Source organism: Cyprinus carpio, chromosome A15, assembly GCF_018340385.1.
Source record: "Cyprinus carpio isolate SPL01 chromosome A15, ASM1834038v1, whole genome shotgun sequence".
Taxonomy (NCBI): Eukaryota; Metazoa; Chordata; class Actinopteri; order Cypriniformes; family Cyprinidae; genus Cyprinus; species Cyprinus carpio.
This window is the reverse complement of record NC_056586.1, coordinates 8,243,499-8,315,587: the sequence shown is the minus strand read 5'-3', so window position 1 is coordinate 8,315,587 and position 72,089 is coordinate 8,243,499. Positions and strand designations below refer to the sequence as shown.

Here is a 72,089-nt window from a genome sequence, read left to right as displayed (position 1 = left end):
ACACAAAATGCATCATTTGTTTTTCCAGAAAGAGGTGGTGGATATCTTTTGGAGGATACTCCATTTTTATATTTTCAAGAGACGGTGTGGGGGATTTTTATTGTGTGTGGGTGTGAAAAGGCTCCACACATCTTTTTCAGTTCTATCTATTGTTATTCTGTTGCAAGTTGACAGTGTGCTCATACTGTTCTGATTCTTCTGTACAGGTTTTTTACAGAAGTTTCTTCAAAAAAGAGACAGAAGTTCTACAGTCAGGAACAGCCAGTGTTTCTGCCACCACACATGCAATCTGATAGAAAAATATGCAGGAAATTAGCAGCCTGATGAAGTATTTCATCAGATGTGCCAACCAATGTAATGTCTGTGCCACTAATAGTAGAGTCATTGTTCATGACAGTACAGGAGAACAAAAGATTTTCTCTTTATTCATAGTGGATATCTATGTGGATGTTTATTAATGGGCATTAGATAAATGTGCATGAAATCCATTAAAGAAAATCACACTTCTGTTCTGCAGGAGGTCCAAAGTTAAAGTGTGCAGAACTGATTTCTATTCTGCTAAAGAACATCGTGTCTGTCTGTAAATACTGGTGTGAGATGAGCAAGCAGCAGTGACACAGTGAGTGCATGTCCGTTACATGTTGATTTGTATGTTTTTTCCTTTTGCATTCTTTCATTCTTAATTTTTCGTGGAGTATTTAAAATGCTAATTTTATCACCCTCATGTCCAAATCTTAATTTTTTCTTCTTCTGTGGATCACAGAAGGTGATATTTTATTGATGATATTCTCTTTCTATATAGTGAATGTCAATGGGTTTAACACTGTTCAGAACAGAACATTCTTCAAAAATATCTTGTTTTTTTTTTGTTCTGTAGAAGAAAGAAATGCATACAGGTTTAAAATGACATTAGTGTGAGTAAGCGATGACATAATATTTATACTTAATACTGACTTGTATGTGCCAGATTTGTGATTCTTGTATTGCACTTAGTCTTATTATTCCTAATGCTTGTTCTACAAATGGATAATTACAGTCTGTATAGAAAAGAATTAACCCCCTTTAAAATAATAATTTTGTTGCTTTTCAGCCTGAAATGAAGACGGACACAGATTTTGTTTTATCCAGCTGTATTTACTCAGTACAACTTTTTACATCCAAGTGAAAGATTTAACACCTAAAAAAAAAACAGAATCACTGAGTTGGAGGCCTAGTCCACACATACACGGGTATTTTTATGAACATAATTATTCATAATTTATAAAAAAAATCAAATTGCTGCCACACATATATTTTTTTCCACTCAGTTTTGTTGTAATAACCAGATGTTATGTCATTTTAACGACATCTTTTCTCATTTTAAAGACATATTTTCTCATAATAACCATATGTTTTCTAGTTAAAAGGACATCTTTTCTCGTAATAACGAGATGTTTTATCATTAAAACGACATCTTTTCTCATAAAAACGAGATGTCATTAATATCAGATGTTTTCTTATTAAAATGACATTTTCTCGTAAAAACAAAATTTTTCTCATAATACGACATATTAGGCTATGTCATAAAAACAATATGTTTTCCCGTTATTATAGATATATATATAGATCTAGCTTCAGAATTATTCATTATTATTATTATTATTATATTATTATTATTATTAGCCTATTAGAAATCTCTTTATTTCTTTTTGTTTGTATTTCGATTTGTTGTTTAAAAGAAATTTTATGACCAGAATCGATTATTCAAAAATAACCGTTTTGATCTGATCATAGCCTGAGTCATATGGGTCTGATTGCAGTTATTGGATAGCACTATACTGTAGACAGATTGGAGATTAATCCTAATAAACATGCCGCTACAAATAAAACCATTACATTAAAATAAATTTAAAACGGTGTATTTCAATAATTTCAGCAGCCTGCAGATCCTCGTTTATGTCAGACTGTGGCGACAGCGGCGTGTTTCAGCAGCCTGCAGATCAGATTGTGGCGACAGCAGCACTTCAGCAGCCTGCAGATATCATCATTTTTATGACATAATATGCAGTATTACGAGAAAAATATGTAGTTTTAACAAGAAAAGATGTCGCTTTAACGAGAAAATATCTCGTTTTAACGAGAAAAGATTTTGTTTTAACGAGATAATTATATCGTTTTTATGACACAATATCTCGTTTTTACGAGAAAAGATGTTGTTTTAATGAGAAAATATCTGGTTATTATGAGAAAGGATGTTGTTTTAACAAGATAATTATGTCGTATTAATGACATAACATCTCGTTTTTATGAGAAAAGATGTCGTTTTGATGAGAAAACATCTTATTATGAAAAAAGATGTCGTTTTAACGAGAAAAGATGTCGTTAAAACGACATAACATCTCATTATTACTACATAATTAAGGGGAAAAAATAATATGTGTGTGGGAGCAATGCATGACCGTGTGTCCACATGAAAACCCAAAAACATGCTATGAAGCGTTGTCAAGAACATTCCAAACCAACAGGTGGTGATATAACCCTACCCTGATAGCACACGTACATCTCGGAGACGTCTATTTGACGTCTGCATTTACATCTGCAAGACGTATTTTTTAGAGAGTTTGCTCATCTGCAATATGTCTATATGACGTTTCCGTTTAGATGCCAAATAGATGTCTATTAGATGTATTTAAAAAGTGTTTATGATTTAGAATGTATGTAAAACTGATATCTGAAAGACGTCTGTCAGACGTTTTGTAGACAGCAGGTGCTTCCCAGATCAAGAGATCTTTAACAGACATCTTGCAGACGTACATGTGCTATCTGGGTAACTATTATTATTATTTTTAAGTCATATGATGCTACATGCACTTTTACGAGCTGTTTGAACTGAAATGTGTATTGGCAGTGTGTGTACACAACAACCCTAAAATGATAAAAATCCACCCAGTGTTGTTGTTGTTTTTTTTTTTTTTTTATTCCCCAACAGCACAGCAGTAATGACTTTATGAACTACTTAACTTCCAAGGGTGATACTATTAGAGATAAAATTGTAACCATGCATCCGTCAGCTACAGTATCACATCAGATAGTCTGCTATAGATCCTCTGAGGAAGAATTCCACTCATTCTCTACTATAGGAGAGGAAGAATTGTATAAACTTGTTAAATCATCTAAACCAACAATATGTTAGACCCTATTCCATCTAAGCTCCTAAAAGAGGTGCTTCCAGAAGTCATAGATCCTTTTCTGACTATTATTAATTCATCATCGTCATTAGGATATGTCCTCAAAACCTTCAAATTGGCTGTTATTAAGCCTCTCATTAAAAAAAACACAACTTGACCCCAAAGAAACTGGTTAATTACAGACATAAATTGAATCTCAATTTACTGTCCAAGATACTAGGAAAGGTAGTATCCTTACAATTATATTCCTTCTTAGAGAAAAATGGTATCTGTGAGGATTTTTAGTCTGATTTAGACCGTATCATAGTACTAAAGCTGCTCTCATTAGAGTTACAAATGACCTGGGGACTCATTTATAAAACTTCCTCCACAAAATCACCATATATAGAGCTTACAACTCCTAGTTTTACTAAGCATAACCTCATCTGCATATAATTTCCACGCATATTCCCATCCACGTGACAGCATGTTTAACTCAATGAAATGAAATGTATGCCGTTTTGCTGATAATGTACACATATGTTTTAGGGTATTTATATAGGCTAGTTTGGCCTACTTATATTTTGTAGTAGAAAATGGAGTTGTCTGACTTGTACAGTATTGTCATTGGACCTATTCAAACCGGCCAATGGATCATTCATTCACCGAATCCAGCAGTGTCTCCCAAAATATCGAAGTGCGCATCATTTCCTTGTTCTCACTAAAAAAAAAATTCTCATAACGTGAGATCTGCAGTTTAGTTTAAGTAGGAATTATTGTGTGCCTAGCACTTCACCTTAAAACATAGCATGCCACAGGAAAAGTAATCAAAAATATAGCGCATCCACTACAAATATGTCTATTCAAATAATCTTTAATTTCTGCATAATGACTTTATGTAATCACCATTAATGAGTGTAATTTTTTAATCTAACTGTTTATATCAAAATGAAAACTTAAACTAAATTACTTCATTGTTTTGCTCACTGTAGTAAAAGCGTGCGTACGCATGAGTCAGAGTTTGCATGCAGGTGCGCAAATTTTCCCGTCAAGTTTGTTTTTATAAATCCCATCTTTTGTGTAGGAAGTGGCGTACGCCACTTTAAGGGCATGTTTTGTGCATACGCTTATATAACGGTTATAAATGAGGTCCCAGCTCTTATCATCTAATCATGTTTGTATCTCTCTTTTAGTGCTACTGGTTCTTAGTGCTGCATTCGACACTATTGACCACAACATTCTTTTGAATAGACTAGAAAACTTTGTTGGCATTAGTGGAAGTGCATTAGCATGGTTCAAATCATACTTATCTGACCTTCATCAATTCATAGCATTGAATGAATAGGTATCATATCAATCACAAGTGCAGTATGGAGTACCTCAAGGCTCAGTACTTGGGCCGTTACTTTTCACGCATTCAATGTTTCCCCTTGGAGATATCATCAGGAAACATGGTGTTAGCTTTCACTGTTATGCTGATGACACTCAACTCTATATAACTTTGCGGCCTGGCAAAACATACCAATTTGAAAAACTAACGGAATGCATAGATATAAAAAAACTGGATGAAGAGTAATTTCTCACTGCCAAATCCTGAAAAAACAGAGGTGCTAATTATCAGACCTAAAACCTCTGCATTTGATAACCTAGACTCGATGACTCTATGGCTGCTCTGTCAATTCTTTGTCATCAGTTAGGAACCTAGGTGTGCTATTTGATAGCATTCTTTCATTTGAAAGCCACGTTTCTAGCATTTGTAAAACTGCATTTTTCCATCTCAAAAATATATCTAAATTACGACCTATGCTCTCAATGTCATATGCAGAAACGTTAATTCATGCTTTCATGACCTCAAGGTTAGATTATTGTAATGCTTTCTTGGGTGGTTGTTCTGCAAGCTTAATAAACAAACTCCAGCTGGTCCAAAATGCAGCAGCTAGAGTTCTTACTAGAACCAGGAAATATGACCATATTTGCCCGGTTCTGTCAACACTGCACTTGTCAGGAATCAGACCTCTGTGGCTCTCTCCGATGGCCACCGGAGGGCACCCTCACCTGAATATTAACTTTCACTCCAGACTCCATTTCCCATAAGCCCGTACTGGACTGATTACCTGCACAGGTGTTGCTCATCACTGGCCTATTTAACCAGCGTTCACACTCACACTTACTGCAAAGTCTTGTTTTGCCCTGGCTGACATTTCTGAGTGTTTTTCCTGCCATTCTGAGTTTATTCCGTGTATGACCCTTGACAGTTTGACTTCTCTGATTCTCTGCCGCCTACCCTTGTGAGCTTGCCTTCTGAAACTCTGATTGTTTGCTGATTGCCCTGATTCCTGCCCGGTATAGTTTCTGCCTCCATCTTGCCTCTGACATTCCTGCCACTGTTGAGTGACCATTGCCTGTTGTTGACCTTGCTTTATTCAATCAAGTGCTGCAAATGGATCCACATGCTTCTGACCGATTATTACAGCAGACTCCGCCACCCCCGGATCCAGCGGCGGTCTATCAACTATTCTCCGAGGTCTCAGCCCAAGCTAACATATTAGCATCTCACCAACAGCAACTGCAATGCCTCACGTCTCTCACAGAGGAAATGGTGAGAACGTTGCAATCCATGCAACTGGTCGCGCCGCCACCTAGCCCACCAACGCCTGGGCCTCCACCAACTAATGCATCAGCAAGCCCTCACACTGCTAACCCTCGACTCTTCTTACCAGAGAGGTTTGACGGCACTCCAGATAAGTGTAAAGGCTTCCTCTTACAATGTTCCCTGTTTATGGCTCATCAACCATTATTATATCCCACAGACAACAGTCGCATTTCTTTCATCTGTTTTCTGCTGACTGGAGGGGCGTTGGACTGGACTATGGCCGCATGGGAGGGCAGAAGCCTGTCATTTCCTTCCTCAATGATCAATGATGATCTCCTTCGCAAAGAGGCTGGTGAACAATTGCTCGCACATTGTCAAGGCAGAGATACAGCAGCGGATTACTCTCTCACCTTCCGCATGCTTGCAGCCCAAACCGGTTGGGATGCCGTTCCCCTGAAGCTGCTTTACCGTAAGGGCTTATCCGCACAAATACGGTCAGAAGCATGTGGTTCCATCTGCCCTGGAGCAACTGTGCTCTGCCAAGTATTTCACCAAGCTCGATCTCCGCTGTGCCTACAATCTTCGGGAGGGAGATAAATAAAAGACAGTCTTCTCAACCACACCCAAATACCTACGCATTACGAATACCTGGTTATGCCGTTCGGGCTTTCCAACAGTCCGTCTGTCTTCCAAGCCTACATCAACGACGTGTTCCATGATATGCTCAATCGCTGAGTCATTGTCTACATTGATGACATACTCATCTGCTCTGATTCCCTAGAAACGCACGTTCAACACGTTCGAGCAGTCCTGCAATGTCTAACGGATCATCAGCTGTATGCAAAGAAGGAGAAATGTGAGTTCCTTCCTGGGCCACATCATCAGCGCTGAGGGGGTCGCCATGGACGATAGCAAGGTTCAGTCTGTATTAAACTGGCCGCAACCAAAGACCATAAAAGGAATTGCAACGTTTTCTGGACTTTGCCAATTTCTACAGACACTTTATACAGAACTTCAGCACCATAGCGGCTCCGCTTACTTCACTGCTCAGGGGAGGGAGAGTAGAGGTTGATGCATCCAACATTGGGATCGGAGCAATCTTTTCACAATGTCAGGGCAATCCTCCCAAGCTATTTCAATGTGCGTTTTATTAAAGCAAACTTAATTCATCATAAAGAAATTGTGTTGTGGATGATGGTTGATAGCTGGCATGAAATCGGCCTTTGAGGAATGGAGGCATTGGCTAGAGGGCACTAAAGTTCCTTTCCTTCCAATCACCGCAACCTGGAGTATATTTGCTCGGCCAAACGACTTAACCCAAGACAAACCTGATGGTCACTATTCTTTTCACGCTTCGACTTTAAAGTCACCTACCGACCAGGGTCCAAGAACTGTAAAGCGGATGCAATTATCCTGATTACACAACTCATCACTCCTCTGAGAAGCACAGACGAAACCGTTATCCCACCAACTCTGATTGTAGTGTAACACCTGTGTCGATTGACAGGCACTGACAATATACTAATATCAATAGGCCAATAGGTTCGGCTCGGAAGGCATAAATTAAACAGCTCAACTTTGTGTGGAAATAATTCTGTATTGAAAATAAATTGGTTGTTTGCAGAGAATGAAGTGAAAGGAAAAAATAATAATTTCACAGTATTCACAGTTTCAATTGAATGACAATTCTTAATGACAAAAGAAACTCAATCAAATTGCAATACGTGAATTATGCATGGACTAATCTGGGTGCACCCAATAACTACAGAGTTTAGTTAGACTGCACTCGTATAACAAGTTCACAATTATAACTTTTGACAAGATCAGTTAACTCAAAACAGGAAAAGAAAACGTTTTGAAAATCAAAATGTTACAAGAGCAATTCAGGAAATTTTGATTCAATGGGATTCTGTTCAATAACTCTGTAAAGTACATTCAATTTGGTAAATAAAATTCAAAAAGGTTTGGTTCAATAAATTCAATTCAAAAGATTTCAGTGCAAAGATTCAATTTGGTTCGATTCAGTAATCTTAGTTCAAAAAGTTTCAGTTCCAGTGACTCGGTTCAAAATGGTTCAGTTTGATAGATTCAAAAGGAAAAAAAAAATCGCTTCTCCGGTTCTGCAAAAACACAGTGTGGTCTCGCATCTTCCTCAAATTGAAATGATTGGAGCATTTGTTGGCCTGCTAAACATTTAACAGTAACACTTTCACCGTAATTCAACAACTCAGTCGACATTACGCCACCTGATTAAACAATAAATATCATCATTATACAATATGAACGCTTGCAACTCATACACATTACTGATTAGCCAACAAACCTCTTCTAACTTGTAATAAACCAGAGCTCATCAGTATCACATTATCTCTCACTCAAATACATCATTGCACATATCTAATTGCATATATGACTGTTTACACAGTGCAAAATGTGTACTCACCAAAATTCAAAGAAATAATAGCATAGATGTATTTTTATCTTCTTTGACTCCTCTTTTTAGCTCTTGCTCAAAGTTATGCTGCTGCTAATATCATTAGTCTCATAGTGAAAAGAAAATGGCTTCTCGCATACTGCAACTAATGTGGTGGGGCGGGACTTCAACATAAACCTCACTTAATTGGACAGTCATTAAAATGTCAATCATCACACTAACTTACTTTTCACTTTGATTTTATAATTTCTTTCACTTTTATTAATATTATTTCTGGTTAGTTTATTTTAACACTCTTTAATTTATTCCTTATTTTATAATAATTTTAAATTATACAGGGTTACATCAGCACCAGTTCAATGGTACATTATTACCGAGATCACTGAAGCTCAGGTCAATGATCCACCACTTCCGAACTGCTCCAACGACAGAACTTATGTGCCAGCTGATCTTCAACAATGGGTGTTGCATCTGATACATGATTCCCCCAGCTTAGGGCACCCTGGGGTCACAGCTTCAGTCCAGCTGGTGTCCGAGCGCTTCTGGTGGTCATCCCTACTGCTGGATACCATCAAATTTGTTCAACAATGCCCGGTCTGTAACATGTCCAAATCCTCTCACCAACATCCTGCAGGTTTATTACAACCCCTTTCAGTACCTCAACGTCCATGGTCTCATATAGCAATTTACTTTGTTATCTCCCCAACTCCAGAAATCACACCACAATACTTACAGTCATCGAAAGATTCTCCAAGGCCTGTCGACTCATACCCTTACCCAAACAGGTCTTCCATTTCTATGGCCTTCCCAAAGATATAGTTTCCCGACCGAGGCCCACAATTCAATTGAGTCTGGAAAGATTTCTGCCAGCAACTCAACATCAGTATCACCTCCGGCTACATCCACAGTCCAACGGTCAAGTTGACAGGCTCAACCAAGAAATTACCTGGTTCTTACGCTCATACTGCCACCCAGAATCAGAATGACTGGAATCAGTTCTGTTATGGCCGGAGTATGCACAAAACTTGCTCCGCAAGCCATCAACAGGCCTCACCCCTTTTCAGTGTGTCCTCAGCTTCCAGCCCCCTCTATTTCCTTGGTTGGGAGAACCCTCCGAACTACCTGCTATCGACGACTGGTTAAGGAGAAGCAAGAACACATGGATATACTCCTGGACAATGGGGTCTGGCTATCCACCAGGATCTGTGACTTCGACATACCCAGCAAAAATTAAGTCCCAGGTACGTGGGTCCATTTAAAAATCCTCAGGCAGATTACCCCAGTTTCATATTAGTTGGCTTTACTTGCAAATTACCGTATCTCACCCACTTTCCATGTCTCCTTGCTCAAGCCCACTGGTGGGACCCGGAGGAGAGAGGACCAGGACCGAGGTCGCAGGTCGACGAGAGGTATCCTCACCTAATCGTGGAGGTGAGGAGGTTTACTAGGTCAGAGAGATTCTGGATTCCCGACGCAGAGGACATGTGGTGCAGTATCTGGTCTGCTGGGAAGGGATATGGCCACAAAGGAAAAGGTTCTGGGTGAAAGCCCATGCTAACCTGGATCCCACACTGCCCCTTGAGTTTCATCAAGCTCATTCCAAATCGGACCCAGCAACTCATCCATCGGTCTGCCCCTCGCGTCCGGAGCCAAGACCTCTGTGGCTCTCTCCAATGGCCAACAGAGGGTACCCTCACCTGAGTATCAACATTCACCCCGGACTCCATTTCCCATAACCCTGTACTGGGACTGATTACCTGCCACAGGTGTTGCTTATCACTTGCTTATTTAACCAGCGTTTCACACTCCCCAACTAACCCACCTAGAATTTTAAAATCAACTGAGGGCCAGCAGATCCTTTTTCTATTTAGCACCAAACTCTGGAATAAGCCTATACTAACATTGTTCCGGAGGCAGACACACTCTGTCAGTTTAAATCTAGATTAAAGACCCATCTCTTTTAACATGGCTTACACAAACACAACTAACACATTTCTAATATTCAAACCCATTAAAGGATTTTTAGGCTGAATTATATTAGGACAAAACGGAACTGGGAAACACTCTTCCAATAACCACAACATGTACTTGCTACATCGTTAGAAGAATGGAATCTATGCTAATATTAGTTTGTTTATCTCTTATTTCTGAAAGGTCACCATAACCACCAGATCCAGACTGTATCCAGATCAGATGGTCACTGCAGTCACCCGGATCCAGTACGTTATCCAGCCCAGATGGGTGTGGCATCAGCACCTAGAGATGACCTCGACCGCCCTGAATGTCAGTGGAGCCCAGGACAAACTTAGATGCGCCCAGAGACAGATCCCCAAGTGAATATTTGTCTCCTAGATGGCCACCAGGAAAAGGAATCATGAACCAGATGAGTCCTCTGACACATTGTGACTTTGCTGCAGCCTGAAAACTGAAGTCTGACTGGTTTCATCTGGCCAGAGGAGAACTGGCCCCCCCGACTGAGCCTGGTTTCTCCCAAGGTTTTTTTTCTCCATCCTTGTCACCGTGGAGTTTTGGTTCTTGCCGTTGTCGCCTCTGGCTTGCTTAGTTGGGGACACTTAATATTCAGCGATATTCGCGAACTTGGTTGCACAAGTTTATTTAACTGAACTGAGCTGGATGAGTGTGACATCACTTAATTCAAGGATGAACTGCTTTTAGACTGAAAAATTGAGTGTTTACTAATGTCATTTTTGCATTATGACACACTATTTTCCTGATTGATAATATAAAGTGCTTTGGCACAATCTGTATTGTTAAAATAACCATATCTATATGATATATATATATATATATATATATATATATATATATATATATATATATCGTATGCCTCTAGTTTGAGCTTCCGTCACGTTATTTCTCTATCGTCTATTTTTTTATTGTTGAAATCTATTTTTATAACACCATCATTTTCATTTCTATAAACGTGTGAATATATCCTACTATCGTATTCTACAACAAAAAAAATACAGAGACGCCTGTTATCACTAGTTTTATTTTGATTTCCCGAGTCCGCTAGTAGCTTATAGCCCATTAGCATCACCAGCGGTGGGTTCTCTAAACCAGCGTGCATCGCTAATACTCTATTCACACATCATTACACATTGCTTTACTTCACTGTTACTTGCTTTAATTGGCGGATGTTTGTCTAACCTTTGATGTGCAGGTGACGGGACACGTTCGAGCTGCATTCGGTTGCAAACTCGAGTGGAGGGCAGTGGAAGAAGCAGATTCGGGTACTGGAGCAGAGGCAGGCCCAGCTGATGAGAGCGGAGGAGAGCCGCGTTGGAAACCTCCCGGGCTGACGCATCACAAGTCCAGGGGTAAGCGCTGCTAGACAGTCCCACACACCTTCCACCTGTGTGTTTCTCTGCACAGGCCCGGGCACCCAGGACGCGATCTGCCCAGAATGTCCTTTAACTACGGCGCCGGGGACACCACAGAGAACCTGGGTGCATCCGCAGCGGGAGGACTGCAGGAGCGCACGGCCCTTGCCGCGCCGGGCGGACAACTTCTCCCCCTCCGAGTCTATCGAGATCTCCAACGGAAAACGCTTCTCTCTCCTCCGCGAGATGGAACGCGATGCTGTAATCGTCGGAGACTCCCATCGTACGACACGTCCGTGCTACGTTAGCGAAGGTAAAGTGCACATCACTGTTTCCTGGTGCTCGTGTTCTCGATGTTTCGCGCAGATACCCGTGATCCTGAAGGCCGACGAGAGCACCCAGGGAGCGGTCGTGCTTCACGCCGGGTGTTTAACGACACCACGCAGCGGCAGACGGAGACGCTGAAGAGGGACTTCAGGAGCCTGATCGAGACGGTTCGCAGCACAACGCCCGACCGACGACGATCATCGTGTCAGGACCACTGCCACGTATCGACGAGGACACGAAAGGTTCAGTAGACTTTTTGCTCTAAATGAATGGGTATTGTCATGGTGTTAAAGAACAGAAACTGCTCTTTGTAATAATTGGAATCTTTTCTGGGAGCGACCTAGGACTAACCTCAGACTCATTTTCACCGCAGCTGATGGCCATGCACCCAGTGCAGAGTCGGAGCGAGTGTGTAGGCAGAATCCTGTCGTGACAACGATCTCAAAGGACTCTACGCTCCATCTTGACTAGGTAAGCCCAATTCTCAAATAACCTGCTATGATGGCTTTTGTTCTACCCGCTTAAATGTTAGACGAGTACTTGCGCTGTCCAATCTATTAAGACTGTGTCTGTTCCCGAATGGAAATTAATAGTGAGGATGTCAAAAATATAAATTTAATGTGGCATCTAGAAAAAAATTTATCGTGAATTTTAAACCAGAGAAAAAACGTAACAATCACAAGAAACAACAAAACAATTTTTAAAGTTTGGGCTCAGAAACATTAGCTCCACTCACACCCAAAGCAGTGATTGTAACGAAATGATCACAGATAAAATAAAAAAACAAAAAATAAATAAAACATAAAATAAAAAAATAAAAAAATATAAAATAATAAAATAAAAAAATCAAATATTAAAATAAAACTAAATAAAAAATAAAAAAAAATAATAAACCTAAAAAATAAATAAAAATTATAAAATAACAAATAAATAAATAACAAATTTATAAAAATAAAAATAAAATACTAAAAAATAAAAAAAAATAAAAATAATAAAAATATAAAAAAAAACATAAATATATAATTATGTACAAAAATTATAAAATAAAAAAATAAAAAAATAAAATACTAAAAAAAAAAAAATAAAATAATAAAATAAAAAAATAATTAAAAACAATAACAAATAAAAAAATAAAATATAAAAAGAAAAAATAAATATTAATATAAAATAAAAATAAAAATAAAAAAAATAAAAATAAAAAAAAATAAAATTATAAAAAACATAAAAAAATAATAAAAAAAAAAAAAACTAAAAAAAAAATAAAAAAATTACAATATATAAAAAAAAAATAAGTAAAAAAAATAAAATAAAAAAATAATAATAAAAGTAAAATAAAAACCAAATATGTTTTGATGTATCTGCTTGACTGAAAACCTGGCTAAAACCAAATGATATATTGGTCGACATGAGTTACTCATCAAACTATGTTATAAACATGAGCCCCGTAGACTGGTGTGGGGAGGTGTTGCAACAATTATATAGTGATATTCGCAGTGTTACCAGAAAACAGGATACAGGTAAAATCATTTGGAAAAAGTATGCTTAATGTTGCACTGGTCAGATATGCAAAAAGAAATCTATTGTTATCGTCTTTCTATGGCTCTACTGTGTATAGACCACAGGGCCATATACAGAATTCCTAACAAGACATTTGGAGTTTCCTCTCAGAACCTGTTGGTTACGCTGATAAAGCGCTAATTTTCGGGAGTTTTAACATTAATATTGATAATACAAATGATGCATTTCGGGACTTACGTAATTTATCAAAAACTGTTTTGGAGTAAAGCAAAACTGTCACCGGGCACCACTCATCGTTTTAATTCCATACGCTAGATTTACCACTGTGTGCAGAATTATTAGGCAAAATGAGTATTTTACACACATCATCCTATCTTTATGCATGTTGTCTGTACTCCAAGCTGTATAGGCTCGGAAAGCCTACTACCACTTACGCATATTAGGTGATGTGCATCTCAGTAATGCAGAAAGGGTTGTGGTTTAATGCCATCAACCACCTATATCAGGTGTGCATAATTAATTAGGCAACTTCCTTTCCTTTGGCCAAAATGGGTCAAAAGAAGGGACTTGACAGGCTCCGAAAACGTCAAAAAATAGTGAGATATCTTGCAAGAGGGCTGCAGCCACTCTTAAATTGCCAAGCTGGATGAAGCGTGATCATCGAAACAATCAAGCGTTTTCATTCAAAATAGTAGCCAACAGGCGTCGCCAGAAGCGTTGTGGAAAAAACCAAGGCGCAAAAAATAACTGCCTCGTTGAACTGAGAAAAAGACTAGAAAAGTCAAGCGTTACAGCTGCCAAGATGCCAACTTGCCACCAAGTTTTGCCCTATTTCAGAGCTGCAACATCACTGGATGTGCCCAAAAAGAACAAGGTGTGCAATACTCAGAGACATGGCACAAGGTAAGGAACAGGCTGAAAAAAACAACCCACCCACTGAACAAGGACACACAAGCTGAAACGTTTCAAGACTGGGCCAAAGAAATATCTCAAGGACTGATTTTCTCTAAGGTTTTATGGACTGATGAAATGGAGAGTGAGTCTTGATGGGCCAGATGGATGGGGCCCTGGCTGGATCGGCTAAAGGGCCAGAGAGCTCCAGTCCGACCTCAGGACGCCAGCAAGGTTTCTTTTTTTTTGGACGGTGGAGTACTAGTTTGGGCTCTGCTATCATCAAAGATGAGCTTGTGGGGCCTTTTCGGGTTGAGGATGGAGTCAAGCTAACTCCCAGTCCTACTGCACAGTTTCTGGAAGGACACATTCTTCAAGCAGTGGTACAGGAAGAACGTCTGCATCCTTCAAGGAAAAACATGCTTTGCATGCAGGACAATGCTCCATCACAACGGTCCAAGTACTCCACAGCGTGGCTGGCAAGAAAGGGTGCTAAAAGTAAGAAAAACTAAGTGACTTGGCCTCATTGTTCACCTGATCTGAAAAAAACCCCATAGAGAACCTGTGGGTCCATCATGAAATGTGAGATTTACAAGGAGGGAAAAACAGTACCACCTCTCTGAAAACAGTGTCTGGGAGGCTGTCTGGGTTGATGTGCTGCACGCAATGTTGATGGTGAACAGATCAAACACTGACAGAATCCATGGATGGCAAGGCTTTTGCAGTGTCCTTGCAAACGACCAGGTGGCATATATTGGTCACTGATTTGTTTTTGTTTTGTTTTTGAATGTCAGAAAATGTATATTTGTGAAATGTTGAGATGTTATATTGGTTTTCACTGCTGAAAATAAATAATGAAATGGGTATATATTTGGTTTTTGTTAAGTTGACCTAATAATTATGCACAGGTAATAGTCATCTGACACCACAGATATCCTCCTAAAATAGCTACAACTAAAAAAACAAAAACTAAAAAACTACTTCCAAAGAATATTCAGCTTTGATATTAAATGAGTTTTTGGAATCATTGAGAACCATGTGTTGTTGTTCAATAATAAAATCTTGCTCAAAAATGACAACTTGCCTTAAAAATCTGCCACTCACGGTAATTATATCGCAGGGAATTGATCTGACTGGCCATAGATATCGTATCCCTCAAAAGTGATGATGTTAATGACCATTTCCTTATATTGTGCCATTTCTGCGTATGATGGATAATAACTATATGGCTTCGCGTTATCGTCCGGGCAGAACTATGTTCAGCCCACCAAAGACAGATTAGCAAATAACCTGCCCTTGATTTATCTCAACTGCTCTGTGTACCCATAAACACGCATGAACTAGACAAATGACTGGCAACATGGGCACTATTCTCTCTAATACATTAGAAGCTGTTGCCTACCAATCAAATTGAAAAAGGTTAGAGGAAAACAACTGTACTGTGCCCATGGTACAACCAGTATACCACTCTCTCAAGAAAGAAAAACGCGTAGTCTTGAGCGCAAATGGAGAAAAAACTAACTTGGAAGTTTTTAGAATTGCGTGGAAAAACAAAAACAGTATGTCCAGCTATAGACAGGCTCTAAAAAACTGCCAGGGCCGAGCATAGCCACAAACTCATAGAAAAAACCAAAACAACCAAGGTTTTTATTTAGCACGGTGGCTAGATTAACAAATAACAGCTTGCCACCCGATCTAAATATTCCCTCACAGTTAAATAGTAATGACTTTATGAATTTCATTCACAACTGATAAAATAGATAACATTAGAACAATAGCAAATAACAACTGTAGATTCTACAGCGTTTCTAAGATACTTTTGTATCTATCGCACCCAAAAGATAAAACTGCAGTGCTTTACAACTATAGGGACAGGAGAGAGAGGGTTCTAAAATAAACTTATCACTGCATCTAAACCAACAAACATTTATTAGATCCTGTACCCACTAAATTACTGAAAAGACGTTGTTAACCTGTAGGCCAAAGAACCGCTTCTCAATATATATAACTCGTCGTTATCTTTAGGTTTACATCCCAAACACCAGTTCAAGCTGGCGGTTATTTAAGCCTCTATTAAGAAAAACCACAACTAGCATCCTAGTGAAACGGGCAAACTACCAGACCCATTTCAAAATCATTCCATTTATGTCTAAAAATTTAGAGAAAAAGTTGTGTCTGCCTCAATGTGTGCTCCTAACCTGCAAAAAAAATTATCTCTATGACGAATTTAAATCGGGTTTCAGGCCCCATCATAGCACAGAAACTGACACTTGTTAAAATTACAAATGTACTGACTTTCTTCCTGCGTCAGATCAAGGCTTGATCTCATTGTAGTTTACTTGATCTTAGTGCTGCGTTCGAACACCCATAGATCCACGACATACTCATAGATAGAGTTTACAACAACTATACAGGTATCCAAAGGGCAGCTTCTAAAGATGGTTTTAGAGATCTACCCTGTCTGATCGCTACCACTTTGTTTATCTAAATGGGGGGAAGTCATCTCAGTTATCCCCAGTAAATAACTATGGAGTGCCACAAGGATCTGTCCTAGGTCCTCTGCTATTTCAATATACATGTTGCCCCTTGGTAATATACATGTAGAAAAATACGGGATTAGTTCTCCACTTGTTACTGATTGTGATACTCAAACATATATCTCAACAAGAACCCAGGTGAAACTTCAAAATTATCTAAGCTCAACAGGAGTGTGTTAAAAATGTAAAAGAGTGGATGACCACTAATTTTCTCCTATTAAAATCAGATAAGACAGAGGTAGTACTTATTGCGACCAGAAAAACCTTACACAGAATGCGTAGATTACAATTTGCAATTAGACGGATGGATCTGTACTTCCTCTACTGTCAAAATTGGGGGTGTTATATTAGACAGTACTTGTCTTGTGAAAAACTTCATAGTTCCCATGTTAGAAAAAACAAGCATTCTTCCATCTTAGACACATTGCCAAGCTACGAAACATGGTTAACTGTTCCTGATGCAGAAAAGTAGTTCAGGCATTCATGACCTCTAGACTGGGATATTGTAATGCACTGCTAGGTGGTTGTCCTGCATCCTCAATAAAAAGTACAGGTAGTCCAAAATGCAGAGGCTAGAAGTCCCTTACCGGTCAAAAAAATGATCATATTACCCCAATACTACAGTCTCTGCACGGGCTACCTATAAGTTCCGTATCAGTTACAAAATATTATTACTTACTTATAAGGGCCCTTAATGGATTACAGTTAGCTCCTGCGTACCTAATAGTCTGCTACCACGCTACAACTCATCACGCTCACTAAGGTCACCAAAACGTGGATTTTGTGTACCAGGATAGAAAACCCACAAAAGGAGGTAGATTTTTCGCATTTGGCCCCAAACTTGGAAAGCCTTCCTGAAAATGTTGGGTTCAGCCATTTCCCTTTTGTTTAAATCTAGAAAAAAAAACACACCCTTTGGCCCAAAGCATTAAATAATGCATTCAAAAATTTTGGGACTGCAGTTATATCATCAAAGTGCATTATTTTTTTTTTTAGTTTGGGGGGTAAACAATTAATTTTATTGGCTGGAACAGCAGCTACGCTAATTATGCCTTTTTGTTTTGCTTTCTAGGATTTACACAACCCCATTTCTGGACCAAACATGAGAAGAGATGATGCCAACCCCCCCGGGACCCCAAGATGCTAACCAGAGACAAAAAATACGAACTCCACATTTTTCATAAGTTTGATTTCACAAGGTTAATAGTGTTTAAACGTTTTTTGTTTTTTTTTTATTGATTTTTCGAAAATTTTTGCCCTAGCACATGAACTGACAGTCACCACTGTAAGTATACTAAATATGTAGAAAATTAATTTTTTGTAAAGTTTCTTTTTAATGATTTGTATCGAAAAAGCGTAACAAATAAACTTGAATTGAATGAATTTAATTTATATATATATATATAATATATATATATATATATATATAATATATATTAATAAGTCTTTTGAACCCAATAAATTAATAAATTTAGTTAATTCACTTGATTAATTAGCCAGATATTTTCTTTTTTTGTTGCAAAATTTGTGTACGTGTTTTTTTAAAAGAGCTTGCCAGAGAAGTTTTTGGGGTCAGTGGTGTTTAAGTAATAGGGGGATCAGCGCCCCAAAAACAGACCGATTGTTTTGGGTCTTTTTTTATTTTAATCAGAATGTTTCAATTTTTTTATTTGGGTGGTTTAGAGAGGTGGAAAAATTACGAAAATATTCGGGTCAAGTAAAAGTACCATTTCATGAATGAAATTTTTCTCAAGTGCAAGTAAAAAATACCAGCTAAAAATCTACTCAAGTAAAATTAAAAAATAGTTGTTTTAAAAAACTACTCAGAGTAAAATACTTAGTTTCATTTTTAAAAGTGGGGGGGAGGCAAAAAAAAAAAGGGGGGGAAAACATTTGGGGGGCCACAGCCCGCACAGTTTAGATATAACCCAATTAAACAGATTGATCAGTAATTAATCATTTAGCCTTTTTTGAAAAAATACATGGTAGGTGTGTTTGGGCAGGGTTGGAACAAATTGCGGGCCCCCCGGCCCCCCAAGAAATGGTTGACATCCCGGGGTAGGCCCCTTTAAATTTTAAACCAGTTTTAAGGAATCATTTATTTTTAAACATTTTTGGGGCTGTTACCAGGCAAATTCAATCGAGTTCAACAAAATCATCTTTCAATTTGCAGAGAGTGCATCTGAGTGGCATGTATAGTATTTAACACCTGTTTAATGCAGGACATGAATGCATTTAACCTGCAGTACAAATGTTTTGATATATAAAGGCATAAAATGTTGATAATCATTTGAACGTATAAAAAAATAATAAAATAAATACATTAAATGTGAAATAAAAATCGGCAGTAGGTGTCAGCAAGTCACTGTTTAGTAAGTGAGTCATTGTGATTGTGAACTGAATCATTGAGTTGATTGCATTCAGGAACGAAAACACTGTCATTCCACAGAGACCGCAAAACTGTGCTAGGGTTATTGTATTTGTTGTCGAAAACAAAAACAGACAAGATGGTGTCTAAAACGGGCAAGTCTCTTAATTAACTTCTTGTTTATTGAACTGGTTGATTAAAAAGAGAACTAAAAAAAAAAAAAACCTACTATAGCCTAATCATGATGATTTTTTGGACAAGAGCAAAAACCCACTATGTCATGTGATACTGGATTAACCTATAACTTATGATAATACTATATACATTTTCTGCCTACTCCTATATCTTCAATTTCGTGATTACATTTTAAATGCATTTTAACAGACTGGAAATCAGGCAGTGAAAGAACGCACTTTAAATGCTCGCGCGCACTGTCCTAATCTACTAGACTTCAACGGCACTCTGTAGGAGTGTTTTGTTTGGTTTTTGGCAAAATACTAATATAAAGTCAAATCGGCAACATCGTAAAAACAACAATTACGATATTATCGCAGATCGCACACCCTGAACACCACTGTCTTTTTGGTTATTTGTCGCAAAACCTTTTGCTAAAATTTCAAAGGCTTCATTTTAACCACTAATGCAACGATTGCCATTATGTTAGCTTACCTCTAAATGCTTGCCAAGGGTTGATGTCGCGAGTTTTATGTAAACTGCTAGTTTTAATATACCTAGGCAAAACACAGTTTAGGCGACACTGCCATAGAGCATCAATATTGCCAGCGGTTCAGTTCATTTCCTTCGAGTTCAACTTCAGCAGAATATGACGGGGTTTCTTTTCAGCGGTGGTGTCTGCCACCAATAAGCATGTTTTGTTGGTTTCTACATCTTTCTGGTGATTTTACGCGCAGTTTGCTCTCCTGCCCATCTACTGCCTACGTGGTCCCTCCCAGACAGTAGTTTCCCGGAAGGGATTGATTGATTTTTTTACTCAGTAATTTAAAGGGGTTTGAAAATGTAGTGAAGTTACAATACTTCCAAACAAATATACTTAGTAAAAGTAAAAATTCCCAAATGGTAAAATTATTACTTGAAAAAGTAGAAAGTACACAAAAAAGCTACTCACTTACAGTAACGTGAGAGTAAATGTAATTTGTTACTTTCCACCTCTGGTGTTAGTTATTTGAAATGGATCCATATAGTAGTTTATATGCAGTGCCTTTTGGCACTGCCCTGTGGGTCTTGTTTATGGCAGATTGACTTGTGCTTATTGTTTAAAGTTGACTGTATAATGAGACTGTACGTATTTTTCAGTTACTTTTAAGTTCAGAATATCTGCCGTAACATTTTTGCGAAGTATGTTTGGAAAAAATTGAAATTGACATTGATGTTTAAATCTAGCTTGGAAAGTTTTGTTTTACAATAATCACATGAAATTGAAAAGTAATAACATTAGAATACAAAGGTTTTTTGAATAGAAAAGGCTGGGGGGCTTGTAGTATTGATTCGGAGAGGGGGTCCTTGGAGTAAAAAATGTTGAGAACCACTGATCTAGCTTCAAGTAACTGAATACTGACATGACTCCAAAATGGGACTAGGTGTTTTGTGACATTATAATTATAAGTATTTGGGTTCTGTTAAAGGAACGGAATGATATATTAGTATTATTATTATTATATTATTTAGGTGTTGTGTGAAAACAATGGAAGTTAGCAGGGTTTCTCAGGAAGCCCTGTTGACCATTGTGGAGGTAAACACAAATCACATCTCATATCTTAGGTCTCATGTTAAATTTGCCTGCATTGTGGTTGTTTGTTTGTTTTGTCGTGTGTGTGTGTGTGTGCGTGGGGGGGGGGTGTTGCTGTATGGCTCTCTGTTTGATTGGATCATGAACTCTCTGAAGGCTTTCTACCTGCAGCAGCATTGATGAGAAATGCAGAGCTCAATGGCCCACCAACAGGTGGAGATGAGATCTACGCCCACCGACAAGGCCAAGGCCAGGTAACCTGTTTATTACCTAACGGTCCGTGTGAATAAACTCACTTGGCTCCAACTCCCTTCTTTCTGGAGCCCAGTTTTACAAAAAGACTTTTCTTGAGTCTTGGAAACCCCTGTGTTTCTGTTCTGTTTAACAAAAAAAGCACGTTCCTGTTCATTTTCTCTTAAACAATGTGACCATAACATGGTTGAGTGGAAGGGCACTGGAATGTAAGACTGAGATCATGAAACAACATATCAGATTTTCACTAGTTTAGTCTTAGAGTTTTGTACTTGACTAACTGGGGGGCTGGGGCCAGGTCAGGAAGCAGAACAGACTGGCTAAACCGACCGTCTGCTAGCCGCCTCCAGTCACAGAAGTCAGTAATTCTCAGGCACATAGAGACTCTTTCACCAGGATATCACACATAGAGACTGTGTCTGTTCCCCCGGGCTAGAAAATACAAAAACTGTCCAACCAATTTAAGAGCAACAATTAATTGAGGTTCAACAAATAAAAAACAGATTGCAATACGGATAAACAAATGATAAAGCCTTGGCTATTGAATATCAGGTCCCTTTCTACGAAAAGCACTTTTTGTAAATAATATGATTCACTGATCATAAATCTAGATGCACTCTTGTTTGACAGAAAACTGGCTAACTAAACTGATGATTACATTAGTTTAAATGAGTCTACCCCCCGTCTCCACCCCAAGATTACTGTTATAAACAATGAGCCACTATCCAAAGAGTTAAAGGGGGAGGTGTTGCTCAAGTGTTATAATAATGTTTCAGGATTTCTCAGAGGGCAGGCTTCAAGTATAACTCGTTTGAAGTTTAATGGGCTTAATATAAACATATCCAGAGGAAACAAGTGTTAATGATAAATCCCCTGTGATGTTTGTACTGGATACTGGATACAGGCCACCAGGGACACCATACAGACACTTTATTAAAGAGTTTGCTGATTTTACATCCGAGTTAGTGCTGGCGGCAGCTGCAGATAAAGTTTTAATTGTTGGTGATTTTTAATATCCATGTTGATAATGAAAAAGATGTATTGGGATCAGCATTTATAGACATTCTGAACTCTAGTGGGGTTAGACAACACGTCTCAGGACCTACTCATTGTAGAAATCATACTCTAGATTTAATACTGTCACATGGAATTGATGTTGATGGTGTTGAAATTATGCAGCCAAGGCGATGATATCTCAGATCATTATTTAGTTTTGTGCAAACTTCATATAGCTAAAACTGTAAATTCCACTTCTTGTTACAAGTTTGGTAGAACCATCACTTCTACCACAAAAGGACTGCTTTGTAAGTAATCTTCCTGATGTATCCCAATTCCTTAGCATATCCAAAACCTCAGCATATCCATGATGATGTAACAGAAACTATGGACTCTCTCTTTTCTAGCATTTTAAATACAGTTGCTCCTTTACGCTTAAGGAAGGTTAAGGAAAACAGTCTGACACCGTGGTGTAATGAGCACACTCGCACCCTAAAGAGAGCAGCCCGGAAAATGGAGCGCAGCCTGAGGAAAACAAAACTAGAAGTATTTCGTATTGCTTGGAGGGAAAGTAACCTATCTTACAGAAAAGCATTAAAAACTGCTAAATCTGATTACTTTTCATCTCTTTTAGAAGAAAACAAACATAACCCCAGGTATTTATTCAATACAGTGGCTAAATTAACGAAAAATAAAGCATCAACAAGTGTTGACATTTCTCAACATCACAGCAGTAATGACTTTATGAACTACTTTACTTCTAAAGTTGATACTATTAGAGATAAAATTGTAATCATGCAGCCATCAGCTACAGTACCACATCAGACAGTGCACTATAGATCCCCTGAGGAACAGTTCCACTCATTCTCTACTATAGGAGAGGAAGAACTGTATAAACTTGTTAAATCATCTAAACCAACAACATGGTATGTCAGACCCTATTCCATCTAAGCTCCTAAAAGAGGTGCTTCCAGAAGTCATAGATCCTCTTCTGACTATTATTAATTCCTCATTGTTATTAGGATATGTCCCAAAAACCTTCAAACTGTCTGTTATTAAGCCTCTCATCAAAAAACCACAACTTGACCCCAAAGAACTAGTTAATTATAGACCGATCTCGAATCTCCCTTTTCTTTCCAAGATACTAGAAAAGGGTCACGTGTCTGGGCTTATATTCCTTCTTAGAGAAAAATGGCATCTGTGAGGATTTCCAGTCAGGATTTAGACCGTATCATAGTACTGAGACTGCTCTCCTTAGAGTTACAAATGACCTGCTCTTATCATCTGATCGTGGTTGTATCTCTCTCTTAGTGCTATTGGATCTTAGTGCTGCGTTCGACACTATTGACCACACTATTCTTTTGCATAGACTAGAACACTTTGTTGGCATTAATGGAAGTGCATTAGCATGGTTTAAATCATACTTATATGACCGCCATGAATTCGTAGCAGTGAATGAAGAGGTATCATATCGATCACAAGTGCAGTATGGAGTACCGCAAGGCTCAGTACTAGGGCCGTTACTCTTCACGGTTTACATGTTATCCTTGGGAGATATCATCAGGAAACACGGTGTTAGCTTTCACTGTTATGCTGATGATACTCAGCTCTATATTTCTTCACGGCCCAGCGAAACATACCAATTTGAAAAACTAACGGAATGCATAGTCGATATAAAAAACTGGATGACAAGTAATTTCTTACTGCTAAATTCTGAAAAAAAACAGAGGTGTTAATTATAGGGCCTAAAAGCTCTGCATGTAATGACCTAGAACGTTTTCTAAGCCTTGATGGCTGCTCTGTCAATTCTTCGTCATCAGTTAGGAACCTAGGTGTGCTATTTGATAGCAACCTTTCCTTAGAAAGCCACGTTTCTAGCATTTGTAAAACTGCATTTTTCCATCTCAAAAATATATCTAAATTCTAGATGCTCTCAATGTCAAATGCAGAAATGTTAATCCATGCGTTTATGACCTCAAGGTTAGACTATTGTAATGCTCTATTGGGTGGTTGTTCTGCACACTTAGTAACAAACTCCAGTTAGTCCAAAATGCAGCAGCTAGAGTTCTTACTGGAACCAGGAAGTATGATCATATTAGCCCTGTCCTGTCAACACTGCACTGGCTCCCTATCAAACATTGTATAGATTTTAAAATCTAGCTTATTACTTATAAAGCCCTGAATGGTTTAGCACCTCAGTATTGAACGAGCTCTTGTTACATTATAGTCCTCCACGTCCGCTCCGTTCTCAAAACTCTGGCAATTTGATAATACCTAGAATATCAAAGTCAACTGCGAGCGGCAGATCCTTCTCCTATTTAGCGCCCAAACTCTGGAATAATCTACCTAACATTGGTCGGGAAGCAAACACACTCTTGCAGTTTAAATCTAGATTAAAGACCCATCTCTTTAACCTGGCTTACACATAACATACTAATACACTTCTAATATCCAAATCCGTTAAAGGATTTTTAGGCTGCACTAATTAGGTAAACCGGAACCGGGAACACTTCCCATAAACACCCGATGTACTTGCTACATCGTTAGAAGAATGGCATCTACGCTCATATTAGTCTGTTTCTCTCTTATTCCGAGGTCACCGTGGAGCCACCAGATCCAGTCTGTATCCAAGTCAGAGGGTCACTGCAGTCACCTGGATCCAGTACGTATCCAGACCAGATGGTGGATCAGCACCTAGAAAGGACCTCTACAGCCCTGAAAGACAGCGGAGACCAGGACTAGAGCCCCAGATACAGATCCCCTGTAAAGACCTTGTCTCAGACGACCACCAGGCCAAGACCACAGGAAACAGATGATTCTTCTACACAATTTGACTTTGCTGCAGCCTGGAATTGAACTGCTGGTTTCGTCTGGTCAGAGGAGAACTGGCCCCCCCAACTGAGCCTGGTTTCTCCCAAGGTTTTTTTCTCCATTCTGTCACTGATGGAGTTTTAGTTCCTTGCCGCTGTCGCCTCTGGCTTGCTTAGTTGGGGGACACTTCATTTACAGCGATATCGTTGACTTGATTGCAAATTATTGCACAGATACTATTTAAACTGAACTGAGCTGCATGATGACATCACTGAATTCAATGATGAACTGCCTTTAACTGTCATTTTGCATTATTGACACAATTTTTCTAATTATTGTTGTTCAGTTGCTTTGACGCAATCTTTTTTGTTTAAAGCGCTATATAAATAAAGATGACTTGACTTGACTTGACATTACGTTTAAACTTGTTTTTAACATGGTTTAAGCATCATATCACTTTTTTTGTTTTGTTTTTTGAAGGTTAACATCAGTTTTAACCCTTAAAAACATGAAGCCACGTTCTGATTTGTGGTGACAAATGTATATAATATGAAACAACTGCTGTAGTAGAATGTTGTTCATCAACAGAAAACCAATCATCAACTAACCCTCATTACATATTCATGAGCTTTGTGCACAGAAACATTCCTTATGCTGTTTAGTTCAAGCAACTTTGGGAAGTAAAAATGGCAGACAGTAATAGCAAAAATTTTAGTTACGAAATTAGTTATTAAAACATGTTGCATGCTGTATTAAACCAAGTAAAGCCTGACAAATGAAATATTAGTCAGATTAGTTAAAAAGAACAAAAAAAGAAAAACAGTTTATTTAGTTTATTTAAAAAGAACAAAAAAAGAAAAACAGTTTATTTAACCTTAAAAAATGTATTTTCTAAGATAATATTTAAATGATTAGTTTTATGATCAGAGCTCCATAGTTTATTTCTGAGAGCAAAACATATAATGCAATCCAAAGATGCATAATGATTATTAAAACCTTTATATATAATGAATTATAAAGTATTTTTAAATCATTAATTATGTTTTATTTTAATTTATTTTTAAATATGTATGTTCTTGTGAATAATTGCCCAGCTATAATATATTATAATACGTACCAATCTTTGTTACACTTTAAAAAAAGTATAATGCACTAAAAATGCATAATACATAAAACCTTTAAGTGTAACTAGGGATGAAACGGATGGTAGTTGATCTGTGATCCGTACGGACCAGGCCCTACAGTTTGGCATGCATGCGTTGCATGGAATAGTTGCAAAGTTTAATAGAGTGAAAATTTATAATTTGCACATGTTTCAGAGTCTTGACAATTTAAACATTCTAGCAGTTTTAAACCATTCAATGGCAAGAAGAGGTGAAAGAACTCAGTCGCGAACACAGAATTATCTTTAGTGTCTCTTTGCACCTGAATGGACATGAATTAGTAATTTTCATGAACATAAATTTTATTTTGTGAACATAAACATGAAATTATCTCATAATAGCCATCTCGTTAAGTATTCTCGTAAACATAATTGGTTGTATCTTAAGTGAACGTGAACAGTTGAGAAAGAAATCAGATTTGTATCATTATACTGCATCTGTGTATTCAGTCCTAAACTGACTGCTCCTGTCTGTGACAATGTTAATCAAACAACAAAACACAATTTTAACAAAGCTTAATCTATATTGAATTTATAAAATGAACACTATGCAGTGTGATTTTACACTTATTACATTTATGTCCCTGAAAACTAATTTTAATCTAATCTTATTCTATTTGTAACTTTGTTCTATTTTGTTTATCTTTGCTTGCGATTTGTTTATTTGTTCTTATTTTATTACTGACTGTTTACTTGTCTTTAGTCATGTTTGAACTGTTAGTTATGCTACTAGTTTTTGCATGGTATCAAATAACTTATTAATAATAATCATACTAATATGAATAATAAATAATAAAGAAGCATTTTTGTTGATCCTATAATAATAATAATAATAATAGTAGTAATAATAATAATAATAATAATAATAATAATAATAATAATAATAAAAATCATCCTCTAAAGCCCCATGTATCATATTTGATGCTTATATTTTTCATAGATTTTTTTTTTTTTAAAGGATGCATGTAAATCAAGTAAACCTAAGTTACTACAATACAGTAAATGTTCATCATGTTGTTAATTTAACATGATACACAGGGTTCAGTTAATGTCACCAATCTCGTAAATGTGCTAAAATTTGATTTTTCTCTGAGACTATGATAGAATGATTTGGTTGTAACTGTGCTTAGAGTCAGAGCCAGTGTGAAATATATACAGTGCCCCCAAAGTATTGGAACAGTAAAGACAAAATTACTAAAAATTGCGTCAAGACATCCGCAAATATGAATATGTGACAAAACTTCATAATGTCACATTTTATTATTAGCTTTATCAACACATAGATGTTTTACCAAATAAAAAGGACTGCACTTTTAGAGTTTCATTTCCTAATCTGATGTGAGCATAAGTATTGGGACAGTTGAACTAAATGTAAAGGTAAAGGTTTAAAAGCTAGTATTTAGTTGTGAATCCTTTGCATGCAATCACAGCAGTGAGTCTGCCACCCATAGACATCACCAGACTCTTGGTTTTATCCACTGAAATAATTTTCCCAGCCTTTAATACAGCCATTTTCAAATGTTGCTTGGTTTGGGGGAGTTTCTGCGTTTAGTCTTCTCTTTAGCTGGTGAAATTCATGTTCAATAGATTTAAATATGGAGACTAACTTGGGCAATTCCCATTTCTTTGCTCTAATAAACTCCTTGACTGAGCTAGCAGGGTGTTTTGGGTCACTGTCCTGTTGCAATATGATTTACTTTCTGATGAGTCTTGTGGCATTTTCTTAAACGTTGGTAACCAAGATGTTTTTGTACACTTCTGCATTCATTCTGCTATCACCATCGTTCGTTAAGTCATCAACAAAGTTGAGAGAGCCTGTTGCAGAGGCAGCCATGCATGCTTATGCCATGACACCACCTCCACCATGCTTCACAGATGAGGTTGTATGCTTACAATTATTTGCAGTTCCTTTCTTTTTCTCCATACTTTTGCTTTCCCATCACTTAAATAATAGATCATCTTTGTCTCATCTGTCCATAAAACTGTTCCAAGACTCTACTGGCTCACCTTTGTGCTTTTTTTGCAAACTCTTATCTTGCCTTTCTATGTATCAGAAGTTTACATCTTGCTGTGCAGCTTATGCTGTGGAAGTCTCCTTTGGACAGTATATTGTCAGACCATCACTCCAGCTTTCTGGAGGTTGTTGGTGATTTTACAGACACTAATTTAGGGTTCTTTTTCACAGCTTTTATGATTTGTCTGTGATCAACCGCTGTTGTTTTTCTCAGTGGACCAGGTCATTGTTGGTTACTGTAGTCGTCGGTGGTTACTTTCTTTTTTTAGGACATTCCAAACTGTTGATTTCTCCATGCCCATGGTTTTTGACATAACTCTAATTGAGTTCCTCTTTTCTTTTAGCATCTAAATTGCTTGCTTGTCTCTCAAAGTCAGCTCCCTCGTCTTCATACTTGTTTGTGTGTTGTCATTAAATGCAAGACTCAGAATGCAGAAGCAATGGCTATAACTGATACAGCACATTTCCTGCTTTTAACATCTGAACAATTACTGCAACAGGACACAGCTGTGAGTCAACTGTCCAAAACTTATGCTCACATCAGATAGGGGATGAAATTCTAAAAGTGCTGATCTTCTTAGTTGGTAAAACATCTGTGGGTTGAATCACCCAATAATAAAAATGTGACATTCTGTAGTTTTGTCTCATATTCATCTTTTAATCATATTTATAGATGTCTTGACTCCATAGCAGACAAAGCAATTCTGTCTATACTGTTCCATCACTTATGGAGGGTACAAAAAAAAAAGGTACAGGTTTCAGTACAGGCGTAGTTATAGTATTTTGCCTTTGTATGTATAGAGTATGTTTATTTTGCAGTATAGAGTCAGTAAGAGTTTCAGTAAGAGAAAAGTATGCAGTACACATACACTAATTTGAATAAAGGTTTTAAATGAAAATAGTGATTTATTAAGCTTATGTACACATATTTACCTTTTTCCAGTGCAGTGCCATGTGTCTAACATTGTCAAGCTTTCTTCAGATTTCAGCAAAGATTGTTTCAAAGTATAGTTATGTCCTATCTAATGTGTTGATGTGTTGTGTGTTTCTGCAGTGACAGTCAGAGCTTTAATAAAGTGACAGAGCGTGTGTTACTCAGTCTGCAGGAGATGCTGAAGGGTGCTGAGGAGGGGACGGTGCTTAGCGTGGACGGGCAGGTAAACCTCCTCATTCAGCATCCAAAGGACCCCAAAAACCTCAGTTGCCTCTTCCCCGACTGGCAGGCCTGGGTCTGATACACATGCTTGAGTGGATGCAGCACTTACCACTTGATACAAGGATCACACATCAAAGGATTACAACAGTAGCAGTTTAACAGATAGAGTAGGTAGAGTGGAAAGACTGTATTCTCATGTGCTGGGTAACATGAAATGTTTATCAACTCTGAATGTTGAACTTTACATTTTTGTCTGTATATAACCAAATAAAAATAAAAATTATTTAGTACTTAACTGATTACTATTATTTTATTAATACTTATAGTGAACAGCTAAATGGTCTGTTAAACTTTTTTATTTTTTTTGGTAATGTTTTGCTAAAAATATATGATAATGCTTCTGCAAAAAACAAAACAAAACAAACAAAATGTTTTTTTTGAAAAACACAAGCTTTCATTTGTACAGTATATGTTAAATGGGAATGTTTACTTGAGAGATAACTAAAGAATTGAAAAGAATGAGAGGAAAAAACATGCATTGATAATCAAGGTTTGGTTCATGTTGTAATGTGTACTTATGTACAGTAAAGATATTACTCATTAAACAGCGTTTTCATGGCATATTGGATGCACAATAAATCAAGATTAAACTGTTTAGTTCTCATTTTGTCTTTGTTTAAAACAATCTTTTGATAGTAAATAGGCTTCTAATAATGTCTAACATTAGGAGAAATTACATTTGGTCACAAATTATAAGGTGGTTAAAAATCATTTTATTTGATGCACAACTATTGGGATTTTTTAATGTTTAAAAATATATTAATTTTCAAGGTAATTCATGCCTTAATTTCTAACAAACACACTACAGTATTTTACAGTAAAATTGTATCTAAAATATAGTAATGTCACTTTTTTTTCTGACAAAAGCACTATTTATTTCAAGTTAAAGAGACCACACAAATGAACAATATGCTGCTATTTGAAGTGTTTATTAAATAAATAAATAAATGCCGATGTTAGTGCAGGAATATGATGTCAGTTGCCTTGGGTGAAATCAAAACTGCAGTCTTGAACACTGAATTAGGTATAAATTTACACCAGATCAATCTTCAAATCATCCACAATGAAGTAGCCTTTTATAATGTCAAAATATATATCCAAAGGCAAAACCTAATAAAAGCCATTTTTAATACTGTTTTACCCAAAAATTAATATTCTACCATACGTTCTTCTCAAGTTTGTACTATGGAACAAGAAAGGAAATATTTAGCAGAATGTCTAAGCTACTTTTTTTCTATGTGAATGCAACTAGGGACTGTTAAGCTCCAAAAAGAACAAGAATACACAAAAGTAGTCAAATCGACCAAAAGAAAATTCTGCCCTTCACCATAGCCCTTAAAATCCTACACAGTGTTAGCTGTTAAAGTTATTTTAATGAATTTATGGCAAGAAATAATGTTTCATGCTGATAGTCTAAAACTTTGAAACCTAGGATGTTTGAAAAGTTTTCTGGTTGGAAAAGGTGCTGTATGCCTGAATATATAAGCAAATTTTTACCCCTGATAACAGCATACTGTCTCTACTGTATACATCTGCCTACTACAGTATCCCATGAGACTGCTAGCCACATGCTGTACAATCTCTGCTTCATTAATCAATGTGTCGGCGCAGTTAATGAAGTTATCAAGAGTGAGCGAGTCAGTGAAAGGACTGAAGCTGCAGGATGATTAGAGCTGCTTTAGGTTCATTAGTGGCTTCATGAAGCAAACCTGCTTAAAACAGCAGCAGAGAGGCTGTTACATAACTCAAAAAAAAAAAAAAAAGACTTGAGACTGTGTGTGTGTGCGCACTCCCTTTTGAAATATCCCAGCTGATTTCGGAGGAGAGTACAGCATGTAGCATATATGAACAAGAGTTCATAGCATATTTATACTACTCTTTTAATGCAAGTACATTATTCAATATAGTTTTAGCAGTAAGATAACATTATATTTGCAACATCGCATGGCCATTTCTGAACATTTTGGTTTATTTATCTGGTAAATTTCTCCACTGTTTGGTTGGCATCCCCTCAGTAACCACCCAATACACCATAGAAAGCAATTAGCAATGAACTAAAAACCACTTGTAATGCTCATTTTCTTTAGAAAATACAATCCAGTTAGTTATTTAATAATAATTTTAACAACTTGACATTAGTAATTATTTTGTCAATGCTTTATCCCAAGCAATATATTATATACAATACTACGGGTATAGTCCACATAGAGTACCCACTTAAGGCAGTAAATACTACTGTAAAAGCAGATTTCATTCCAAACACTCGACAGTGGTCAGACACACCGTCACATACCCAACAGTCTGATCATACATTATTAATACATTAATGAGTTTGGCCATCCACTGTGGTGCTACTCATAACTATACAGTAATTCCTTTGTCATGTACATAAAACTTGCTAAGTTAGATAAGAAGAAGAAATTTGAAGGTCCCAAATGAAGTAGCTACTTCTCAATTCAAATCATGGGTATTTTGAATTGATACAGAAGCATTATTTATAATGTTCACATGCTGTATTTATCCAGTCATGGTGGTTGATACCACAAATATGCAAATAAGGACATTAACCCAGGGTTTAGGAATGTAGTCACATGTCACATTGTAAATACCCATGATTAACTGTTAACCCTGAGTATGAGCAGTGTGAAACATGAAGCAAGATAACACAGGATTCCATTTATCTGGGTTTAGAATGACCCATCTCGTGTGCAAAGCCTTAGAATCTACTAGAAATAACAATTTAATCAAGATTCCTGAACAAATCAAGTTTATAAAAATTTATTCACCAGGTAGGACTACACATGTGAATTAAAGAATTAAGAGATAAAAAAAATCAACCCAAACTCAATTACACAGATAAAACAAAAAAATTAAAAACAACTCGAAGAGTAAAAGATGTATACCTGTGATTACAAAGACAAACTGCAAATGTGCAGGAGTTTTGGCTAGAGGAATTTGAAAATCAAGAAAAATCTTCAATCTGATGAAATAAATAACTAATTGAAATTTTAACTCAACACAAATCCCATGACCCGAGGGGTCAAACCTTATCTAAGGCAAAATGTAATTTTTTAACAAAAGGTTGATATTACACAAGAAGGGCACAGCCTTCAAAGCAGAGAAGAGTTTCCCTAATTTTTAAAATCTTCATTATTATGATCTGATCTCATAAGAAAGACATCATTGTACCAATCACACAGACACATTTAAAATGATACCAAACATAAAGGAGTGAAAGATTAGGTCTCTTTCACTAATAATTGCATAGCTTGTTCGTATTTATATGCTCATTCGAACTTCTCAGGAAAACTTTCCACTTAATTCACAACACATGCATATGCACACAAATTTGTTCTTAACCTCTTTCTAATGTTAGTAAATTTAGAGTATTCAAAATGAGCAGCTGTGAGCAGGAAGTTAGTCGTTTGCATAAAACACACCCAAAGCATCTCCATAAAAGGGCCTTGCGCACTCCCTTTCCTTTACAGCCTTTCCTTACTCATCAAACATAGGCCGCTCTCTCCAGACACTCTCTCACCAGATCCTTGAGCAATGCTGAGTGCACAGTCCTCAAAACCAGTTCAAACTCAATGAACACCTTTCATACAAACCCAGTTTACAGACCTCTGATTAGCCAGCTGTACATACATGTCAGAATTGTTATTCAGAGAACCTTCATATTTTTTGGTGAATCGTTTGTTCCTGAAGAAATTTGTATGCAATTTTCACGCACAAATTTGCTTGTACTTACACTTAGTGAATGAGGCCCAATGAATTCACTCAGTATGCTATAAATGTGTCATACAGACCGTCTGAGTGAACTTTAAGTGGAAGGAACAAGGAACTCTCCTGCAGCCTTTGCCCAGTGAAATGTGAAATCAGGTTTATTATTTAATTGTGCGTTGTTTGTTTTTATCAGAAGTTCCTGAATACAGGTCACATCAGAAAACTGCGTCATGAAAAATAATAATAATAAATCGTAACTGTAGTTCATACAGTCAAGTCTTCTGAAGCCATACAATATCATCCGTCCCCAGTGCTTTCATTGTACTGTATAAGCAAGAGCAGCATAATGCTCTGTGAATCATTTTTATTTTACAGGTTTGGAACTGCATAGGAAATATGACACACTTCATTTTTGTGTGAATTATTCCTTTCAATGCACTGCTAATAGGGACAACTAAAACGAAGCCTTAGCCTCTAGATAAGAACAGTAAATAAACTTACTTCATTGAACCATAAACCTCATTTAGGCCCATGAGAGCCCATTGCTGATTTCCAGTAGTTTTATTAACACTATTACATTGAAGACTAAGAATAAAAAAAGCAGCATACATCATCAGCATACCATCAACAGCATACTCCATTTCAATATCATATTGATACTCATATTTTGGCAGTTTTATTTATGATTTTTTTTTTTTTTAATCACATGTATAATCATGATTCCTTCATTCTTCAGTAGTTTTACCCTCTTCTACTTCAGTCTACAAGTGTCCACAAATGTCCAAATTCCAACATCTTCCACCCAGACAAACAGGAATAAATGTGATCTGGCAGAAATCGCACCAGAGCTCAGTGCGGTGTGTTCACCCCCGTTACCTGCTCTGAGTTCCCTTCAGCCCTGTTTTGCTGAGTTGGTGCCTCCTCATCTTCCATTGGCGCCTGACGTCACTTGATGCGATGCCGCACCAGTGAGGACTCATCTGTAATCTCGCCATCTCTGTATCGTCGGCAAGGCAGTATGAGCAAGATGAGGAGTACGATAAGAACCAAGGCACATATGCCCATCAATCCGAACGCGATCACCCACATCACCGGCTCCCTAACAGACACGCCACTGGTACAGTCTGATGTAGCGCCCTCAGCTAGGAAGGGCCCGGCGATCTCTGCAAATGGCACATCACCGTTTTCTGTTGGAAGGACAGAAGAGGTATTTACAAAAGTTAACATAAAGATGGGTGCCCTTAGATCCTATAGACTCAAATTACATGAGGGCCATTGGCCAGGTGGTTTTCTCTGTTGTACTTATGTATGTTTCTCTAGTAGCTCTACTTTCTCAGAGTATTTTTATTTCAGTAAACTTCTCCATTACATTCTAAAGTATGGTATCAAAATCTAGTAGTGTCAGCGTCCTCCATCCTCCTGTTGTTAACGTTGTTGAAAGCCGCACACAAATGACATCGCTGTTGACCAGTTTACGTCACGTCCTAGTACACACTCTGGGTGCGAATGCAACCCTTTAAATGGTAATGGGAAACAGTTCGTGCAAAATTGTCCTAGTAATTTAGTACTGTACATTTAGTTCTGGAACTAAAGCGGTGCGAAGGGCCCTACTGTCTGTACGGGACAGGCTATTTTAGGTAAAATAACGCTTCCCCATTGCTCTACAGTAGCAGTTCAAATGACTAAAGCCATTTGTTATTTTATTACATTGTCTAATGTCTTGTTAGTTAGTGTATATGTTAAAGTTTTGATGTTTAATGTTTTGATAGTATATTTAATGTACTTACTGAGACCTTACTGAGGTCTTTGATTTGTGTACTTTGTACAGTAAGTATATTTAAGTAGACTAATAATGTGTGTTGTGGTAGCTCTATCTTTAACTGCACATTGCAATATCCTGATGTAGACACTACAGGGGTACAGGGGTAACTGTTTCTAACAGAAACAATTTCTAGATTTGAATTTGAAATATTAATCTGCACACATCTGAACCCACCTACCTGCACAAGTGCTAACAGCAAAGCCCACCCTCTTCTGTGCACGGTCAAAGATGACGTAGAAGCCCTCCATTACTGTGGCTCCAATAACTAAGCCGTTTGCTGAATGGGAGATTCCGAAACGGAAACAGTCCAATGTGCCATCAATACTGGTGACTGGCTGGACGTATAGCTGCGGAGACAAAATTTGATGTCAACAGAGGAGCAAGAATGTACAATCCTGGTTTCTGGTCATTTTAAGAAATTATGTAACATCACAACAAAAACCACAAAGTATATAATTAATTTAGAGCCAAAGGGTCCCATGTTCAGTACAGTACAATAGAGGGCAATATAGTGAAAATGTCTTAACTGTTCAAAAGAGAGCTACAATTGTTATGGGGGCAGTCGTGTCCTAATGGTTAGAAAGGTGGACTTGTAACTCAAAGGTTGCAGGTTTGAGCCTCAGTACCGGCAGGGATTGTAGGTGGTGGTGGGGAGTGAATGTACAGCGCTCTCTTCCACCCTCAATACCACGACTGCAAGACACTGAACCCCCAACTGGTCCTGGGTGCCCCAGCAATATGGCTGCCTACTGCCCTGGGTGTGTATGTGCACTTGGATGGGTTAAATGCAGAGAACACGAGTATGGGTCACTATACTTGGCCACACATCACTTCACTTCACTTCACTTCAATTTCTTAAATCCTAACAGAGACAATGAAGATGCACCTTAAAATCAAGCCTGCAGGTTTAATTTATTTTTATTTCAATTCCTAGTTTTATTTCAGAAAATTAGAAATGTTGCCTTAAAAAAAAAAAAATCAATTAACAAAAATCTTTCATTAGTTTTAGGTTTAAGTTAACAACAGACTACTACCTAACTAAACTATGGCAGTTCAATGTTTCACTACAGTCGAAAGTAAACTTACATGTAGTTTTTTTTATTTATTTATTTTTTGTATGCATACAATCGAACAAATGGCATAATACTCCATTTGATAGCGTGCACAAACACAGGCAGCCTATACATGCACTCTAGAAAGTCCTCTTTGTCCAGTGTCTATGCTTTTCTTCTCCAGAAGTTAAGACTGATAAAATGATCTTTGTACTCTTTTAAAATAAAGTTGTGTCTGCCTCATAACCTTCTTACACAAGCAGTCGTCAATCTGGGTGTCTGTTGTTAAAGTCTCCAGTATTGTGTTGTTGTTCCAACTCTTTAGTATGGCTTTCTACTGTGAAACAACGGCCCGGGCCAATGTTGCCACCTTGTAGAACAACTGAATAGTGCAAAATCAATTCAATGCGCATGTGCGACCTGTGCGTGCAAAGTGCGGTTACTGCCAGTTGTTGCCACCTTGTGGAACATTCAATGCGCATGTGCGACCTGTGCGTGCAAAGTGCGGTTACATACAGTACACACATACTATTCTGGTGATGGAATTTGAGTCAAGAGCACTATATGGGAGACCTTTGCATACAAAATGAAGTGTACTTTGGGCTTTAGGGAAAGTCCTGACCTGTGGGAGAATGGTGATGCGGAAGGACTGGCTGGTGTTCATTGCTCTGAGGTAGATTGAGATTTTTGGAAAAAGCCTCCATGGTGATTCGCCTCTCATCCAACATGCAAGCTTGGTGCCATCAAAAAATCCAGCCGAGAAATCCTTGATCTAGCATAGCAGGAGAGAACAGAGTTGCACGCAATTGATTGTAACTGAGGAGTCATTTTGAAGTCCCTTAAACATGCACAAGATTGTGTATGTGAGGCAAGTCATTTGCTAAAATGGAAGGTCATACCAGTGATGTTTGCATAATGGCCTCCACCACAGCACTAAACACAATTCCAGGAAGTCGCAGTAAAGTCGTCCCACTATCCACAATGGCTTTATCTGAGTTGTACTGAATGAAACGACCAAAGGGAAAGAAAGATCAGTCAAGGCTTCCATCAGACAAAAAGCAATACCTGCTCTGCTTCTCTCAGGATTTCATAAAAAATTGCTACATTCTTAGCAGTGATATTCTCTGCCATATATCTTATTGAATGCTTGAGTTGCTCCGCCTGTAGCCTTTAAAGGTACAATTTCAGCTTACCCTTAGAGCAATTCCAGTCACGACTCTTTAATGTCCTCACAAAATCAGATAACCATTGTGTTTTTTTAACTCCATCACTATCTAAAAGGATGGACTAAACTTTCACTTGAATTGGCTTTATTCAAAATAAATGCAAAAGCGCATGCTTTCACAGCTGAACTGTGTCATATACCTCTTTGCAGTCTAGGTTTAAATTTTGGGCTCCAACTTCAAGCTTCAAGACTTCCACTTGATAGTACCATTCTTCTAGGACTGGTGTGTACCAAACTGAACCCCGATACAAGGTTGGCTCAACTCCTCCCATGATCTAAAACACAACACAAAGACATCAAAGCATATAATCTGACGCATATCATCTTTCCTTTGTATATACTAAAAATCTTACAAAATATTAAGTTTTCTGAAATGTTATGCTTAAATATGCAACTGAGGTATTATCTAATAAAAAAAACAAATTGCTCACATTTGCATACATTTTGAGTAAAGAGAACTAAATTGGATAAAGCCCAGCTCAAAACTTTGTTTCACATTAAAGTTTTTTTTTTTTTTTTTTTTTTTTTTTTTTTTTACATAGAGTATTTTTTCGATATTTGGATAACAGCCAGAAAATAACTAAATAAATAAACTTTTTTTTTTTTATTTCTCTTTCCACTAGGTATGGAAACATGAGCCCAAAATCTAAAAACTGACCAGATATCAGGTTTTTTTTGTGTGTGTGTGTGTCCTGCTTTAATAAAGCTTTCACTCTTAGGTAAAGTCCCTGAACAGGATTTCTCCTTATTTATGTATGTATGTATGCATGTATGTATGTATTTATTTTTTATATTTACTTAAATGCTGATGTTTAATACTGTTTTATACAAATTTAAGGTGTTTTCTATATTTATTATTTGTATTTAGTGTTCATTTATCTAAGTTTCTTGCTGCCTTCCTAAAAGACAGTAAAAGTTGTCTCTGTATAAAAAAATAAAAAAAAAAAAAAAAAAAATTGAATTATCTATTATTAATTATATTATTAAAGAAATAATTTACAGAGGGAAAACTGTTTTAACTGGTGTAATCTGAATTAGCAGGTTCTCTTTTGTAACTAACAACACTATGGCTGATATGCTTATATTTAAGAATATCAGATAAAGCAAAAAAAAAAAAAAAAAAAAAAAAACACAACAAAAACAAAAACACTCTCAAAATTCATCCAAAACAAAGATAATAAAACAATAAAATGGACTCAGATCTGGCACTTTGACTTCTGCAAATAGCATCCAATTAGGAGGCTAGTCAAATATTTCTAAAAGACTTTGGACGTTGTTCAGCAGTGGACACAGGACACACCCCTCCCCACCGTGCTTCCCATCTGCTTCTCTCTGCGGGACACATGGCCACCTCTTCTTCCAGCGCTCCTGTATTGCTAACAGAATGTGCCAGCAGCAGGGAGCTCTCTTCAGCTTAATTAGCTTCTCACTAACGAGACACGCTGTCCTATAGGAGGCAGCAGAGGTGTGAGACGCAGAGATGCACTGAGCTATTATGTTTCGTAGTGCTGAGAAACCCAATCGCATCTGTCCTTGAGAGGTGTTAACTGATCTGATTTATGAAAGCAGAGAGCCTGAATGCTACCTACGCCACCAACTCATACGATTAAACTCCAGTTTACCCGTTTATGACATGAGATCCCAGTCTCAAATGTTTCACCGGGGGCTAATTTTGATCAGGGTCACAGATTTTGTAGACTATGGGACCAAAGTCTGGCCACTTTGATTCAAATTATGGACAATAACCGCTTATATGAACTTTGTCTAACCAGAGCTTTCTTTTTAAATACATTTTAAGAACTGAAACAGATCCTACAATTACGAGCAATAAATATATAGAAAAAAATATTGCTTACTTATGTCTGAGGTCCTGTATATAATAAATTAATAATTTTCATTTTAACATGATCAAATTGTTGTACACACTATAGCAGTTAGTTGGATTAATTTTTAACTTATTTGGATTGTATATTTTTGTAGTTTGGTGCAAAACTACTTCTGGTTTGGTACACACCAGACTGCCGCCCGCCGGGTCAGCTGTAGTGCTGGCAGAGACTCCTGCTCCACACATCTGGAGAGAAAACACATCTGGAATGCTGGTCTGTCTCACAACAGAGTTGAAAAAGGGCTCCACTGATGGGCCAGGCTGAAAGAAGAAAAATACAAAATTCATCCTAAGGAAACTAAAACAAATTTTTAAATACTTATTCTCAAAAAATATAATACCAACGCCTAAACAGTACAAATCAATATTTTTTTTATTGAGTATTTAGAATTCATTGAGAAATAAAATAAAAAAAATAAAATAAACAGGAAATAAAATAAGACAAGGAACAGATGGTAAGGAAAAATATGCTCCCATAAATGTTAAAAAAGTCCCTAAAAGAATAAATATAAAAATAAAAGTTTCATACTATAATACAGTAATATATTAGAAATAAACCATGACACCCAATGATTACCATAATCATTTACAATGGTACATGGTCCTTCAAAGAATATCAACGCACCTTTACATGTCCAAAACATTTTTACTATCCTGGTACTTTTTGGTGCTTTCTTTGTCAAGCAATTTAACAAAACAAAATATTTACAATTATTATCCATTACTTTCTGAAACATGGCTCTTAAAAATGGCAAATGTACATTGACATTTGGAGATAATAGCAAATATACCACTGATGTTTAAAGATCTGAGCCACACCTTTGTGACACCATAATTTAACACATGACAACCATAGCTGAGCTAAATCAAACAGTAGCACCCATCTCTATAAAAACACACCTTTTCTCAATAAAACATCTATGTAACACATCTTCATGTGACTTACCCGAGCCAGTAAAGGATATGCAAGTCCAAGAATTCCCTGCCAGTTGATTCCAGGCAGAAAGAAGCCTTCTGAGGAGATGATTGCAGCTATGTTGATGGTGATGGTACCACTGGGCCCTTGAGGAATGGTGATCCGATCAGTTCCCAGTTCCCCCTCCCATTCTCCCTGTGTGTATTTTACTGCAACTCCACTCCCAGAGCTCTGATATGTACTGGAACTGAGCAAATCATCATGACATTGATTCATCACTGATGCACTGCTGAACTTACAAACATCACTCACTGACACATTAAAAGACTAGAATATAATAAATGTAGAAGTTTTGTCTGGATGCTCTGTTATAAAAGAATGTGATGTAGTGGTAAGGTTACAGTGCTCTGTTGTAGTAGAATGTGATGAAGGGCTGTGATCTTACAATGCTCTGTTATAGTGGTGGGATTTAAGGATTTTATCTTTCAATTCCTTGTTACAGCATGTATGATGTAACTAAACTATACTGTAGTATGTGGTAGGGATGTGATCTTACCCGTCCTCTGATAAAGTAGTGTATGATGCAGGGATGTGCTCTAACAGTGCTCTGTTAAAGTAGTGTGTGATGTAAGGATTTGATTACACAGTGCTCCGTTAAAGTAGTGTGTGATGTAGGGATGTGATCTTACAGTGCTCTGTTAAAGTAGTGTATGATGTAGGGATGTGCTTCTGCAGCTACAGCAAAGTTGCTGCTTCCAGTATCAACCAGGATGTTCAACTGCAATGACAGAAGACAATGATGACATTATCGTATGTATTAACATGTACCACTAATTTATGGGTAATATTTTATGCATTAGTTGGAAATAGTTTCAGAGGGATACTGCATTAAATACAGCTTATGATCATCTGTGACAATGTTGATTAACACAGAAAGAAAAAAAAACATTCCTCAGCTACAAAACACACACACAAACACACACATTTACAGTAATGTACTTTTAATGGCAGTCTAGGGGGCAAAGCAGAAATGTCCAGCTCCTTTTTCTTCTTCTTTTTTTTTAAATTAAAACCTGTTGAGCAGTAAAATTGTCTAAATTATTTGGACTGCAGATACATTGTTGGTTACGCATTAGCAATGTAATTCCTGTGGATGGAGTTATCGCCATGTAAGGATTGTTACGTCACACCCCTCAGCATATAAGTGTTACAGAGGTTATCAACAGAAATAACCGACCTGCCAACCTTGGAAATTTTTGTTTTGTTTTTTGAGTATGTTAAATATTTTCCAAAGGTTAGCAGGTCTGCACAGTATGCAACAATACAGTTAGCCCACGGATCTATATATAACTTGGTTCCCTTTCAAGCATTCACTCTACATTGCGGAGCATTCGCAATGGGAATTCCTCCCCTTCTCTGAAATCCTGAAACCTTATAGGACAACGCCAGTTTAATAAACTGGCCCACTGTCGCTAATCTATGTAAATCACATGCAAATACTGACAAGCCTGTGGGCAGTATAAAATGCGGCAAATACTGCAATTGCCTCAGAATCTTCTCCTTCATGCTGCTTCCATCGTTGAAGATGCAACAGAATAAATGATCATCTCTTCAGCATTTGATGGCTACTTTCTGTAGGATCTGCATGGGCCGAACACCCATGAGCACTGCGTTGTCTACCTAGGCCACGCTGAGGCTGCCTTTATTGACTCGGACTATGTCCACTGCTTGGACCTGCCATTGTGTCTTACGAGCTTGGAAGGATATTGCTCGTGGCCTGATGGGGATGAGGCCCACTGCCATCTGTGTGTCACTGGTGGGCTTTCCTTTTCCTCAGGACAAAGGTCACAACTTGACCCCGTGCCGTTGTCCTCGGCCAATGCCCCTTTCCACCAGTCCTTTTTTCCGACGAGTGTTTTCACCCACCTCCTGCCCTTGTGGACTTCATCTTCTTTTGCGCTAATGAGGAAGAGGGCTCCAGTCTCTCTTCTCCCATGTGGATGGGGCGGAAGCCCACGCATTTATGCCCTTCTTCTACATGTTATGGCATTGCTGCAGGTATTCCAAGCCAAGCTCCTGCAATCCATGGACAGAGGCAATGTCACCACTGAAGCACTGAAAGACTTGTGTACGGCAATGGACTTCACGCTGATGGCAACTAAGCGCAGGCCATTGGTTGATCCATAGGCTTTATGGTGGTCCTTCATAGGCACCTATGGTTAACCCTAGCTGACCTGAAGGACTCTGGCTGTAAGACGCTCCTGCCTCTTTGGTGACATTGTGGAATCAGTGGTCGAGTGTTTCTCTGAGGCTCAAAAGCGTGTGAAGGCAACAAGTCATCTTATGCTCTGACACATGTTCCAGTAGCATTCAAGATCATTGGCCACTATGTCAGTTCCTAGATGCATGGACAGCTATTCCAAGCATTGAAACAGTGCTGGACATAATAAAGTGCGGGTATTCTCTACAGTTCAGACGCAGACCACCCAGTTTCAATGGCATGGTTCTGTCTCTGACACTGCCTCGAAATGCCCCTGTTTTGAGACAGGAAGTTCACAGCCTGCTTGCTATTTTGTGGTACCCAAGAGAGATTCTGTCGGACTCTGTCCGATTCTGGACTTGAGACCCATCTAAGTGCATGTTCTAGATGACGACACTGAAGCAGATCCTGGCACAAATCCATGCCGGGACTGTTTTGCATCTGTAGATCTGAAAGATGCATACTTTTATATTCAGATAGCACCGTACCACAGATGCTTCCTGAGGTTTGCTTTCGAGGGCATGGCATACCCCAGTACTCAGTGCTTCCTATCAGGCTGGTTTTAGATACTGGTGGCCCTCACTTGCTGAAATCCCATTCAGGAGGGAGCTGCTGTCTCAAACGAATGGCTCGATATGGCACCCCAGCCTGGAGCTGTGGAGCCTACATGTGTGGCTGCTTCAGGGGTCCTAGAGGAGCTAAGTGCCCTGCCTCCCCATGTGGTTGACATGCTCACTGAGTCTTGTGCACATTCTACTAGGCGTCTGGACACACTTAAATGGTAAGTGTTTGTGAAATGGTGCTGTGATAGAGACATTGACCCAGTGAGTTGCCCCGTGTCGGATGTTCTACGTTTTCTGCAGCACAGGCTGGACAAAGGGAGTCTACCGTTGACACTAAAGGTGTAGCCTATGTGGCCACTATTGCTTCGTTTCACTCCCTGGTTGATGGCCAAACAATCGGGAAGAACACGCTGGTGGTCAGATCTCTCAGGGAAGCAAGGAGATTACATCCCCCACGGCCACCTTCGGTGCCGCTGTGGGACCTAGCGATGGTTCTAAAAGCTCTCTCTCTTCCCCTGTTCAAACCCTTGGAATCTATTGATATGAGGGAGCTTTCCCTCAAAACTGCTCTGCTTCTCGCCTTTGCTTCAGCTAAGCACATAGGAGATTTGCATGCGCTCTTGATGGTCGTTTCGGACCTGGAGACTGCAGTGTTACTCTCCAGCCCAGACCGGGCTATTTGCCTAAATCTCTCTCCACCCCCTTTAAAGTGCAGGTCATTTATTTGCCCGTTTTGTCTTTCGAGCCGTCAACTTTGTGTAACACAGAGGCTCGGAGTGCTGTTTGCCCAGTTAGGGCCTTAAGGATTTATATTGATCGCTCTGCCATCATTCGACAGTATGACCAGCTCTTTGTGTGCTTCAGTGACTGTTCTAAGGGCAAACAGTATCTAAGCAGAGGCTTTCTCACTTGATAGTGAATGCTATAGTGTCAGCTTATGCGAGCCAGGGACAGGAATGCTCTCTCAACATCAGAGCCCATACGACAAGGGCTTTCGCCTCTTCATGGGCCTGGTCTATTCGGGATATATGCCATGCAGCTGACTGGTCTTCACAGAATACTTTCTCTAGGTTTTAAAAGTTGGATGTGCGGTCCTTGCCATCTCAAGTTCTTTCAATCACTAACCTCACTTATCTTTCTTACTCATCTTATTGTTATGCATGCAATTGGGGCACAGTTTGTTACCCCGTATAGCTGATGACACTGTGTATATTTTTATATGTTCTTTGTTACTTTGCACAGCGCTACCTTGCTATGGTTGTTGTGTCTGCCCTGTATTCAGTGCAGCCGCTCATTTATTCTTGCCAGATGTCCTAATTTGGTATTCCAGAGTTAAAATGTTCATTGGTCTAGCTCTGCCTATCAGCTGCAGGCTTCCCTAACAGCGTTACTATTGGTTGGAAATTGTGTATTGTTCTATCCCATGTTTGGTGTGGTCTTTAGTAGCCTTTAGTTTGGGCTGATCTTCACCACTTTCATGGCAAGATTGTATAACGTTCCCACTGTGCAATGTAATGCTTTGCAATGAAGAGAGAATGCTTGAAAGGGAATGTTTCCGGTTACTTAGTAACCTCAGTTCCCTGAGAGCAGGAACAAGCCATTGCTCGGCGTGCCCGCTGCTTGATCAGTTCTGCAGCGTTCAGTCTTATGTTCTCAGGCAATTGTTGCTCTCGACGCATTTTACACTGCCCGCAGGCTTGTCAGTATTTGAATGCGATTTGCATAGATTAGCAACAATTGGCCAGTTTATTGAACTGGCATTATCCTATAAAGTTTCAGGATTTCGGTGAAGGGGAGGAGTTCCCACTGTAAATGCTTTGCAATGTCTTGTTCCCGTTCTCAGGGAACCAAGGGTTATGACAGTAACAGGCGACATTTTTAACCACAGTTTTCAGTTTGGTTCAGTTCTGATGGCTTGTCACATCTGAGTATTTTTTTTTTTTTTTTTTTTTGCGATTTGCAATTTAAAATGCTATTTTTTTTTTTAAGTACACTTTCATTAAAACTCCAGTACACTTCTGTACATTGTAGAAAAACAAGGATTATCATATGTCTACAAATTTATTTTGAGAAAAGTATTATTTTTATGGATTGGCCAATATTTAGTGCTATAAACACATGTAATGTCTGTTTCATTCATACTGGATGCCAGAGGGCGCCCTCACACAGAAAATCAACATATGCATCACAGAAATAATAGAGCTCCTGATGTTCCAAGAAATCCCTTATATGTACAAAGACATCCAGCTGTCACTGTAACTGAATAAAAAGAAGATAAAAATTTTTGAATGATAAAACAAAGACAATAAACACTCGACTGCGACAATGTATTGTTTTTCTGTTGAACAAGCCATAACGGGTATTTTCATAGTAAGTATGTACTGTGCATTTATAGTCCATTGCTAATCGACATCGAATTGCTAATCGAGCCTTTTTTTTTCAGAACAGAACAGATTTTCTGCCTCATTCTGTGATAAGAAGCCACATCGGATCACAAAAGGAAGTGGAGGGGGGATACAGCGGGATTTTGTGTTGCTGTCAGTTTGCTGTCTCTTTTTAATGATAGGCCTTACGCATTTGTCAATCCTCCCCACTTGCTATTTGGGGAATGAACCCAGTGCTCTGATTGGTCGAACTGTTCTTCTTTTGCTGTTGCTTGATTTGAGTACTGTGCATGGACAGAAGCGTAACCAGGTTTTTGCATAGTTTAGAGCGACAAATCGTACCAGTGTACTTTAAGGTCAAAATGCATAACTGCTACACAAAATGTGTACAGGTTGGCAGGTCTGCAATAATGGCTTATACCCTTCTGGGAAGGTATTTCATTAGATGTTGGAACATGCTGTGATTTGCTCCCATTCCAATTCATCCTGAATGTATTAAATAGGGCTCAGGAACAATGCTTTTTTGCAGGCCAGTCAGGTTCTTCCAGACTCATGTGCACAGAGGTATGGTCATGCTGGAACAGAAAAGGACTTCCCAAGCTGCTGCTGCTGCAATACAGTTGAAAGCACCCAGTTCTCTAGAATGTCATTTTAGGTTGTAGAATTAATATTTGACCTCACAGTAAAAAACCAAACCCATTCATTAGAAGGGGGTTTCCACATAGTTTTTGATATATAATGTATGTTAAATTATACGGAAATAAAACAAACAATACACTTCTAAAACCACTTTTTATATGTCACAAAGTTTTACTAGTCTGACACAATAATGTAATACCTTGGAATTATTTGAGATCTTTTCACAGCAAATATTGATATAAACAATCAATTATGATTCATTTGATTAATTAGTATATCATGCAATTACATTTGATTTTGAATTTTCAGTTTTTAATTGATAATCCTAAATAAATAAATAAATATGAATGAATATGATGTTTGATGTTGTTTAGTGTTTTTGTGTTTTTTTATTTTTTTAGAAATGTATGTGTATTTTTATTTTATATGTATGAAATTAATAATAATAATAATTATATATTTTCTTCTATCTAAGCAACAAAGAAGAAGAAAAAAAGAATCTTACAAACCATTATTAGATTATTTTAAATACAAACAAATAATCAAATGCTTGATTTTAGTAAATTAGATTATAAATGAGTGTGGGATGTATGAACCATGTTGTGCCATAATGAAGTTTAAATTATACAAAGCTTAGGGTAAAATACAAATTGAAAATGACATATTTTCAGAGCCCAAAAGTGTGTGCAAACCACTATATGGTATTGTTTTAAATTATATATATATATATTATTATTTTTTTTTTTTTCTTTTTTTTTATATTATTATTTTATGTCAACCACCTAAATACCATTGAATGCTGCTGGCACAGAGCCCTCCAATTTAGCCTCTCCACGCATATGTTTCTGTTTGAAACACAGTTGGAATAATGTTGTTGGAGCGCTGGTTCAACGAGGGGGAACTAATGAGATAACAGAGCTGTGCCATCTCACCCAGTTGCCAAAGAGGCCATTATGGGCATTCCTCATCGTTAACGCCATTATTATATACTCACAGATCTGCTCCACTGCACCGATCGTAACAGCTTCATTTAAAAACACTTAAACTCTTAAACTCAGGAATGCATTTTAATGGTGTGTCTGAATTAAACATTATGGAAAATCCTGAGTTGTTATTAAGTAATGATTTTTACATCTGTTGTAAGGAGGAGAAAAACTGAGAAAGGCCCCAGCTGTTTGAAGTTGAATTCCTTTTTGTCTGTGGTGTTTAGAATTTATATAAATAAATACATTTTAGACACTGGTGTCCAATTATCTGGAAATGCTTAGAAATAATAGTTATTTGACGTTTTTATTCTTACTTTGCATAAAATATCTATAAAAAATACAACTCTCCAAAATCATAACAAATATCTATGGTTTATATTACTGGTTTGTTCATGATTACAGGGGTGTGTAAGGTCAAGTCAAGCACAATGCATTGTGGGATACAGTACCCATTTCCAGTTATGCATATAGGAAATTTGCACACTATCCACATGTATAATGCACAATGATAATGATCGGCTATTTATACAGGTTATTTATTATCCTTGAAGTATATTTTAGTATATTTTTAAAAAGAGTACTTATGGAAATACTGTTCTTAATATACTGAATGTAATGTTTTCGGAACCCTTATGTAATTTCTTATAGTCTAAATTTATACTAAATGCAATTAGTTGATTTATTTTATTTTTATTTGTTTATTTATTCTGACTCAATTAAGTGGCCTAGTATGTTAGATTATGTTATTGTCTTTGAAATATGGATAACGTGTACTGCCAAAAGTACTGACAAGCATTTATGGTAAACTAAAACATATTGTATGGTCTTCTCTATTCAAATTTGTATGTCATGTATTTGAATATATCTGTAATACATTTGTAATGAGGAAGTTGCAAGTTAAGACATTTAAAATAGACTACATTAACTTTAAATGTAACATCAAATACCACACTACAGTTAAATTATAATAAAGTACTATACATCTGCTTTAGTATGTTAGTCAACACATCAAAATAAGCACACTTAGGACAACAAAAGCTTATTAAAGCCTAATGATTTAAACTGTACTTTAAAGTAAACTTTTAATTTGACTTTGTGAAAGTGTAAAAGTGTACTTAAGTGTGTTAAACCTTTAAGTGGCTTATACAGTTTTTTAAAAATATATTTTTAAGATTAAAATTATATTACAAGTGTACATTTAATACATTTAATCACACATCTTTTTAACAAGGGTTAATTACAAATCATGGTTATTCACATTAATAAGTAAACTGATTAGATGAACAAGCAGCAGCAATAACATGTTTGCTTTGTAAAGTATTGTGGAAACAGAATGAATAGTATGTTATTGCAAGCATATACCTTGTTTTTGCAGGGTGCAAAAGAAATTCAAGAGGAATAATCTTCTTATTGTGTTTAGAGACATTTCCCAATAAGCAGAAACTTGATCAGAAACTAGTTATTGTGTATAATTCCTCATTCCTTGCCAGCTTTAACTCAAGACGATTATTAAGCACAAATGCTCAGACAAACAGCACAAAGTACTGTACAACCATTGTTTCTCACCCGGGTACAATCACGGTCTTCAAAATAAACTGTTTGTGGTTACTCAATCACCATGCAAAATTTCATTGTTATTAGTTATTATTTTTGAAGCAATGTAAAAATGCTCTCGACACACAGCAGCCACGATAGCGCTGTACTGATGTAGGCTTATGTTTTATTTATTTTTTTCCTTTTTTACTCAAAATATTCCCAAACGTGTTAAATCAATAAATATCTCAATTCTCCAATGTAAGTAAATGCATTTTGCACCTTTATGGATCATGTTAGTTGTTTATAACGGGAGATAGGCAAAGTAGACTAATGTTATCTATTAACTACGCAAAAAAAAAAAAAAAAAAAAAAGAAAAAAAAAAAAAAAAAAAAAAAGTCTTATACTAGCCTACCAGATATGGGTGTCATGCCATGAAAATATTTTAATACGACTGACTCGGTATTTAACGTCAATTTAATATATGGGTGTAATACTATGAAAGTTTTTTAATACGACTGACTCGGTATTTAACGTCAACTTTGTTGTTTCTGATCAGAAAGAATTCACCAGAGAGCACAATTTAGTCAGAGAGTGTATGCACTGCACAAAACACCGGCGTTTCAGCGATGACTCATCTGAACGCCTCTAATTGTTCTTTTCATTAATATGCTTATTTTGATTGTGTGTGTTATTGGAGGTTGGGTTTTTGGGGTGAAGGGGGGCGGGGGCCCCTGGGCTTGGGGTTATGTTTGAGCCCTATACCTACACTACAAATGCCCTCAAATAGAACATCATTATGGAGTAACACAAAATACACAAACATATGCTTTGAAGTTCATAAATATTACAATTAAAATGCAACGTCTAGGCTATAGACAACGTTTAAATGTAATATTAAATATTCATTATTCATTATAATATAATAAACAGGAGGTGTTCTCTCAGTTGAGAGATCAAAACCCTGAAATAACTTAAAGCAAAAAAACAAACAAAAAAAACAACAACGTTTTATAAGTATTATAAAACTTATTGTCACATCTGTGTCCTCCTATGTCAGGTTCTTATATAATCAATAAATTCAATAGAATTAAAATACATGCTGGCTATTAACAATCAAATGAAATCACTATCAAAAAAATTCATAGATGGACTGTGCATAAATGTTAATATGTTAAATATAACATTTTAATGTAGAAATATTAAATGATTGCAAAAATGAAAATAAGCTATTTTTTTTTAAATATGAAACTACAACTGCCAGTAGGTGGCAGCAAGTGTCTTAATGAGTGAGTTGAATCAACCGATTCACTTAAAAAGCTGATTCATTTAACTTTGCAAACGACTGTACTTATAGCCTCATTGAATCATTTGCTGGTTTGTGTAATGCTGAAGAACAAAACACTGTTGTTCAGAGACGCAGCGGTTCTGCTGTTTGTTCTATTTTCTTTCTGACGGAGCAAAATAGAATTTTGTATCTTAAAGTTACTCTGTAAGTTGTTGTTTATTGTACATTTGCAATCATTCAGATATTCAAGAAAAAAAAATACACTGTCAAGGTCCAGAAAAGTAAGAAAAGCATCATCAGAATAGTCCATCTCCCATCAGTGGTTCAACCGTAATGTTATGAAGGGACAAGAATACTTTTTGTACACGAATAAAACAAAAATAACGACTTTATTCAACAATTTGTCTCTTCTGTGTCACTCCACATCAGCGTAGCACCATTTCGGAGAATCCGAGCAGTACGCAGGCAGCTTACACGTTTCTGTGTCAGCCGCACTGCACTGATGCACTGTTTTCTTTCTAAACAAAGCGTTAATATACGTAAAAAATGTATCCTTGTGGCGCAGCTGACAAAGAAGAGCATACATTGCCTGTGTACAGCTCAGATTCTCCAAAATGGTGCTATGCTGATGTGGAGTGACACAGAGGAGACAAATTGTTGAATAAAGTCGTTATTTAATTTTTTTTATTCGCGTACAAAAAGTATTGTCGACGCTTCTTAACGTTATGGTTGAACCACTGATGGCAGATGGAGTATTCTGACGATGCTTTTCATACTTTTCTGGACCTTGACAGTTTATTTTACTTGGCAGTCTGCTGGACAGTCACAAGCCTCCCAGTTTTCATCCAAAATATATTAAATTGTGTTCTGAAGATGAACGAAGCTTTTACGGGTTTGGAACGACATGGGGGTAAATGATTAATGACAAAATGTTCATTTTGGGGTGGAGCTGATAATGGAGCTGTTTAAAGTAGCCATGTGATAACAAACCAATCGGTGCAGACAAGATTCAATACGTGTGTCCTTTTGAAATAATCATAAATACCAGTTTATGCTGTTTGATTGTGGCCTCGAAGGTCGTAGTTGTAAGCTGTAGCCCCGGCTGGCCCATTTAGATCTTGCGTTTGCAGTGGAAATGCAGCTAATAATTTCTGAATTCTGACTGGCATATTATGAACAAATCAAACAAACGTAAATTGACAAAGGCAGGGTCCCCTTCAAGGTGGGGCCCATGGGCTGCAGCCCACTCAAGCTCAATGTTAAGTCCGGCCATGGTGATTGGTTATAATGTGCATCACTGCAAAAACGCTTCTGTGTCTGGCTCAGCACCAGCCAAAACGCCAATGCAGATTTGAATTTAGCAGCAGATGATATGCTGCACTAAATGTTCTAATTACACTGGTGTAAATAGACTACTTTCCTCACTTTGGCAATGTTCCTGTCACTTCCTGTCTGGCATGAAAAATCTAGCCATGCTACAGTCATGACTACTGGCATTAAACATTAAGTCTGTCCGCGACAAGGCCCTGGCACACGCATACTCTTTTTGGTGCTGGGAATCTGGCGCCTTCCCTGCTTGCTTCTCCCGGGCCTGTATACTCCTCCTCACTGCGCTCCCATGGCTCCTCTACTGGTGAAGCGGCTCTAATCACCCCTATCGAGGTGGCTTAGCTAATTGGCACGCGCTCTGTCACTGGGAACGCATCTGCTACCTGTTTGTACCAATTAGCAGATGTGAGTCACTCCAGTCCGACGCCTCCGCACATGCGACAGATTCCGCAATTAGTGGCTCGTTTAGAGAGAGCGCTTCAATTAACACAAGAGTACCCTAAAATTACATATTCGCAGAGGATGCGGGAAGATCCTGGCCTCTCGCAGTTCACCTTACTCATTCAATTGTGATGAGATGAGAGAATAAACATGATGTTCAATGACACTACAGATTTCATTATAATATTTCCAGAGAGACACGACACGTGACGAATTATGATCACTTACATTCAAGCTTGATTTAGCTATACAGAGAGAGGAATGCAATAACAGTTAGGCCTATAGCAGCAGTTTAAAATGCTTCTACCTGACAATGAAAAATGTATGCATCAACTTAAAAAAAGAATTTAGATAGTGATGTTAGCTTTGGTTGAACCCTTCATTTTTAGCATTAGAGATTTCAACAAAGCTGAATCAAAAACCATTTTAATGTTTTTGGAAAAAAAGTCAAGGTGATCCAGCTGTCTTGACAACATGATGAAATAAAAAGCCTTATTAAAAGAATGAAATTCTTGAAAAGAAAACGAATGGCATATTATTTCTTTAAAAATATTTTAACAAAACTGCTTGACTGCTTTGATTTTTAATATTTGAAAAACTTTTGTGCACCAAATCAAAGTCATGTAGTGCAACCAACACACAGACAAGGTTTATTTGTTAGTTTGGGCTGTAAAATGTCATGTTGTGCAACTCCTAAGAGTGTAAATGTTATTTATGAATTAATCATTTGTGATATTTTAAAAACACCATTTTACCTTGAAATAATAATAATTATAAATACATTTAAAAACTTTTCTCTTCAGCTAATATATATATATCTTGGCTAATTTTCAGTTGTTCAGATTCTTGCAATTGTCAGTCCAGTTACATTAGTGTCAGCCCAGTTAACTTAATGTGTATATATTATATATCATATTTATAAAAGTTATTATGAATCATAATCTGTATCAATCTCAAAATAATTTGTATCTACATTCTGCTAAAACTGGAAGTGGGCTAGGCTTAAAAACGGAAGTTATTCGAAATAGATGAGAAACTGTTTTAAATGTAACTCTGTACCATTCATAGTTTTGAATAGAAATATGCTAACTCATACAAAATAAGTTGACTGTCTCTTTCAAAATACCTTCTGATGTTCATTCATGTTTATTTTGTATTACAACTAGAAGTAAAAAAAGAAGAGATGAGGCGTCTACAGCAATCTGTCAGTTGCATCACTAATATTGTGCTATCCCTGGCTCATCTGCTATCCAGCAAACACAAGGAGTGACTGTGTAGGCTGAATATTTTCCCTATTGTTTTATTTTATAGGTTTCCTTATTAACTTTGAAGCCATTATCAGTGCTTTTCTGAGTAAGGTATTTGCTTCGGGCACAGCCCTACAAATTATTAACCAAATTGTGGCCAGATTTGATATTTCACAGTTTCATTTAATAAAAAAATCAAGTGCACTGAATGATTACAAGTTAAATTATTTTCACCCATGTTACACAATATGGATACTAGTCAGGTTAGACTCCACATTTAATTATTCTGTGAAAATAAATGAGGCTGTGCGAGACAGACAGTACTGTCTGATCAATAGATTATAAGATTCACCTCAACTATTCTGCCATGTCCACATACACAGTTTTTAAACACATCTAATATTAATTAAACACTTGGAGTTTTGCAGGGTTTTTGATAAGAAAGAGAAATTGATAACAGCAATACCAACTAACCATAAAGGCTGTACAGAGAAGTGCACACACGAGTCTGCTTCAGGCCCTAATCTGAGTCAGCTGCTCTCATCGAGGGGCCCACTGTCATGTGAACCCATGTGAGTTGGCTATTACATATTCTCAGCACAAAGATCAAGGGCTCTTTGGTCTCCATCCTGCGCCCAAGGCGTCTCATAGAGACTTTCACATCACATGCTTCTTGAACTTATATGCTTTTAAAAATTGAAACACTGCTTTGAGATCAGCCTTATTCTACAGTACCCATCTGTTCTGATGTTTAACACCTGATCAGAAATCAGCTGAGTTTTAAACAAGACTGTGGAGGGCAAACCAGATGAAAAGTGTTGAACCAGTACAGATGTATGTGGATACTTAAATCACACAAATGTCTTGATGTAATTTCATTATATTAAATATCAAATTTTCTCAAAATTATAATAACTCTTGTAACTTGACTCTCCCAAAGTCATTTCAATGGACGTGTGAGAGGTTATTAGTGATCAGATCCTCTCAAATTCGCACAAGTATTCTTGCAGAGTAAGAAAAGTTAGCACACTCGTTGTTGTGAAACAACTTATTATTAATAGGCCTATTTTTTAAGTACTTGTTCTGTCTCTTTAAAATAAAAAGCCTAATGGCTGATTTGACGGATGTTTTGGTTATCTAATACAACGACTTTCATTTGACTTAAATGTTCAGATACTTTTAAGGCCACTGTATAATAATGCATAATCTAGTTTAAATATTTAAAAGTTCCGATGTAACATTACAGACAGTTGCAAAATGAATAAATTTCCCGTTATAAAACATGTCACTTCATACCAAGAAAAAAATGAAATAATTGAAAATTATTTTCAAGATAAATATTTAAATATTTTGAGAGGTTATCAAAATGTTGAAAAATGGCATACCGTTTGTCCCGGAGTCCCAATGGCCATCTGCATGTAATATCCCCTACCAGAGTCTCCTTTTAAATTATTGATCATGTCCAGAAAGTTAACAATCCCAGCTGGATCCGAAGCCAGGGAAAGTCCACTCTCCACTGCGCTTGCATTCTTTCGCAAAGGCCTGAGGTCCAGCTGCACAGACGCGTTGAACTTCCCCGCAAACATTTTTAAAGGTATTTTAAACACTGAATGGGACGTCCAAAAGGAAAGGGAAAGTAGCAGAAGCCCGTAGAGGTGCATCTCGCCAAACTTCACGTTGACCAGACGGACAACACTCAGCTTCGCTTCAAAGTGCAGAACTCTGTCAGTGATAGTTCCATTCTCATTATTAGTTATGGGAATAATATTCGGCAGAGAGTATGTGAACCAGACAGATGCTGCAAGGATATAATAAGCTATGTGTGTAATGTTCAATCGATAACTTCCTGAAAGAGCATATGACGGATATGACGAGCATATCCAAACATTCCAGCGTTTACTGGGGCCAGAGGCACGGGAGAGAGGGAAATACCACTGGGTTGTGTCTCAAAAGCTTGTGTACTGCCGCTGCTAGACAGCAGTTTTGGGCGGCTGTAGGCTAAGAACGCTACCAGAACGCGACGGTGACGCTTAAAATGCCGTCTAAGAAGGGAGTTCTGTATGTTTTGAGAGTCAATCTGCAATGCATAGGGAAAACAAATCTTATTAGAGTAATGTTTAATCTGGCTGTGAATAAGTAGCCTATTCTAACTAAACTAAGCAACATATTTATTACATGTTTTTTTTTTTTTTTTTTTTTTAAACATTTTGAAACAATGTGTATTGTGAAAAGCGCTTTTTAATTGAATTGAATTAGATGATAACTATTTGCATTTTCCAAAATAATTACAAATGCTTTCAAGGCAGTGTAGTTTTAATTAAGTAAAAATATACTTTTAAGTAAAATATCTATCTATCTATCTATCTATCTATCTATCTATCTATCTATCTATCTATCTATCTATCATCTCCAGGTGTGCACTGTTTCCCTTGAAATTCATGCATAAAGTCCATAATTAATAGTTACTTTGGTAAGACACCCTGTTAACTTGACTTGACGACTTAACTAGGGACTAAAATGCATCTGGTAAAATAAACCAGTAGTTTAAAAGTTATTGGAAAGAATTAATTACACTTTGTCTGCAGGTGCCAAATTGTTTTTTATATTATATATCTAATGGCATTTATTCATAATAACCTTTTCAGGGACACTTGTGTATATCTTAATCAGATACAAATATATATATAGTTAGTTTTTAAGGGAAGTTTTTTTTTATTTTTTTTAGTTACATTCAGCCTATTGTCTTGTAGTACCACTGATAGTCAGATGAGGGCATACTGTAGTTTACCACTCCCCCATCTAACAAACTGTGCGTGAATGAGGGAGATTATCGGAGTGAGCAGGCTAACTGTTTACAGTCCAAATCGCCTTTACTGGAACATTGCTTCCTAATCTTCGCCGAACCCTGATTGGAGCAAGACTTGAGAGGCAAGACAGAGAACCAGTCAGAGCTAAATGCACCAGTCTCCTTGTAAGACAGACAACACCCATCTTTCACAGCACCACTGCCATTTTAACACACCCCCTTGAAACACTTTTGTGTGTAGAGATGGTTGGTTGTATAGCATTTTATATTTGGTGTGATTTAGTCATCATAATCATTTGAAAAACAATAAAAATGTATTATTCCAATTTAAAATAATAAACTCATAAAAAAAAAAAACAATCCAGTAAAACCTTGTGACCACTGAGGTTAAGTGTATTTATCTTTAACAGTTACAGTGAAGCGTCTCCTTATATTTTATATTAACAGCATATGCTCTGTTTCTTTGATAACAGCCCTCTCATGCTCTGAAACCGACCACCTGTTGTACATATCTGCTGCTCGACCTAAGACCTGGACACGTTCCTCAATAGAATAATCTCCACGCCTTGCGCTGACCAAATTACTGAAGCATTTCTAAGTCCATAATGCTTGTCTTAGACGCGGTGCATCTGTTGGCATCTTGCATGGTGATATTGGGTATTGTGTAATTAAAGACAGAGAAGAGGAGTTGGACAATCTGCAGGGATTGGGGGGAGAAAGGAGGGGGATGTGTGTGGTAATGACCTGTCCACAAAGTTCATTTCCATCTTGTCTCAGCCTGGACCCTTTAGTTTGCAGGTGATGGGGCAGAATTTGTGGGTTATTAAAGCAGTGATCCAGTTCCAATTGCAGGCGTGCAATTACATTTCCTGTGAGAGAGGAAGGTCCAAAACCCTACCATAATTATTAGAAAATTGCAATATTTCTCTCAAATGTACTTTTTAGTTTCAGTTAAGTGTACTTTATTGGCACTAAAATAAAAACCTATTAAAATAATAATAATAAAAACCCATTTAATAACCTCTTTAAACAGGACTAAAAAGATAAATCTTTTTAAAATATACCATATATTAATAGATGAGGTTGAAGCTTTCTCTATCCTCTCCCCTATCGCTTCTTTTCTCTTTTTTCTATTTTTTTTATTTTTTTTTTGTTTTAATTTTTCTATTATGTTCAGTCATCTGAATGTTTACAGCTCTTTTTATGTTGTTTCATATCTCCAGTGTGTATTACTTGCGTAACTGCTAAATTAAATTGGGCGGTGTTTTTGCTAAAAGCATGTTTATAGACTCATAATTATTAACTGGTAAACACTCACTGGTTCTGTTTTTAAAGAAGAGTCTCTGAGCAACAGGACAACACATCCAGTTGACTAGAAAATAACAACTAGGCAGTCTACTGTGTCTTTGATAACTGGGAATCTTCACACATTTAGTCTTAAAGGTGTTTACTTTGAAGAACAGCTTTTCAAACTTTTCAAAATAGACCAAACCAGCTTGTTTGGGACTGTACTGTAAAAGACGTTTAATTTTTAAAATAAAGATCTGTCCTTTGTTGTGTAAAAGACAATGTAACTCTTTTTTAAGAGAAGATTTAAATTTTTATTTCTATTTTTTTAATGTTTTTTTGTTTATTGTAATATTGTGAATTTTTGACTTTTTTTCTGTACTCCACAAGATAAAACATCTGTTTTAAGTACAATATATGCTATAATTTAAAAGTATAGACCAATAGCCTATTTACTTTTTAATTATAACAGAGATCTTCATAAAGCCTAAACTTTGAAAGACCAATCTCTGATCAGTTTAATTTTATTCTGGCTTTATCTTCAGTCTGGCTTCATTTGTTTCTCCATGACATCACGACCATCACCAGAGATGAAAAAAAAAAAAAAATAAATAAATAAATAAAAAAACCATTCCACTCATTTTGCATGTCTCCTTGGAAGTTTCAGAGAAGATCTCAACAATGTCTCAATTTGGCTTGCCAAAATACCAAAATCTGAAACAAAACCAACGATTTAAAATTAATCATATTCTTCTTAATGGTGGAGTCCACATTAATTTTATAGCTCTGTACTCTCTTTAACGTCTGTTTAGATTTCCCATGCAGAAACATATGGAAACATCATGGAAAACATCAGGAAAATATGATTTTTACAGAAACAAATGAGAACTGAAACGTAACTGACAAGCTATCTTTCTTTCTTTCTTTCTTTCTTTCTTTCGTGCTTCCTTCCTTCCTTCTTTCTTTCTGCTTGCTTGTAGGCATAAGCGTTCACCTGCACTAGGTTTTCAACATCCAGTCTGTTTTTGGTGTGTAACTGTCCGTTCTGCAGTGTGCATCGCTGCACACGCTGCACACTTCCTGACGACCCACTCAGCTGGCAGGGTTAAGCTCACCGTCCCTGTACCTGCCAGCTTGCTCTCTTAAGGGGCATCGCCCGCTTGCCATCTCTGAGGTATCACCCTCGCCCGCCATCTGCGCCCCGACAGACGCTCGTACACCACACTGCGCCACAGCTGTTCCCAGGACAGCGGGAGGTCGAGTGGTGAAGTCTTGCTGCCACCCTCGCTGCCTCACGGTGCCCCCTGGGGCCGGAGCCGTTCTGCATTCAGCATCACAAACACCTTCTGTGATATGACTGCAAGGTGTGTTGATCACAGACTTCTTTGAAAAAGAACTAGAGGACAGAGAGGAGAAATATTTTGGTAGGCTGGAATCGCCATTAAAAGTTAAATCCACTTAGACACCACATTACATAGGCTGCTTTCACTCTGCAGTTAAATATGGCCCGAATCTGTTTCCCCCCATGTGACACAGATGTGCTGTGGGTGACAGTGTGTACAGCAAAAATCACCTTGAATCTGGGCCATTTCTGATCTGGCTCAATTTAATGTGACTTAACACGATTTACCCTTGAAGAAGATGGAGGACAGGGAGTATGGATGGTTGAATGATGAGGTGTTGGACAAACTGGGTTAAAGTATCACTGGTTAGCATAGCCCTGTTAACCCCTGCCGGTATAAATGCAGAGTTGAAGCCAGCGCCCATCACAAAAAATTGAAAAAATATAAACATCTAAGGCCCCGTTCACACGGAGACGAGTTTCGCTGTATACGCATAAATTTTGTATCATATAGGTGTTTCGTCCACACGGATCCGGTGTTTTGAGAGGGTTAAACTAATATATTTTTAAACCTGGTTCCAGAGTGGATAAATTTGAAAATGCCGCCCTTGCATTTTCGTGTGGACAATGAATCCATATATTTTCTAAAACGATGATGTCATCAGCCCACGTCTCGCCCTTAGTCAGACACCGCTACGTCACGTAACAGCAACAAAAACATGAACAAACACTGAACGATTGTCTTTTTATTAACTAACATTAACACAGATTAATAAATGTATTGTTCCGTGTTTGTTTGTATACTGCACGCAAGGTTTATGCTCATAGTCCAAGTCTTCTTCTCCATTTTTAGTGTATTTCTGTGGCACAATTACAGCACCACATGCTGGTCTGGCATGTATACTACATCGTTTTCTGTCGCTTTTGTGGTTTCGTGTGGACGCAGATATTTCTTGAGACGAGATGTCTCTAAACTATGTCTCTAAACTCCACGCTTCATGTGGACGTAGGCTAAAAGACACATTTAAAAACAACAACAACAACAACAACAAAAAAACACTTTTTGCTTGATCACCGTGGTTTTAAAGCGCAGTGTCATGTGCAAAAGTCTGAAGCAGTGTTATTTTAGTATCATTCATGTGCTATTATAGTTTTTGTTCATTTATATACTTTTAGTAATATGTTTAATTTCAAGTAATAAAAATTGTGTTTTTTTTTTTGGTTTTGGTTTTAGTTACAGATAATATCAATATAGTGCATGTGTACACAGAAAAGCAATGGAAAATCTGACACACACACACACACACACACACACACAAACACTTTGTTTGTGAACAGTCCTAATTGGAGCAACAAGTTCTTTTCTCCATTGATGGCCATTCAGATGTCTTTACATCTATCACCATATACATGCTAAACATGCAATTTGGAATCAACTCCCACAACTTCATAGGATTTGTCTCCATTTCTGAATAACATCAGCATATGGTGTTTCACATATGTAGATCAATCTGTGATCACCACCTGTTCAAACTGTCTGATATAAGCCACATTCAAAAACGTATTAATTATTAATATATAACAATATTACTAATATATTATCAATATATAACATATAAAATTATTATTAATATATAAAAAATAATTGCAGAATAAACTACACTCTTAAAAATAAAGTTGCTTCACGATGCCATAGAAGAACCTTTTTGTCTAAATGGTTCAATAAAGAACCTTTAACATCTAAAGAACCTTTCTGTTTCACAAAAGTTTCTTTGTGGTGAAAGAAGGTTCTTCAGATTATAAAAAGGTAAGAGAGATGGTTCTTTAAAGAACCCTTAACTGAATGGTTCTTTGTGGAACTAAAAATGGTTATTCTATGGCATCGCTTGAAGAACCTTTTGAAGCACCTTTATTTTTAAAGAGTGCAATACAAAATAAAATAATAAACTTTTCTACATTAAAATGCTAAAGCAAACAAAAAGCAAAATCAAGACTCTCATATACAGAATATGAATTCACAAATATAAAATCACAAAATGAATCATGTTTAATTAATTTAGTATATCAAATTAATTAAACATAAAAATGTATGAGTTACACAATACAAGTTTAATACTTCAGATTGGATGTTTGTTCAAATCTCCAACCCTTAAGTATGAGCAATAGTAATATGGATGCTTGCCTTTGCAGACATCAATGAATATAATTCAGTGTCCCCTAAAGCTGCCTGCAGTTTCAGACATTGGATTTAAACTGAACATAAATGTATTAAATTTTTAGAGTCTAAAGTCATATTCCAAAGAAATTGGCGCAATGCTGCAAGACACAGTAGAATTACATTGCAACCTCAGTGTGGTGGATGATGGGAAAAAAGTGTCAGGTGTTATTGAACGCTGGTGTCTGTCCTCCCCCCAGAGGCTGAATGGATTCTGCCGAAATTATCACTGTCAAGGCCAATCCAATAAAGGTGCAGCCTCTTCTATAAGCCCCTCTCCCTTTCAGACATTTCCCTTTCTCTCTCCCTTATACGTGTGTGTGTGTGAGTGTTAAATTTAAACCATGTGATCTGCTTCCCTCCTACCCAGTGTGTGTTGTGATACAGTGTTCTGGTTCAGATAACAACGTTGTAATGAAACAAGGGAGCTCCCAGGCAAAGCGTGCACACACACACACACACACACACACACACACACACACACACACACACACACACACACACACACACACACACGATAGCAGTGCTGTAGTAGGGAATAAGAAAATGCATAGTGTGCTTTGCCCTTGGCTGTGTGCGAGTGATTGTGCATGGAGAGTGGGGAATAGAGAACCGAGGAAGGAAAATAGGGGGGACTTCATACATTTTTATGACCGCACGAGATAAGGTCAGTTGTGTGCCATCGTTACTAGGCAACACTGCAACCCGGTATTGGATTGAGTTGTGAAGCTGAGCAGTCAAATTCGTGAGCTTTATTGGACTCATCTTTTTTTTCTTTTTTTTTTGTTTATTTATTTTACAGTTGTTCATGAGCAGAATGACACACTTGCTGGTCATTTATTCTAATTGTCAAGCACTAAAAGATAATACAAAACAATAATGACTATTGCAATCATCCACACCGTCAGCTGCTTTCAAAATCTGAAATGTGAAATATGCTGGCTTCACAGACAGTCTAAGGAGGTGGGAAGGCATTAAGGCACATTTGAAACCAGCAGCCTGTCTATTAAGATACACTTCTGTCTATTAAGAAAAAAGTATTAGGACACATCTCTTAGTTATTAAATTTAGGTGTTTTAATCAGACCCATTGCCCATAGAATACTGTATCCCACAGTGCAGTGCACTGGAGCTGATCTTCCATTTGTGGTGTGACAGTTTACCCCGAAGAAATTCCTGCTGAAACATTTAGTTATTTGAGATATAGTATTTTTTATTATTTGACTAGACCAGGAATTCCTGTATTACTATTACTATATTTTAACTCTATACAAATAGAGAGATATATTGTTAATGACAATTTCACTGTAAAACACAAAAATGAATATTTGATCGTAACAATAATAATAATAATAATAATAATAATAATAATAATAATAATTTTATTTTACAATATGTCTTAAATTATTCACTTCGAAACATTCACACTGTCAAGCTTTTCACTTTTGAAATCCTAAAGTTGTAATTTTGGTGGAATACTGGTAAAATGCTATAGAAGTTTATGGAAATTATGCAAATGCATAAATAAAGTAAACCCTAGCGCACATTGCATACTCAAATGCATGTTAAATTTGCAGCACATGCAGTCATGGAGTTTGTAGCATTTACTGTGAACCAAGCTGATCTGAGATGCTGAACACACTAGATCATCATAACACAGTGGCTTGCTTCACTTATTTATTTATTTAAAATTTTACTTTTGATATAATTCATTTTTATCTTTTAATCAGCTCTCAAACCCCCTGCAGATTTTCACCACCCCCTGTTTTTGTAACTCTAAACTAGACTAACTAGACTAAATCTTTTGTTATTGCCTTTTTTATTTCTAAGATGATAAACATGATGCAGCATGATGAGGTCATGTGACAACATTGTAGCACACTGCATTTGAAAGGTTTATTATAGAATGTTTTTTTCACAGTCTATTTTTAATAAACAGTAAATGGTGTATAATATGCAGTTATTTGATATACCATACTACTATTTAGTGTCATTTTCAGTAATCTCACAAAAAAATTGTGTATGTCTTAAAGCATAATCTGTGTAATAATGTTTATGTATTCACAGTGATTCAGTTATTGCCCTGTAATGTTGCTAAAATGTAAATTTTACAAAAAACAAAGCATACAGTCCTGTTCTGTTCTTGTCTCCCCAACCCCGCCTTCCCGCCACTCCCTCAACATTTCCCTCTCTCTCCTCCCCTCATTCTAGCATTCTAACCCTCTCAGTGCCCTAGTTTAGTACTTCAAGGTTGGCCACATATATTCTACCCCATGCCTTACAGCCAGCCAATGGCAAGCCAGCAGCGGTTGCAGTAGAAGGGTGGGGCTATCGTGTCATACAGCAGCACAGCGAGTGGCCAGTGGGAGGCGAGGGGCTGGGGTGTTGGGGGGGGGGGGTGCTGCTACGGGTGTGTGATGCTTGTTTTAGTGTGGCAGGTCACAACGGGGAAGAACCTGAGAAGAATAGACGGCATGTGTGCAAAGAGCAGAATTACAGAGGCTGAGGGTGGAAAATTGACTGGCTGGATCGTCAGACTTCCACAGCCTAGGGAAAGTGTTTTTGTTTAATGCAAGAATACTGTAGCTTAGGCATTAGATATACAAATAAATCATTAAAAAATACTGCAATACCGTCAGGGTAATAATGGTTAACTAAAACTAAATCCACAAAATAAATAAATAAATAAATAAATAAGTAAATAATTAATTAACTAACTAAATAAATATTATTATTTGAAATAAAATTTAACTGAAATAAAAATGTTTTATATACATATATATATATATATATACACACACATACATACATACATACATACATACATACCTTACCATTAAAAAGTCTGGGATCAGTAAGATTTTGAATGTTGTTGAATGTTGAATACTGTGAAATATTTATTACAATTTAAAATAACATAACTTTAAAGCATAATTATTCCTGTGATGCAAAGCTGAATTTTTATCAGCCATTACTCCAGTGTCACATGACATGATCCTTCAGAAATCGTTCTAATATGCTGATTTATTTTCAGTGTTGGAAACAGTTGCATTGCTTAATTATTATATATAGTAGTAGTAGCAAGCTGTGATACTATGATGCAGGATTCTTTGATGAATAAAAAGTTCAAAAGAACAGCATTCATTCAAAATAATCTTTTGTAGTACTATAAGTCTTTATTATTGCTTTTTAACAATTTAAAATATCCTTTCTGAATAAAAATAATAATTTATTTTAAAAAAGATGTACACACACGCAAATGTGTACATACTTATTTTAAACTTTTTTTTTAATTCCAGCTTGTTGCAAACATTTGTCATTTTCATGTAGTTTAACTCAGTGTTTGCCCATACTTAAATAATTAAAACTTCAACTGAAAAAAAAGAAGAAGAAAGTCTCTATACAAAACAGTAATACAAATGACAAAAACATTTAAATGAAATGGAAAATACAAAAATAAAATATATTAAAATACTAATAAAAATATAAAACTACCTAAATGATAAATAACTATACAAAATGCTATTATTATATTTTGATTTTAAAAGTTCATTTTATGGAAAACAAGCTAATTCCATCCCTAAAGGGATAGTTCACCCAAAAATGAAATCTCTGCATTTCCGTATGTGTGTGTGTGTGTGTGTGTATATATAATATATATATATATATATATATATATATATATATATATATATATATATATATATGTGTGTGTGTGTGTGTGTGTGTATGTTATATATATGTGTGTGTGTGTGTGTGTGTGTGTATATATATATATATATATATATATATGCAGAACACTGAACACTTCAGCAAATTCCATCCAAGCATTTCGCATGTTTGTGTTTTCTATTTAAATTTAAGTTGTTTTTGCATTTCTGGTTTTATACACTTCACCTTTAAATGAAAACATTATTCTAATTACTCTAATGAAATGGCTGTTCCCTATTCATGAAAAGACAAAGTCAGATTCTAGAGACCCTTTTCAATTAAATGATCTTATCACAGTAGACTTTGAGCTGACTTTTAGCTCAATAATGTTACAGACTGTCTCTGTCCTGTCAGTCTCAGTCAATCTGCCCTTGTCCCAAAGGTCATCTCTCTGCTACAAGCACAAACTCTGCCCTGGTAAAGACAGCACGTCTGCAAGACTTAAAGGAGTAGTTCACCCCCAAATGAAAACTCTGTCATTATTTACCCTCATGTGGCTTAATAAGGTGTTTTGAGGGAAGACAAATAGAAAATAAATGCTGGCACACCTCTTTCAAAACAACCACATCTTTAAAAGTTCCAAAAAATAAACAAAACAAAAAAAAATAATAATTTGGCTTATCCACTCCAAGATGTATTCCGAGGCCATACAAAGCACACATGGCCTACATTTGCATAATCAATAAAAAAAAAAAGGCCCATTGCATCTGTGATGATTTTGGCATGCCATTTTTAATATTTTAAACCTGTACACTGTCTTTTTATTTCACCTTTTCACATAACACATTCTGATGAACAGGGGAACATAATGGCTTTGTGCGTAGCACTATTGCTTCACAACATGAGAATTGCTGGTTCACTTGAGAGGCCTTTATGTGTGAGTTGAATGTTAACATGAGTGAATTAATTTTACAGTTTAAGTCAGATATAATGAAACAAAAAATTCATAAAGACACGTTATGTATTATAATTATAATGTTGGTATGTTATATATGCAATAGTATATCATTAAAAGTAAATGTATATAATGTATTAGTACATACTAATGTTAATTAACTTTATTTTCATTTATTTAAATGCAGCATAATCTCGAACAGCATCCTTAGATTAAGAAGGCCTTAATAGTGACATCAGACAAGCAAGAGAAACAAGGTAACATGATAAATTAATACACTATAAAAATATCTTAAATTTACAGTAATTAATAAATTAATCAATCTGTAATTGCTAGAAATTCAACATTAAAAATACAGTCACAATGTTTTAAAGGGTGGCATATTTGTGCCTGTATATTTTACAACATACAGTATAATCATACATTTTATTGTGGTATAATGCCAATATACCAATCTACCAAAGTACTTTAAAATGTACTGATAAAACAGGTAATACTTCAAAAAACACTGATTCCTGAGGCAATCATTTAACAAATGAAATGTCATTCACAATAGAAATAATTAACAATTTTAAATGAATACTAACATATGTGAAATAGTTCAAATATATATATATATTTCATCCACACTTTACAATGGACAGTGGCAAAGGGTTACCGTCTCTCTGCTCAACATGTGCTGGTTCCACATTCATACAGAAATATCACATTAAAATTCTTAATATTCTCTCTAAATAAAACCAGAAAATAACCTGAAAACATGTTCCCTTTCAGTTGGTCACTCTCGACGTCACGTCGGATGACAGGCGAATTGGGATCTCACTAGAGAGACCAATCCACTTTGAGTGTAACTAAATGAGCCAATGGGCTTTGGCATGCGGAATTCGCATCTGGTTGCCACACCCACAGCGTGGGTATAAGAGGCAGCAGGTGCACCGCATTCATTTATCCTTTCACTTAGGAGCTGAGCGGTGGTGCATCACTATTGCTCTCCCCTCTTCGAGTGATTGCAAAAAAACGAGTGCGGATATTATGGCAATTGCAGAGGTGGTTGCAGTTGCACAAGGGAAAAAAGAAAGATCATCCTTTGTGGAGACACTAAGAGTGTGTGGTGGCCAGTTACCATGTGTGCTTCAGCAATAAAAGAGCAATCTCTAAAAGAGAAACACGGTTGCTCAAAGATGTCTTATCACCCATGCGTTTATGGATGTGGTCGTTTCCTCAATGCCACATGCCTGGGCATTAGTCACGCTGAGGAGGCATTTGTGAATGGGGCATGTTCTTCTTGTGGGGACATGACCATCTCAGAGCTGCATAAAAGACTCCACTATGTCAAACGTGGCGGAGTCCCTCTGCCTCTGCCTCGGCCCAGTGTTCATCCCGGCAACAGGGGTGGCGCTGCGTTTGGTGGAGTCCGGTGGAATGACACCAGGCCTCTGGTTACCATGGCAACCAGGACACCTCAGACAGATCAGATAAACCTTTACGACCTAATGGCATGTTGAGAGTTCTCCCTCTCACTACATTTTCCATAGGAAAGACACATAATGCTCAGCAAAATGGACTCTTCTTTAATTAATTCATAGGAAAACCTTTCTTTGAATAAACTCACATATACTTCAGGGTATTGTGTATGTTGTTACTCTTTTTGGATATTGTCTTTTGTATTGTATACTGTTTTATGCATGCTTATGATAGAACCACTCATTCGTGTAATCTTATATGTAATCTTACCATGTTTAGTATTCATGAATTCATCTTCTGATGATCTAAATGAGAGTGTATATTATATGTTTGTACATAGGCAATATATTAGTGTTCTAAGAATCTTTAATAATTTTGCAATAACACTCAATAGAGTTCCAAATGCAAATTACCATGCTTTCAGACAAAGGGCCGTATTGAACAAGCCCATCCTGAGAGGCGTGAATCTTCTCAGACCTTAAAAGGCTCACGCACAGTTCCACCCAGGTTTTCTTCATCTGCTAAGTCTTCTGCTAAAATTGGTCTGTGTGGAGAGCTGGAGCCGGTGCAGGCATGCCCGATGGGCTCCAACACATAGCTCACCCAGTCTGCTGTTCTGTTAGATTCTGAAAAGACGAGGATGTGAGCTAGAAATGCTTGTAAGGACACCCTTAGTTATTGCTAGGCCTCGTGCCTTGACTTTCCATTTCACCAAAGATACTAGGATCTCAGCTGACATCTCTCTTAGCTCTTTTTCACTTTACACTGGGAAGAAACTCCCAATCACCATCGAGTCATGGATATCTTTGGAATTCATCACTCTTCAAAACCGGAAGAACGTAATCGCGACTCCAACACCACCGAACCTCAATACCATCAAGACTTTGAATACAGATGCTCGTTCCAGGCCAAGGCAATGCAAGTATTGTACATTTAACTTAATGAAACAGAGATTTAGTATAAGCTATAGACCCAGTTATGAACGACGCTGATGGTTTTACTCAGGTGGTTAACTGACTCTTTTCATAGCTTCATTCTGTGGTTTTCCTGATGGTATTATCCATCAAATCTAATTTTCCCTTTCCCCTGTATGAGTGATTGTTTGTTTGTTTGTTAGACTAGTTTGTGTTAGTGTTTGGTAAATAAAACTCTTGTGCACAAATTAAATGAGTTTTTGATTCTGCCTTGCAAATTAATGTCCCTTATGATTTTGATCCTTGCTACATGCTCTGATGCATTAATACTGTATGAAAGTATTTTCTGTGGCCATGAAAATATCCTTTCGTAGAGTTGATATGAAATAACACTAAATGTTCACTGGACGAACAGATTAGTTGATGGCAATTTAATTCTGCTACAGTTACTACTGGCAGCTCATATAAACAATTGTAATCATTGCCTAGTTGGAGAATCTTTAGTTTCGTTCTGTTTTTATTCTGGCACTGGCCCAGAAGCCAGCGGTATGCAAAATTTTGGTAAAAGAGCAGTTTCCTCAGTCTCTGGGTCTCCAGAGGAGGAGAGTTGTGAATTGTGCATCCCCAGATCGCTTCCCTCCTCCTCTTTTGCCAGTGAGCAGCAGTGGGTTGCCCAAGAGCACCACTCCTGCCCATTCGTGGAACCAGGTAAGGGCTGTAACACTTGAGTCCCCACTTCACGTCGTCACACACTGGGCTGTCACAAGCCTCAATCCGGGTCATTGTGCTTTCTCCCGCATGAGGAGGAATCAGGTGAGTGTTACACTTCACACCCAGACTCCCCCTCTGCCGTAACAGGCCAGGCCATTACAGGCCCCGGGCCATCAGACTCCTCTATGCGATTCAGTTTGCCCGGCGTCCCCCCAAGTTCAGGAGCATCCGGTTCACTTCAAGGCTGTTGATGCCCCTGCTTGCGTACAGAGATCGCAGTCCTTCTGGCAAAGGATGCGATAGATCAGGTCCCTCCAGCTGATATGAAGTCAGGGTTTTACAGCCCTTACTTCATTGTGCCCAAGAAAAGCCGTGGGTTATGACCAATCGTGGATCTGCAAGTTTTGAACAATGCACTTCACAAGCTGCCATTTAAGATGTTGACGCAGTCGCGTCTTTACCAAAGTTGCGGAGGCAGCCCTTGTACCCTTTTGCACATCCTCAACTATCTCAACGACTGGCTCATACTCGCACAGTCTCACGATCAGTTGTGCGCACACAGGGACTTGGTGCTCAGACACTTCATCCAATTGGGTCTTCGGGTTAACTGGGAAAAGAGAAAACTCGTGCCAACGCAGAAGATCTCTTTTCTCGGCATGGAGTTGGATTCAGTCATCCAGACAGCAAGCCTCACCCAGAAATGTGCTCAGTTGGTGCTGAACTGCCTTAAGAGTTTGTCAGGCAGGAAGGGGGTCACACTGAAATTCTTTCAGAGGCTCCTCGGTGCATATGGCTGCAGCTGCAGCGGTAGTTCTTCTTGGTCTGCCCTTATGAGACCTCTTCAGCACTGGCTCCATGGCCAAGTCCCGAGGTGGGCTACGTGGTACTCACTGGGTTTAGATTACACTGGCCTGCCACAGAACCTTCAGCCCGTTGTCAGATCCTTCATTCCTTCAGGCAGGTGTGCCCCTTGAACAGGTATGCAGGCATGCTGTGGTATTCACAGACGCCTCGGCCACTGGCTGGGGAGCCACATACAACGGGTACGCAGTGTCAGAGGTATGGACAGGGCCCCAACTGCGTTGGCATTACTGCAATTGTTGCATTTATCAACCGGCATATTTCATATTGCTATTTCCACCCACCACAACCCCATAGAGGGGATGTCGGTCAGGAAGCACGATCAGGTCGTCAGGTTCCTTAGGGGGGCCAGGAGGTTATATCCTCCTAGGCCTCCCTCCCTACCCTCTTGGGATTTGGCACTGGTGCTAAGAGCCCTATTAATTGCTCCATTTGAGCCTTTGAAGTCAGTCAAGTTGAAGTTTCTTTCTATGAAAACCCTACTCCTGACTGCATTCGCCTCGATCAAGAGGGTGGCGGACATGCAGGCATTTTCCATCGACAAATCATGCTCCTACTAGTTCCTACCACTCTCTTAAGGGACCAGGTAGTGAACCTGCAAGCGCTGCCCTGGAGAAGGCAGACCAAGCCCTAGCTTTGCTCTGTCCTGTATGTGCATTGTGACAGTACATGGATAGAACTCAGAGCTTTAGGACATCAGAGTAGTTCTTTGTCTGTTACGGAGGACAGCAGAAGGGGAAAGCTGTATAGCTGGATAGTGGATGCCATCACCTTGGCCTATGAAGCACAAGGTGTGCCCTGGCTGCTCAGGCTGCATGCTCACTCCACTAGGGGTGTTGCATCGTCCTGTGCTTTGGCTCGTGGTGCCTCGCTAGCAGACATTTGTAGAGCTGTGGGCTGTGCGACTCCTAACATGTTCGCTAGGATCTATAGCCTACGGGTCGAACCGGCTACCTCCTGTGTTCTCACCTCAAACGGGTAGTGGGACTGAGAGGCAGGGATCTGTTGGTAGGGATCCCAATTCGTTGGTCATCCGACGTGACATTGAGAGTGTCCGACTGAAAGGAAATATCTCGGTTACGTATTTGACCCTTGTTCCCTGAAGGAGGGAACAGAGACATAGTTGCTGTACCACTGCTGAGCTGCCGGGTCACTGGCTTGGCTCCTCAGCGAAAGCATGAATTAATGCGGTACACCTGCTGCCTCTTATACCCACACTAGGGGTCTCACTTGGGGACCCCAATCACCTCTGAGCATTACAAGAAATGGCCAGTGACAATTGGCGAGTGGAATTTGCATGCCAAGCCACTCCCCATACACACAGGTATATAATATGGCGGCGCGCATCCACTAATTCAGATTTTTGCTTCGGAGCCGGGTGTAGTAGTTTCCTTACCTCTGATAACAGACATGATTTCTTTCTTATGTGTCTGGTCCGCTAGCATGATGAGATGTTTTTTTTAGGATGGTTCATGCCCGCTCTGCGAGTTTATGTCCATGGCTATGCTGAGGAAGTCCTTCATGGAAGTCCTGCTCCTCCTCCGCCGTCAAGCTCCCAGATGATGCACTGATTCATCCTGCGGTGGACCTAGGGTCTCATTCGAAGCTCCTGGGGAGGATAAGATGTCTATCACAGCATCAGAGGAGGGGCTATTGTCTTCCAATGCTGAAGACTCTGCTGAGCAGCCCCCAGCTTCAGCGGCTGCACAGTCAGAGTCGGAAGCAGAATTGACAGCCATGCTCCTTCAGGCCGCCAAGAGTATCAGCTGGAGGTGAATTCACCTCTATCCCCTAAACACTTGAAGCTGGACAATTCATATCTGGGCTCTGGACATGACTAACCAGGCAAAGGCACTTAAAAAACTGTATAAGGTTAATTCTAACCCGGGGTTGAAGCAGGAGCTGTTTACAGTGACTGACTTTGCCCTCCTGGCAACGAAAGTCCCAGCACGGTCCCTCAGGCAGGTGATGTCTACCATGGTAGTCCAGGAGTGCCATCTCTGGCTGAACCTGCCTGAGATGCAGGACACCGACAAAGTCCACTTTCTTGACACCCTGATGGAAGATAGAAGGGGCTCTTTTGAGTCCCCTTTGAGCTGTTTGACTTAGTTGAGCTCAAGTTCCTGTCATTTAAGACAGCGCTCCTGGTCGTGCTCACATACATCATACAGGGTTGGGGACCTGCAGGAATCAAGGCGGCAGTACTGGCCAAGTATAAAGTGACAGAGGAGGCTTATCGCCTACGGTTCAGAGGCCTCACAGTACCATCCAGGGAGACAGTGAGAGAGACCTAAAATCATATTAAAGGCCTGTATAAGAGGTGGATGTGACCAGAGACAAAGACCAAAGGTCAAATGGGGGAGACCATCATTCTGGAACAATACCTGTGGATGCTTCGCCCAGATGTCAGGGTTTGGGTAAAAGAAAACCAACTTCAGACTGGTGAGGAAGCAATGAGATTGTCAGAGAGATATGTGGCAACACATCGGGAACCACCCAGGGCTAATAAAGGTACTATAGGCAAGGGTAAAATGGAGGAGTCCAGTGATAGCACTGCAGGGCTAGTGGGGAAAAAGCCACCTGTTGAAAAAACCTAAGGTAACCAATATGTGCTATGTACCCAGATTTGTCATATGAATTGTTGACCCACAGTGAAAAACACAGACATGTTATACCAGTAACAGTAAATGGTCAACCAGCCCATGCACTTGTAGACACAAGAAGTACCCAAACATTGGTGAAGCCTCATTTGTTGAGTGGTGTAATGTTGAATTATGGGGAAACAATATGTCTGGGATGTGCTCATGGGGAAGAAAAGATTTACACAACTGTTGATGTAACTATAGTTGTGGATAACCCAGCATATTTACTGAGGGTGGCGGTGGTTGACAAACTAGCCTATGATGTGGTGCTAGGTGGTGATTTTCCACTTTTAATTGAACTTGTCTATTCAGTTCCCAAAATGTGTGCAGTGGTTACCCAATCACAGAGCAAAGGTTTGCATACTCATGCAGATTTGTTTTATTCTGGTGGGAATGTTCAGAAGAGCAAAAGAGTGCAAAGCCAAGAAAAACATAGGGGTAAAATATGGTCCAGGATAACATGCTAACTTTCCCTGGTCCTGAGTCCGATTTAATCGAATCTTACTGGCGGGTCCTTGACAATTTTAGGGAATTGCAAAGCTCAGATGTCACTTTACAACCTCTGTTCAAAAAAATTTGTGAGGCTGAT

General features: G+C 37.8%; 1 protein-coding gene across 1 annotated transcript; it reads right to left on the bottom strand.

Annotated features, from left to right (window-relative positions):
- Positions 1 to 32,118: 32,118 nt before the first annotated feature.
- On the bottom strand, positions 32,119 to 54,590 carry LOC109104250 (beta-secretase 2-like). The gene is made up of 9 exons (XM_042770908.1): positions 54,039 to 54,590; positions 40,672 to 40,760; positions 40,013 to 40,229; positions 39,196 to 39,327; positions 37,322 to 37,456; positions 36,856 to 36,957; positions 36,579 to 36,728; positions 35,083 to 35,251; positions 32,119 to 34,269 (listed from the first exon to the last, which is right to left on the bottom strand). The coding sequence occupies exons 1-9, from the start codon at positions 54,312 to 54,314 to the stop codon at positions 34,028 to 34,030; spliced, it is 1,512 nt and encodes a 503-aa protein (XP_042626842.1). The 5' UTR covers positions 54,315 to 54,590; the 3' UTR covers positions 32,119 to 34,027.
- Positions 54,591 to 72,089: the final 17,499 nt, after the last annotated feature.

Excerpts from the sequence above, each read along its gene's own strand:
- LOC109104250 (XM_042770908.1), bottom strand. The coding sequence starts at position 54,314 with ATGCACCTCTACGGGCTTCTGCTACTTTCCCTTTCCTTTTGGACGTCC. Across the intron at positions 40,761-54,038 it reads TTGGGACTCCGGGACAAACG|TTGAACATCCTGGTTGATAC; the intron begins GTATGCCATTTT and ends CTGTCATTGCAG. Across the intron at positions 40,230-40,671 it reads CACTACTTTAACAGAGCACT|TTCCAGTACATATCAGAGCT; the intron begins GTAAGATCACAT and ends TGATTTGCTCAG.